At 42.2% G+C, this 72,089-nt stretch overlaps 2 protein-coding genes across 7 annotated transcripts in view; one reads left to right on the top strand and one right to left on the bottom strand.

The window, feature by feature from the left end:
- tspan4b (tetraspanin 4b) overlaps window positions 1–10,946 on the top strand; it is a 14,254-nt gene extending 3,308 nt beyond the window's left edge. Inside the window, exons 1-9 of one of the 5 annotated variants that reach the window (XR_014731753.1) lie at window positions 1–1,543; window positions 1,682–1,756; window positions 7,837–7,920; window positions 8,114–8,227; window positions 8,776–8,859; window positions 9,221–9,373; window positions 10,056–10,120; window positions 10,223–10,568; window positions 10,698–10,946. The exon at window positions 1–1,543 is cut by the window's left edge and continues 247 nt beyond it. Coding sequence is in view for 3 of the 5 variants with exons in the window: in XM_084677575.1 (XP_084533701.1) it covers window positions 1,205–1,543; window positions 1,682–1,756; window positions 7,837–7,920; window positions 8,114–8,227; window positions 8,776–8,859; window positions 9,221–9,289 (765 nt within the window). In the remaining 2 variants the exon portion in view is untranslated. Of the gene's footprint in view, window positions 1,544–1,681; window positions 1,757–7,836; window positions 7,921–8,113; window positions 8,228–8,775; window positions 8,860–9,220; window positions 9,832–10,055; window positions 10,121–10,222; window positions 10,569–10,697 lie in introns of those variants that run through there. The other 4 variants (XR_014731754.1, XM_084677576.1, XM_084677575.1 and 1 more) reach the window with 4 other exon arrangements.
- A 20,336-nt stretch (window positions 10,947–31,282) lies between these two features.
- LOC146253703 (uncharacterized) lies at window positions 31,283–50,328 on the bottom strand. 2 transcript variants are annotated; one of them, XM_084676572.1, is made up of 10 exons: window positions 50,185–50,328; window positions 36,642–36,788; window positions 36,332–36,418; window positions 35,977–36,228; window positions 35,763–35,837; window positions 34,718–35,638; window positions 33,572–34,620; window positions 33,285–33,446; window positions 32,592–32,696; window positions 31,283–32,502 (listed from the first exon to the last, which is right to left on the bottom strand). In XM_084676572.1, the coding sequence occupies exons 2-6, from the start codon at window positions 36,786–36,788 to the stop codon at window positions 35,216–35,218; spliced, it is 984 nt and encodes a 327-aa protein (XP_084532698.1). In that variant the 5' UTR covers window positions 50,185–50,328; the 3' UTR covers window positions 31,283–32,502; window positions 32,592–32,696; window positions 33,285–33,446; window positions 33,572–34,620; window positions 34,718–35,215. The 2 variants fall into 2 exon arrangements, with proteins under 2 accessions (XP_084532698.1, XP_084532699.1); XM_084676573.1 differs by lacking the exon at window positions 50,185–50,328 and adding an exon at window positions 37,226–37,586.
- Window positions 50,329–72,089: the final 21,761 nt, after the last annotated feature.

Below are 72,089 nucleotides of genomic sequence, written 5' to 3'. Positions count from 1 at the left end.
CCAATTCAGAAGAAATTCCTTCTTAAATTCTTCTTAACTGCGTTTGAGAATGAGGCCCAATGTTTCCATCTCTGTGTTTGACGGTGGGGATGGTGTTTTTGGGGTCATATGCAGCATTCCTCCTCCTCCAAACACGGCGAGTTGAGTTGATGCCCAAGATCTCGATTTTGGTCTCATCTGACCACAACACCACCCAGTTATTTTCTGAATCAATCAGATGTTCATTGGCCAACTTGTACATGTGCTTTATTGAGCAGGGCGACTTTGCAGGCGCTGCAAGATTTCAGTCCTTCACGGCGTAGTGTGTTACCAATTGTTTTCTTGGTCCGGGCTGCCTTGAGATCATTAACAAGATCCTCCCGTGTAGTTCTGGGCTAATTCCTCATCGTTATCATGATCATTGCAACTCCACAAGGACTGAAACATGGACTGAAACAAGACGAAGTGAACCTCCAGAGATGCTTGGTTACTGTCCAACTATTTCAAGTACTGTCATTGAGCCATTGTCATTGAACAGCAACTATTTTCTGATATTGTTGCCACTTCTGCAGATATTTTCTATAGGTAAATTCATATCAGTTGGTGTGTTCGACTTCATGCAGCACCGGCAGCGCCAACAGCCGCCTTCAGCTGGCTGACTTGAAACAGTGAATGCTGGTTAGAGTTTTTGTCCTTCTTGAGACGGCACCAGCCACTGTGACCGGCGAAGCCTCTGTGACCTATGCCATCTAATTACCGTGAGATCAACTCAAGGACTGCCGGCTGTGTAGCCGAGCACATTTTCTCGAGAACAACTGCAAAGGTTCTAATGACAACAGCTATTTCATGATTGGCCAGACACAAGAACTTTGACGTGTGTTATGTATTCATTATGAAATCTTCAGTTTCGCCAATGCTCAAATCCGGACCAAACCGTACAATTGAATTGAATATTTGTCTTTATTGACAGACTGCAATAGCCTAAGTTGTTGAAGAAAGTTTTTAGTCTGCCTCTTCACAAACGGAAAGACTAAGTTTAGTTGAGTTCTGATTGTAGGCCTATTATCGATCTGCAGATTGGAGAGAGAGTTTAACATAGAAAATACATAAAATGAAATTTCAGTGCACTGGTTCGTGCAAGTCCTAAAGCAAAAACAATTAAATTAGCGACCATGCAGTCCGTCAGCAATAAAATAAGCAAACAGCACTTGATCAGCCATGACTGATGTCAACGCAGCAAACCACGAGAAGCAGCATTGTCAGTCTTTACAGAGCCGTTTATAACTGTTCCCTGACTGCAAACGGCAACTCTCACCGGTCGTTTCATGCAGCCGCAGCCAGTGTCGAACACACCATCTGTCTCCATTCCCAGCTAGGAGGGTGTGGTTTGTTTGGCGTAGGGGTGTGGCTCTCCTTCACCCAGGCGGAGTTCTCCTCCCTGCCAGTGTCCTTCCCCTCCCTCTCTGCTGCCAATCTATTACTGGTTGCCGGGGGCGTCACTATGGTAACAGGCTTCCTGGGTTGCCTTGGTGCCCTGAAAGAGCAACGCTGTCTATTGATGACGGTAAGAAGTCAGCATGTGGATAAAAAAAGATGACTTCCCAAAATAACAAATAACTGAGAGTTTAGTTTGGATACAATTAAATGCATTTCCCAACCCATATTCTTTCATTCCCCTTTCTTTTGCACTTTTTACTCATAGTTCTTTGTCATCCTCTTGCTCCTGGTGCTGACGGAGGTGACTCTGACGCTAGTCCTGCACATATTTCGCAAAGAGGTGAGTTGGCCATTTCATCTACAGCCTCCTCTACAGCCTCCTCTGCTCACTCACAATAATACTTGATAATAATTTGACAACCCTGACATTAAGATTCCGAATATGTTCAAAATCAAGCACCCGTGTTAATAAACAAATATAGTAGTTAAGGTTAATTGTGTGTGCTCTCCTTTGGCAAGGCACAACCTATATTCTCTCTCATATATAGATTTATTATTATTAATTTCTCACCCTAACGCGTCCCTCAATTTTTGCACTTCATAGACAATGTTGTTTCAAAATGTGCATCTTGGTCCCGATTACGTTGCTTGTCATAATTTACGTTTTTTTTCATTTACGTCTAGTTGACTCAGCTGTACAAGTTACTTATGGTCCGGGGGTCAGACCTGACCCCCGGAGCTAGAAGCAAAATGTAACAGCCGGCTTCTCTCCAGTCAAAATAACATCTAACATGATCACTGATCGAAATGTTTCAAATCCTAACTTCATATTCATGTACAAATTTACTTAAGCAGTAACAGCGTTCATCACGAAAGATATGATGCCACTCGGTGATACACATACAGTGGATCACTATGGCTCTCAGTGCCATACTGTTTCTGTTAGGCTACTGACTGGATCATAAGATTTAACCATTAGATGCGTGAGTTCTAAATATTTCTGACGGTCCCAACAGTTTTTTCCAAAACGGTAGCTAGTTAGCTTTAGTTAAGAAAGTGCAACACACATGTTATTAGCCTAGGTTTAGCTTTGATTCACCAAAATATTTTCGAAGAGGTATAGGCGGTATGATTTCCTTACTTTTTCGGAACTTTGTGTGTAATGTTGCTGACTGGAGATCAGTAGTACCGTATCTCTTTGAAAAACACTGCGGCGTTTATTAAATAACTTTCATTTTTGGTGCGGCATTTATTCGAGGGCGGCGTTAAGTTTTTAAGAGAGATTTCGTGAATTGTAGCTGCAGTGCAACCAGAGAGGGTTTTCACGGACGTCACATTCTGGGCAGTAACCCGGATGCGCGGCCATCTTGGAGTCACTCAATGTAAACAACTCAACGGAGTACAACGAAAATAACGTAAATTCTTCACTCTTTGGTACAACTGTAGCCATGTCTAAACGACCGAAAAGGTCACCAAAACGTGTCCAAGATAATAACATGTAGGCTTATCTTATCTTATGAAACTAACTCAGATAGTGTACAGTGTACATAGCAAACTGGGGGTCTTTGAAATGAAAAGAAAAACACGATTGAGTGTCACTTGGCTACACCTTGAGTATTGCAATGATATCATACAGTTATGGTTAGGTTGATTTAAGACGCTATTGCATTACTTACTTTGGCCTTCACAACACAGCGGTCCTTGAGGACTTGGTACTGCATCTCCCTCACCCATCCACACACCATCTGATTGTAAGCCTCCAAACCTTTGTAAGCTTTAAGGCCTTCCGCTGTATATGGGCTTGGCGAGAAAACCAGGTAGTTCACAATATCTGGATATCCGACTGAAGGCAGAATCACAGGGTCATCACAGAACCAAGAAGAGGGAGCTAACTGGTAGGGATCTGCACCACCAATAAATCAAATTTTCTCAACATATCGACGGTTTCCTTGCGGTCCAAGGCCTTCCCTGTATGGCTTTGGATCTTGGACACGTTTTGGTGACCTTTTTGATCGTTTAGACATGGCTACAGTTGTACCAAAAAGTGTAGAATTTAAGTTATTTTCGTTGTACTCCGTTGAGTTGTTTACATCGAGTGCCTCCAAGATGGCCGCGCATCCGGGTTACTGCCCAGAATGTGACGTCCGTGAAAACCCTCTATTGGCAAACTCGTTGCTTGCATTGTGACAAATGAATCATACAGCTAAACACGCAAGTTTCATTTACTACCGCTGACCTCCTTGTCTATTCTTTGTTTGTCTATGAGTGCGGCAACACCCTTTCTCATTGGCTATCAATTAGATGTGAGTTGGTAGTACATCTGTCTCAAATACAAGTGTTCCACATTGTGTAGAAATCTGAAGCAGCATGCCTAAACGTTCATACACGTTAACTTTCTGCACAGCTTTCTGTTTAAAAGCTATGTACATGTGTAATAAGTAGGGCTTTCAAAGTTAACGCTTTAATAACGCAATCTCACTTTAACGCGACAAAAAATAGTGTCGTTAACGCAGGTTTCTTTTTGACCCTGGGAATCACCTGTTGTCACATGAGTTTGACTACCGATGGTAGCTGGATGAAGGAGAGAGGGCTTTTAGATGGTAAGTTCTATTTCAAGAAGTTGCGAGACGGCTCGGTTGACAATACTTAGGCTGTGTGTACTGATTGTCAGGCTGAGTTTAGTTATCACTGGAGTACTTCCAGCCTAAACTATTGGATGCAAGCAAAGCACACAGCTAGCAGCAGCAGTGTTAGCACTGTAGCAGTAGCAGCAGCAGCGTTTGCTCCTGTAACAAATGGCAGACAACACTCGCAAAAGAAGCGAGCAGCTGACTGGGTTCAACAAAATACAAACTGTCTTGTTTAATATTAAGGTCAATCTGTGGTTGCTTAAGTATCTGAAGTATGTTTGAGTGAGATTTGAATATTATGGAGCAGGATATTGTAGTAGGCTATGAGATAATATGTATTTTATTTTCCAGAAGTCTAATTTTGTGAATGTTTGTGAGTGAATAAAACTCCTTCACAATTTAATTTGTGTTCCATCTGAACTTGTTATATGGACATTATCATCCAGTTAGGCCTATTTGAAGTTTTTAAGTACACCGTTAATGTTTTTTATTTATTTCTAATCATTTATTGGGGAAACATTTTACCAGAATAAATAGTATGCGATTAAATATTTTAATCGCTTGACAGCCCTATTAATAAGACAAGATAATCTTTTATTTGTCCCGCAAATAATAAATACTGGGGTTGAATTTAACCAATTAAATAACCGTTTTCAGATTTTTAGGGTGCAGCGTTTGAGGGCAGCGTTTATTCAAAGAAATACGGTATATATTTATTAATAATAAATCATATAATAATCGCATATTGAATCGCAATTGCAATATTAGTCAAAATAATCGCAATTAGTTTATTTTCCAAAATCGTTCAGCTCTACAATAATTTTTGTTCTAGTCTTGAACCTGGCTCATACTACTAGCTTTTTTATAGAATAATTTTATTATAAAGTTTAAAACCAATTCAAAATGGGTAAATTAGTACCCCATTTCTTTGCTTACGTCAAGAAAAGTTGCCTGAAACTGTGCTCGCAGGCTAACTCCATATTCACAGGGCACGAGCACAAAAGGGAACATTAGCCGATCACTGATTTACCTGGAGCTGAATGAGCACAATTAAATTGTCAGGGCGGGCTTTATATGATGATGGACAGATGATCAACAGTAATGTAATCAACCACGTCACCAAAGAGCGCTTGGGTTGAATTTGTTTTCAACAAACAACATATTACGTTGCTCTGATTGGTTGTAGGTCTATCCAATTGAGCAAAGAGGCATTTGTTTTACGAGTTTGGTTGAAACACGCCCCATACTCATAACCCAACGGAGAGTTATCAGACTCATATTCTGACTAGAATTATGAGTATGACAATGTCAGGCTAGAATAATTTTGTGGATGTTTATCATACAGCAGTATAGTTTGTGAGTGAATAAAACTCTCACAATTTAAGTTGTGTTCCATCTGAACTTGTTATATGGACATTGTCATCCAGTTAGGCCTGTCTGAAGTTAAGTACACCCTTTTAATGTTATTTACACCAAAAAATCATTTATTGGGGTAACATTTGAACAGACTAAATATATATATTAAATATATATATATAATATTATAATTGGTGAAACAATCTGTCACTCAAATTAGGGCCAATACTTGAGTGAACACCATCCCAATTGTGGCACTGGGGCTTTCCCATTTTACATTTAGTCATTTAGCAGACGCTCTTATCCAGAGTGACTTACAGTAAGTACAGGGACATTCTCCAAGTAGGGTGAAGTGCCTTGCCCAAGGACACAACGTCATTTGGCACGGCCAGAAATGGAACCAACAACCTTTTTTTAAATAGCCCCTAACCACTCAGCCATCTGACCCCCATTTTAAGACGTCTGTAATTGGCTGAGAGTCCTTTGTTCCATTGGCAGTGGCAGTCCAAGCACATTTGGCGCCCCAGGCAAGGTTTTCACCTGCCTCCCCCCAAACCCCACCCAACCAAGTAAACGGCACGACAATGGGTGCAAGAGTATATGGCTGCAGCTTGCAGCCTCCCGCCTGATGCCCTCCCGTCTCATGCCCTCCCGTCTCATGCTTCTACTTTTCAAATAAAAGCTTGTCTGATCCACTATTTCTCCTTCCTACTTTGGTGTACGTGTTTTTTTTGTTGCTAGACTACATACTAAAAATACATTCTACGACTGCAGCCTGGGAAGCCCGGTTGAGTTTAGGCTTCACAACAACGGTTGAGGTTAGGATTCGTTTAAGTCCAGGAGTCGTAGCAGAGGTCGAAGTTAAGGTTAGGCACAACCACGACGGTTGGGGAACAATGATGGTCGGTACAGCACACCGTGCATTTTGTTACCTGCGGTGTGGTCTTTTTTTTTCAAGATTTTCCTTTTTGTGATTTTCCTTAAGAGAAACCATCAAAGTCTGCAACCATAAATTGCTCTAGGTAACGTTAGCTAATATTCGCTAACAAATGTCAACATAAAACAATGATGTAGTTTTAAATGAAGGTCATCGCAGGTTTCATCAAATACAAATTAAAATCAGGCACAGAACAATAACATCCAGAAATCAGCAAACTATATGGATGAAAATAATCAATTTCAAGTTTTTCAATTTATTGCAACAAACGTGCTCACAAACTTACCCTTAACTCCATCCGTAAAATAATTAGCGATTTAGTATATTTGACCCTCTGAATTTACCGTTGGGCTTGGGCATGAGACGGGGGGCTACAGGCTGCAGCCATACCCATCTCAATGGGTGTGAACGCATACGTACTACCTTTTTTATTCCAGCAGAGGGCACCAAACAAAGAAATGACAGAAACTGCCGCCCCTCTCTTCATGCCGCCCCGGGCGGCTGCCCGGTTCACCTGTGCCAAGAACCGCTAGTGTCCATTGGCTACTAACCTGAACTTCAATGCCACAGCCTAACATTTGTCAATCTGTTCACAAAGATCTCCTCTACATGGCTGTGAAAACTGAACACTGAATATGAGACACAGGTGCTACAAGGGCCTCAGTGATAACCATTTAGGACTAACAGCATTTATTATAGCTAAAGTATTTTTAAAGGTTTACATGGGCCACTAGGGATTGTTAAGAGAAGCAGAACTAAATAATTTCAATGTACTTGTAGTTGTTACAAAGAAACCTGAACTTTAAACTTGTCCTGACAGGATTCAAGTGTGCTTCTTTAAATTCTTGGTATTTGTATGTGTAAATCTGATATACTTTGCGGGGAACACTTAATTTCCTTTGATTAATATAATTCTAATGATAATTAAATAAATGACATATCCACTTTATATTGTCTTGGTAGTTGAAATCCTACCTTGGAAAACTAGTTGGCATTATTTGTTTACTGGAATTTTATTTTGACGAATTACCCATTGAAATAGTTGTTGTTTTGTCTTGCGAGTAGGGAAGACATGTTTTTAAAATAACTTTCCCTCTGAATTTTGGTTACTATGGGCTAGCTTTCTGTCGCTACGGATTAGTACATAGTATATATGGGTCATCTATCAATTGGAAAAAATGTTTTGTGTAATTTTCATAACAAGTTTAATTTCAAATGCAAGTCAACTAATGGAGGATATTGCTTGATCTCCAGAAATTATAATCTTAGTAACCACATAACAATTAAAAGGGACTAGTTTTTACAAGCATAATCAATTTCCTTTATTCTAAAACCGAAGTAAAAACATTTGATATTAGTAAGCAGCAAGAGATTATGGGCAGCTGACGCAGCCGCAAGCACACCCTCACAATTTCCCTGTGTATGTATTGAAATACATACAATACCATTGCAAACATGTTCTGTCCTCGATTGTTGTTACATTTAACCACTTTTTAGCTGGACACCCATGCCCAGGATGAGTTAAAGAAGGGAATGTTTGATGAAGGACTGAGGAAGTCATGGGACAACGTACAAAAAATGGTGAGGATCAACTGGACTGAATGTGGTGCTGGTCCCTGTTTGTCTGATAAATGCAGATTCCATGAGCATTAAATCACTTGCATTTCTTAACAAATTAAATCCTTCATATTCAATATGTAATTAAAATGGTTTGTTTAGATTGGGTATGAGAAGTATGCTTAATAATCTTATTATCTCAATGTTTTTCTTGCAGTTCAAGTGCTGTGGCGTGACAAACAAGACAGATTGGTACTTGGTGACAAACGGAACCCTCCCCTCATCTTGTTGCTCCGTTAGGACAGAGCAATGTGATGACGGATGGAGTGAGGTTAGACCCTTAAAAACAGAGGAGTAGTATGTTGGTTGAGGTCAAGGTTCCACTATTTATCCTTTAAGATGATTTCCTGACATCCAGATGTGTCTTAAAAATACAGATTTTGTCCAGATGTGTGTGTGTTTGTGTTCGCATTCAAAATCATTTGTAAAATAACCCTCTTGGGACGATGCAGTTTTTTTGACCATGGTCTTTCAACAACTACATTTCACCCTCTCCCATTACCACCCTATCTCTATACAAATATAATTTAATTCTTTGCTACACCTTGTTCTGTCCTCATAACACAATTGTTCTGCTACCCTGACTTTTTTTAATAACTTCACTACCATCCCCATCCTCTCTACATATTTCCATGTGCTTTCCTTCCTCCTCTCTGTTCCTCATACTCATTGTTCTGACCCCTATTCTGCCTTTTAGTCTTTCTCCAAATATAAGATCCCTTTCTCCATTCGTCTTTGTTTCTGTCTTTCCCACCTCCAATTGAATTTCCTAATCTTTCCCTGATGCCAACTCTACGATGTTATGTCCCCTCCTCTTAGCCGTGTTATCAGAAGGCCAGACAGTGGCTATTGGACAACATCCCCTCCGTTCTAATGTTTGGAGTCTGCATCTGCATCATTCAGGTAATCTCACTAAGAATCTCACAGAGAATATACCTTGTCATAAATTGTTAGCATATCAGAAGATTAGGTTTAAATTTAGTTTAATTAACCTACATAATGCATCATGACTGATTTGAGATTCTTGGTTAAAGTAACAGCAGCACAGTTATTAAAATGTAAGTATTTTATGTGTTGTAAATCCAATTAAAGTTTGTTTATAAATAATGTCATAAATGCACAAAGGGTGACAGTGGGAGTACCAACTCAGGGGCAGGATAGGACCAGTGCATAGTTAGCTGTGACTTTTTTAAATTTTACATTTCAAACCCACTCAGGAGACTCCAGACTGACACTTATATGAAACCCTTTTTCTGCTCTGTAGATCCTGGCCTTGGTCTTTTCCTTACTTATGTACTGTCAAATCATGCGTGCTGAGAAGTACTTGGACTGACCTAGATCTGCATCCTGCAGACTTAACAATGAGAAATTCCTTTTCGGGAAGGCAAACTATGAACTCACCAGGGAACACAAAATGGTAGATGATACAGGGTCTATCAGTGCACTAAAACCATGCATTTACCCAATTCCAAATCAACTTCACACCCTTGGAACTGATGTGCTATTGTAATGAAGGATCCTGTTTATTTTATAACACCCATGTACTCCTGGATAGGTACTGTACGTACCAGTCAATGGTCAACGGGCAAGTACCATCACTGTGTTTGTCCAAAATGAAGAAAGTTGTAGAATAACCATTTTGGTGAACTTCACATGAAAATATTACATTTTTTGTGCTTAGTAGAATCTTTTTTTTTTGAAAGGTTAAACTGCTCGCTAAACATGAGCCTTAACAATTTTTTTGCAATTTCTCTGAATACATTTGGAGTGGTTGTTGTAAACTTGCACATATTGTAAAATACATACAATCAAATGAATCAAATGTTATTAGGATGTAGTAATAGGTGATATATTCCAATAAACTGCTAATCCAGACTGTATATGAAAGTAATTTCTAACAACAATTCTCTGCCCTTAAAACTACAGTTTTTTAGGGAAGTGGACAAGTGTACACTTGAAAGAAAGTATGTGAGAAGTAAACAATATTTTCAAGCTGGTGTGGTAGAGTTGTCGATCTCTCTCTGAAAATAACCTGAGGACATTGGGCTTCATTGACCAATATCTTATTAAGTTATTTCTTACTTTTGTTTGTTCTTAAGATAGTTCCTAAGAAAAGTCTACTTGTGATTCATGACGTGTTCCTAAACAGCAGAATTGTTCGCAGGTGAGGTCTTAGAATGATGAATCCCAATATGTCGTAAATTGAAAGCTTGTGCCCGTTGCTCCTATTTAGCATAGGTTAACGCCCTGTTAATTCCCATAAAAGGGCATGAGATGGCAGGGCTGTGTGCACACTCAGAGAAATGTCAAAAAGACGTGGGAAAGACGGTGAAGGCTTCGACTCCAAAATAAAGTAATTCTGAAGCGGAGCTATTGCTGCAAGAAGTAAGCGCTAAAAAAGGCAAAAAAATATATCTAAAAACAGAAGACAGTTGCTGGCCACTGGACGGGGGAAGGCTGGCCCAGAGCTATCTGAGCTGGATCAGCTCATTGGGGCCTTAATTGGACAGACAGCCCTAACGGGTGTGCATCGGCCGAGGATTTAGATACAGACCTCGGCCCTGTGTCGGCGGTTTCATCTCCTAAACCATCTCCTACCCCAGAATTAGAAGGTAAGCGTTGTTTTTGTTTTTCCAGAATTGATAAAAGTTGGAAGATTAATTCAAGACACTAGTGTGTATTTTTGTGTGTGAAATGTTCTCCTCAACATCTTCAAACAGTCACTTATTTCATTTATGTAGATGAAGTCCAGCCAAGGCAACAGCAACCACCCTCTGGAGCTGAAACTGAAGCTTCCACCAGTACATCCACGCGTGCCCCAAGATCCCGTTCAACTTCTCCATGTTTGATCACCGATGCGGTCCTGGACAACCAAGAGAAAATAGGCCAAGCACTTGCACAGATAGCCTCAACACTCACCACCATCTCCCAGACACTTATAGAAATTAAAGAACACTTTAAGAACACAAATTAAAATGCCTGCACTGAAACCTGTGACTCTATTTATTTCTTGACATTATAGCTAACAACAAATCACTCATCAGCACCTCATGCTCCAATGAGAGCTTAGAGGACTTAACTTGGAACAGAATCACACGGTAAAAGCAAAATGATCTATGAAGCCTTTCTTTACAAACAAGCAATTAATTGCTCTCGAACTTGGACAGCAACTCTGTTGTCTGGTCCCAGGAGTTGGTCAGGACACTCATGCTCTTGTGGTGGCTGAGGGAGATGTGCTACACCACGTTTCATGGCAATGTTGTGCAAGACACAGCAGGCCATGATTATCTTACACACCTAAAACAATGAATATGTTGTAATTTCAAATGCAGAAAGCATTTGGTAGAACTTGGCCATACAGCCAATTTTGCCAGATTTAAAGCAATTTCTCAACTGGTCTATGTAGACGGTCCGGGCCCGAAACGCTGCCCCCTCCTCCCCCAGTTACTACGCACTAAATCTTACCAAACATATTTTTTAGACTGCAACACGTTATACATCATTGGAAAGTTAAGATTATTGTGCTTCCATTGAAATAAACTAATTCAAGATCAAGTCGCAACAGCAATTACAGTCAACGTCTTTGTCCGGTTCCTTCAACAAACCCAGCGACAAAAGTTTTACTTACCTACCATTACTCCGTAATGTTCTAGGTATGCACACAACCCATCAAACCCTCATCTGCTTACATTCCTGATAAGGAGGTTATTCTGAAGAAGGCGGGCCAGAAGGAATCTGGGTAAATGCATGTGTATGTGAATGACAAAAACATGACAAATGTATATATATTTTGTTGTGGACCTGAGGGGTACATTTTGGGTTGTTTGTTTCGGCCACTGGGTGGTGGTGTCGCAAACCAAGTGTTGACGCAGTGCATCTTTGTCGTTTGTTCTTTTTCTTTTTCGTCCGAACATGAAAGCAGCACCTTTGGAAACTGCCGGAGTAAACCGTGTAAACATCTAGGTAAATGTTGTAATACTTTTAAAATATGTATGTTAAAAGGTTTGAATTATACCTCTTCATCTTTTACTGGATGATGTTTTGTTTTTATTATGTAGGCTATTTTTGGATAGATGTCTATGGTGTATGTGGCAGCTAAAGCCAGTGTTTCCTTGACTGTATATTTATATTGTTTTGTTTTCTTTGTCAGCGTTCCTAAGTCCACTGCTGTATTGATTTGTATTATTTTGTTTTCAATCATTTCTTGGGGTGTGCTTACTGCGAAAGTAATAGTTAATAAACGAACCCGGAAAAGTAATTGTGTCTTGTGTCGGTCTCAGTTCGGCAGGCTACAGTTTTAACAGCTGAAATTATAGTTGGGATAGTAATATGAGTAGCAGATGTAGCCTATCATTCAGTGCGTTTACTCGTCTTCCTTAGTAGGATTCAATGTATTGATTGAATGAAACATACAGCAGTAGTAGGGCTGATACAGGAAGACACGGCGACACTTTGTTGCAGAAGGATGATGGTGCAAGTTTTGTCCGTGGACCATACAACAGTTAATAAAAAGAATCATGTAGACGTGTTTGAGTAATCGCAGTACTAATTACACATGTTCGGAGTAATCGTATTATTGGCATAAACTGACAATGGCTATCGGGTTTCTCATGGTCAAGTGAACGCACTCAGTGGTGTAGTAGAACAAAACAGTAGCATTAGCATAGTAGTTAACAAAAGAGATTTTAGCAGCATCTGTAGAATTAGTAGTTGTAGTGTGGAATAATATATAGCAGTATAGCAGTGACTGAATCGCTTGTCTTGTGTCTCCACTAATCAGCTAATACCAATCACCTGTGTAAGAGACTGGCGCTTGTTTGTGTGGTTGCCACGGTGATGGTGCAGCTATGGCTGCTAATGCGCTGAGGGCAGAGAATATCAGAAATTTAGCAAGAATCCACACCTCAAACAAGTTAACCTAGACGCAAAACTATAAGTCCAATCCAAAAAATAAAGATATTTTCCGAGACCCAAGACTCTGCCGAAACCAGAGATGTCCTTTATATGTCTGTGCGGTCAGAAATACGACTCTACCGGCAGTTTCTAAATCTGGTTGTTTTAACCTTTTCTGACGAATTGGTCACCAGATTTGCATTGGACTCTATGGGGCGAGAGTTGGACTTTGTCTCGCATTCGTGGGGCTTTGAAAAAATGTGTAAGTCTTTTGGATTCCACAGACAACTGTCTACGACCAGCACAAAATTAGCTATCTATTGATCCAAAAACGAAGCATGAAGAGCGAAAATTGTGGCAATGCTGGCAAACTTGAAATATCTTTTCAGCAACATCTGAAGCTCCCCTCCACTCTAAGCGATTCAGTCTGCACTCTAGGCTTTTTCGTACACACCCATGTAAATCTCAGAAACAGTTTGAAAAAGTCATGAAACATAATCAGTGATATTGAAAAAAGTTGAATTATATAAAAATAGTTTAGGTTTTTGTCAACATTTTAAAGTTTAAATGGTGGCTGTAGCTGAAAGATTGAGGAAGAAGAAGGATTTGGAAGTTGAAGTTTTAAGATGTTTGAAAGGATTTGAAAGCAAACTCCATTGGAAAACCATGTAAAAAATATAATGAATATTGATTTATATTAATTCAAGCATAAGAGGTACAAAGCTGAAAAGTCACAGCCCCCATGGCCTGAAACTGCTGAATTTTTTGATAGTTGAACGGTTTAGATAGCTGAAGATTTGAAGGTGCTGAAAGGTGCCATGGAAGAAATAGTAGAATAATAAGTTGATTAAAGATTCAAAGAAATAGGACTCTACCGGCAGTTTCTAAATCTGGTTGTTTTTGTCTTTTCTGACGAATTGGTCACCAGTTGAAGAAGACATATTAGCAGCATCTGCAGAATTAGTAATTGTAGTGTGGCATAAGATATAGCAGTAGTGGTAGTAGTTGTGTTGTGGTGCTCTTAAGGTGCGTCAGAGCCTGTTTAAGGAGAGCCTTGCCACTCCCTATTAAACCCCATTGTACCGAATTTGGCTGCAGTTCCACCAGAGTTCCACTGGGGGTGATCGCGAGCGAGTGCATGTTGAATGGGAGTCTAAACGGCTAAATTTGTCTCTTTTGCCTGATTGTCGTTGAAAAATCTCCGATTTGATTGTAGTTTGTGCATGTTCAACATGGATTATAGGTCGAAAATTGAATGAACGAGTACTTATGTCCTTTTGATTTCTTACATGGTGAGTCGTTGTTGCCCATAACACGCTAGCATTCTGCTACTGAATGCTGATTGGTTAGTAAAGGACTGATACAACCAGAGCTCCCGCTTGATGGCATCCGAAGCGGAATCAGAATGTCGGAGCATTAGCAACATTAGCTACAACATTAGCAATCCAAAACTCTTTCAAGCATGTGTATTGACAGGGAGAGCCTGTCAGCTGTGTTGTCGATGCCCTGAGAGAAAAAAGTAAGTGACCAGAGCTTGCCGTCAAGCAGTAGCTCTGGTCGTACGATGTGTATGACGTCAATGACATTTTCAAAAGCTTTTTAGAACAGAAAGGCGACTTTAAAACAATCTGACAGCCAGCAGTGTGTATTTTTAACGCTCCATAGACCTCCATTCATTCTGCACTCGCTTGTTAGCGCCCTCACATGGAACTTCAACCAGTTCAGAACCCGGAAGTTTCCCGAGAGTGGCAGTTCTCTCTATATTAGACATTCTCTGGGTGCGTTCACACTGCAGCAGGGCGGGCAGAGCAGGGCGTCGGCTTCTAATTCATTTTCAATGAAACCAGGCGTTGACGCCCGTGTAGGGCATTGTGGGAAGGTGAGCGGGGCGGCGAAAGTTGGATTTTCTCAACTTTATGTAAATGAGGAGCGTGAAAACGCCAGCGATGGCCAATCAGGTTGGTTTGTTGTTTCTTGTAACGTAGCAACTGTTGTTCATGGTAAACATTTCTGGGTTTGACAATTTCAAGATGGAAGAGCAACTCATCGTATGTGTGTCTTTATACCCAGTATTGTATGATACGTCTATGTTCGATTACAGAGACGTTGCTGAGGTTGTTGGCGTCCCTGGTGTGTTGTATTTTGTACTTTAATTCAGTTTCTTTACATTACGTAACTTTCTTCTGTGCTAGCTGCATAGTCTAGCTAGCTCACCCGGCACACGATTGACATTCAACGCTGAAATGCTGGCTGGCAGCCACTCGCTATCCATACAGTGAATGTGTAGTGGCAAGTCATAATCTAGCGATTGATTTGCAGAGATTTCAAGTAATATAATGAAAGGTTACACGTGTCAATGTTTGTCTGATGCATCTTTTTTTCCAGCCGGAACAAGACCCGTTCCATAGAGTGAAAAAGTGTGGAAAAAGATAACCTATTGTGTGCTGTAGATAACATCATGTCAGATCTAGAAAGCGTATCGGATTTTTGCTTAATGTGTGTAAAAGTTGTATTTTGTCTGCACATTTGCCATGACATTATCAAACTACAACAGTGATTTAAGAGAACTACAGCTGAGAATGTATCTGTCTGAAACGCCCCCGAGCGTGGTACACAGTTGGAAGGCCGGCGGTGCAGAGCGGTAAAAAACGCTGCAGTGTTAACGCACCATTACGGTGCGTTCACACTGGGACGGGCAGAGCGGGGCGTCGGCTTCCATTTCATTTTCAAATATAGTTGCAAGCAGCGATGTGGGTTCCTCCGCAAAATGGAAAAATATTATAACAATTTACTTTGTAGAAGGTCAAGAGTTGGACAACAAGAGAGCAAAACTACTTCATGTTGGGCCAACTACAATAGTCTGAATGGGGATTTGAACTCATGAGCATAAGGTTACAAGTCAGACTCTCTATCCTCTCTACTACACACCGACTGTTGAGAATGTATGAGTAGAAATGGTAGAGAATTAGCTTTGGTCAGCTTTGGGACAAAGGTTAAGAAGCGGTTCACATTTCAAAGTGGAATTGCATGAAATTGCGCATAGTATTTCATAATGATTTCATCCTGTTTAACTAAACAGATATTCCAATTTAAGACAGGCTAAAAGACGGCGGGCTGGATTCAAACCTGCAACCTTATCAGGGCTCCAGACTAACTTTTTTACTAGGAGCACAGTAGCCCTTGACTGAAAATTTTAAGAGCGCAAGCAGAACATTTAGGGGCACACCTTATATTGACCTGCAATGCATTTATTAATGTAACTAGAGAGGGTACAAATCAGTGCTCAAGCACCCCTAAATTTAATCTCAGCACCCCTAAAAATAATAATATATTTTTTTAATACATTATTTATTATTTGATGCTGGTAGTTCCTGAAGAAAGGGACATCCTTAGTTTTTTCATTCAATATTTTGCATAATAATACATAAATGTATTAATTGTTATCCAGTGAAAATAGGGATTTATATTAGGGGGTATACATTTAGCACTTTTGCAAGGCACTGTATTCATGTCACATTCTCATTTGGGGCTGAGCACCCCTAAAGGTCTGATCTAGAATCGCCCCTGGGACAATTTCTGGGGAAATTGTGGGGTGTGCCTGTGTCGGTTGCAGATGGGTCCGTTTTTGTTATTTTTACAACTGATATACAGCGAGGCCCATATAAGTGTAGCCGACTGTTTGGGTTAATTCGAGATGTGGTCGTGTGGACAATAAACAAGGACACAAACCTATCAATGGCTCGACAAAGACGGCACGGCACATCTTCCTTTATTCTTTTGTCACTCTCTCAACGGTCCGAACCACAACCCCCCCCCCCTGTCACAATAAAAGCCCACAAGAAAATACCTGACATAAGCTTGAGTTTAAATACATTATTTAATGTGACATTACGTACTGTACATGCAAGTCTTAGCTACATGACTTAAATGTATGATACACTTTTCGATCAGTCCTCTGACACCACAACACGATACTTGGTGAGTTAAACAGCGCAACAGCTCAAACAAAGGCAGGGATACAGTAGCAACGCCAGTGCTAAATAAGTATTTAGCTGCTAGGCTCCATGACGCCGGGTAAGAAAGGCTCGTGAAACTGCTCACCAAAAGAACAAATAGGAACCCACTTGTCTGGCAGATTAAGACATGTTCGTAGAAACCTAGAGAAAAATAGCCTAAACTTTCCAAGACCTTTAGCCAAGTTTATAGGTACCGAGCGAAAAATAGCCTCAACTTTCCTAGACTTTTAGCTACGGTACTAATGCAGAAGGAACGCTGATATCGCTGTTTTACTAGAACGTCGTATGTATGCGTCGTTGCTAACATGTGCTGACATTGTGCACACCCAATGAATTCAAAATTTGTAGGTCGCACATGCGCAAGTGCTTGTAAAAAATGCTCGCACTGTCTCAAATACTGGTCACAAAATGCGACCATTTGGTCACAGTCTGGAGCCCTGACTTATACTTTGCAGGTCACTGTCCCAGTCCATTGAGCTATTCTCAGTGTTGAATGTTCAGTTACTTTATAAAAAAGTATGCTGTTTCTTCTGTGGTAAGAGTTATTATTCAGCCAAAGTTTAAACTACTCAAATTCAATCATATTTTGACATGCCAACGTGAAACTGTTGATGGTACTTCAGAGTGATGTCACCTTGAACCCAATAAAGTTTGAAAACCATCAGTCAAAATGATATTTGATTTATTGACACAAATATATTGAGGCAATGTGGACATTTACATAAATACACCCATTTCAGACATTTTGTATTACATTTCTCATTCCATTTCACCCTATTTAAAAATACACCTGCCCGCACACTATCCCAATCCATGCCGTTTACCTCACTCCCAGCGCAAGTCACGCCAAAGCAGAAATGCTGTAGCGGACGCATGAGGTTTAGATGATGACCAAAAATTGCCTCTCACAGTCAAAACACATTGCTCACAACACTGTTTCCAGAATTTCTCAAAGATGGCTTGAAGACAGTTTTCCAGAACCACAGTCAACTTACGATCAAGAATGGCCTCATTGGCAAAAGGTTTATGGCACAGCCCATGATCAACTCCTTGCGGACATTGATGTACAATGGCCGACTCTCACTTCCCATTAAACCACACAACATGCACTCTCAGAGTTACCAACAATATTACAAATTAAAAACATCTAACTGAACGAACGCAACAACTGAAAACCCTTGCATAGCTGTTGTAACCAAACTATTTTCCACAAGTTTTGGCGTTTTTTAACATGCCACACTGCATGCTGGGTACCCAAGAGCGCTGATGCTGATGATGTAGCTGTGCTCCGACTGCGTGATATGAGGAGATGCTAGTGACGCGCTAAGGTCTTGGAGTCTCCTGAAATCGAACCCGTCTTTCTGCCTTGAAGCTGCGTGCGCATTATCATCAAGACCCCATGTGTATGGCAAGATAACATCCAAGCTAACAATTTCTCAAAATCTGACTGCAGCTTTGTATACCATATGTACTGTGTTGTGGTTGTTTGAGTTAAACAACTTGCTTAATTAATTAAATGGCTGTTAAATGTCAAATCCAACTATAAATGTATAAAAGAGAGAGTTCCAATCAAATCTGAATAATTTTTTAAACCTAAAGGTTTAAAAGACAACCTTTGCCTAAACTGACATGCACCAACTCAGAGAACTGAACGTCAACATCCATTTACATCCACATTTAGTCTCTATTTTTTACTCTAAACTTAAGGCATAACTATGTTTAACTTAATGTCTGCACCTCTCTGTCACCAACTGTCTCTGGAGTGGGGGCTTCACAAGGTGTCTACAGGTGTAAACAAGTTAAATGTAAGACTTTTTAAGACCTTTTAATAACACTTCCAATTGAAATTAAAGACCAAATTTACGATGGAAATACAAATCAAAAGTGGAAATATACAGTAATGTTCCCAAACACTGATGTCTGTTCAATATGAACAGAATGGTAAAATAACAACAATCGGTTGAGTTTAAGAACATTGACTAAATGTGTGTAAGGTGAAAGGATAAGACAACAATTTAATTGCTGTCCTAAATTAGATTTTTTATTACACAATGGTGGAGCAGAAACTAGCAATTCCATGAATCGCATGGAAACAAAGGCAAATGTGTGAGATGTACTGATGTGGAGCACAAATCATCCAAGAAGCAGTACTTCTCTTGAGTGTTTTTTATTCAGATGACTAATCATTGGATTCAGGTCAAAAGTCTATAACTTGAACTGGATTCATTACTTAAGACACTAAAAGTCAGCAGCTTGGCATGCTGTGACATGGAAAGGAAAGTAAAAATGCTGGTTTGTCCTTTTTCATCAATGTCTTCAAAAAAGCAGTCTGCAGAGCTATTGTGTCTGTGGGGTGACTGTCTGTCTCTGGAAAAGCACGGCCTGCAGGCAGGGGCAAGCAGGGCCTGCAGGCAGGGGCAAGCAGGGCCTGCAGGCAGGGGCAAGCAGGGCCTGCAGGCAGGGGCAAGCAGGGCCTGCAGGCAGGGGCAAGCAGGGCCTGCAGGCAGGGGCAAGCAGGGCCTGCAGGCAGGGGCAAGCAGGGCCTGCAGGCAGGGGCAAGCAGGGCCTGCAGGCAGGGGCAAGCAGGGCCTGCAGGCAGGGGCAAGCAGGGCCTGCAGGCAGGGGCAAGCAGGGCCTGCAGGCAGGGGCAAGCAGGGCCTGCAGGCAGGGGCAAGCAGGGCCTGCAGGCAGGGGCAAGCAGGGCAGGCCAGCTGGATTAAGCTGTCCTGGGGTCAGGCCTGAAGAGAAGCTGTCCAGCTAGAGGGGGGTAGTCCAGCAAGGGATCTGTTTTTCTCTCAGCATCCTCTGTTGAGCAGGCCTCTGCATGACCCTCCAGACCTGTAAAAGTGAAGAAAGGATCCATGTCAGTTGTGAAAAATGAAGATTTTTACATCTACGCTTGACATAAACAACAGTTTTGACTGTCAAATGCAGTGGCATTACTTGAATCCAATGTGTTGAACTGATGGAGACCCAGCCATGCAAAGTCACTCCAAACATTTGGCTCTATTCCAGGCTCTGGCAAGAGTATTTAGCTTCAAACTGGTCAATATACACATCTGACCAAAGACCAGAGGGCTATTGCACAAAACCAGGGTAAGGGATTAAGTCGGGATATTCAAGTTATCCTGGATCAATTTAGCTTTGAGTTGGTTGCACGAAAGCAGGATGAATTAAACCCAGCCAAGTAACCATGGAGATTTATTCTTTGCAGCTAGCCTGCTCCCGATCAGGCTAACAGCCAGGCTAAGATTAATTCTGGAGTCTCATGTTAAATCAGCTGCCGCTCTGATCCGAAATAAACGTTTTTAACAGGTATTCCACTGTCGTCTGAATGTGTTCTTAAGTATTTTTTATTAACATGCATTACTTGTCACTATTGCTGTCACAAGTTTATTTTAAACCCTACTATTGCAGTTGTTTAGAAATGGTTGATGAAGTTGCAACTGTGATTTAAATGAAGTCAGTAATGAAGGCGATATAGCCTACACTGCTCAAAGGGAAGGGGATACTAAATTAACACATCCTAGATCTGAATTAATAAAATAATCTCATTAAACACTTTTTCTTTGATTCCGTTGATAATTGATCATTTTTGTGTGATTTTGTTGTCAGCACATTCAACTATGCAAAGAAAAAAGTAGCCTATTTAATGAGATTATTTAATTCATTCAGATTTAGGATGTGTTAGTGTTCCCTTTATTTTTTTGAGCAGTGTATAAAGTCCCATTCACCTGTGTTTCTTACTGCACCATGGCATGCCCATTTCTGAACTATGTTTTGGATGATGAAGCATTGATATTGAGACGTGCTTTCAGACGTGAGAGGTTAATACATTGTTTTACAGATATGCTTAAGTGTGGATTTAAGTCACTTATTTTTCTAGTTTCTTTATCTCCAGATACAGTTTCCTCAGTGTTTTCTTCTTGATGTCAATACCAAGGTCTAGATCCTGGAGAGTTTTATTGACAGCAATCTGTGCATCTGCCAGCTCAATTAGCATTTTGAGATGTTGAGTAGAGACATCTGATTGTTTGTGAATTCTTTAAATCACCCATTGATTAGCACAGCAGGAATTGTGCATCATTTAGATTTCCTTTAGCCCATACTTACTATGTTGCCAGGCTGGCTGTCAGGCTGTAGCCTATTGCGTCAGGATCCTGTTACAAATATATATTATGACTAACTGACTTTTATTGTGTTAATTGTTGTGTGGTTTGAGTTGTATTTTCTCATATGATGCCTTCTTGCTGCATACAAATTGTCCTTCTGGAGCAAAGAATAAACTGATCTGAAATGACTTCTCATCCATTATGGGCTAAATATGCATTTCCATACGATTTACATGATACCTCAGGCCTTCTGGAGTACAGTGACACAGTCTCCTCATCATCAGCTGCAGAAGCCCCTTCCCATACTGCAGAAGTTCCTTCCCCATGCCATATTGAATAGACTTTGTATTGACAGAATGTGCCAAGCCATGTGCTTTTAATGAATAATACCCACTGGATCTTCTTCTGGTGGCAGGAGAGTAACTGTGTCTGTTTTAAACCAAGGAAGGCCTGTGATGGAAGGGATTCAGGGTGGGACAGCTACTGACCACCTGCAAAAACTGCCCTCTTCATACAAGATACTTTCAGGCCGTGTGTCCAGCAACACAGTTTCTCTCCTGCCACCAGACTGTAGCAGAATATGTTACAGGTATCTTGTAAGTAATTTCTACATACCATTTACAAACTGTTAAGGCACTTACCAGTCTGCAAAATGTTTGTCAGGTATACAGGCCACTGTCTGCTCCCACCGGGAGTCGAACCCTCCACCTCTGACTTCCCAAGCGCCACCACTACCAACTACGCCAACGAAAAGCTATCATCACTGACGCGGGTGGCCTTTTACATACTTAAGGAGTGAGTTTCACCACACACCGGCTACACTTACATAAGGGTTTGGATTTAGGCCTTGTCTTTAGGGTAAATTTATTTTTTCTCCTCACTTTTAAGGCAAAGTAGGATAAATAATAATACATTTTATTTACATAGTGCTTTATATAGTAGGCTACTCAAAGACACTTTACAATAAAACCAGCACATTTAGCACATAAACACAGATACAGCAATACAACCAATACATAAACAAGCATACTAAAAGCAATTACATTGTACAACTTTCTTAGTAAGTAGATATTTTTCAATCATTACGCTTTCAGTCGGTCCGCGATTGTCTGCCAGGCTTTTCTCTCTGTTAAATAACAGCAGCCGTATTTCCTTTTTTACATTTTATATGCATCACTATGCTTCAATTTCCGTAATTAGTTGCTGCTTAGCGGGTGAAAAATATGCTGCACGCATCTTCTCCATTTCTGCATCAATCAATCTGTGATCAATACCATGGTCTATTTAAGAAAGCCGTGAAGGTGCACTTATCCCAACTATGTACATCTGGATTGACATAGCTTCACTTTCTCATCCTGGTTTGGCAAACGTGCAACCGAATAAGCCGCTATGAACGGATCACACTAACTCCAGCTGCGCTTTTTCAGTTATCCTGGATTTCTTTAGTCTACTTTTGTGCAATAGCCCCAAGCTCGACCTTTGCATGTAAACCACCCGCTACAGAATAAATCAGTAGATTTAATCGAACCAAATCACAAAAAAAATCACCCATTTGAATCAATTAGTAGGGCACCTCCTGTCCTACCAGTAGGCCTAGTTTAGAAGGTTGGAATTACTCGATTTGTCTAATGATATGCTAAGCCGTGTGTGTTAATAATGAGCCACCCTGGACCTTAAACAAGCAGAAGGGCAGTAGATTACAATCGCGCGTTTCATATAGTGATCCCAGTCAAGAAAAATAATCTAATATTTCGTGACACGTTCACGAAATTAGCACTTTTTTTGTGACTATGCCACGTTTTTTCAACCAGTGCATTTCAATGGAGAGAATATTTTGTGACCTTGGCACGTTTTAATTAGCCTACCCAATTCATTTCAATGGAGCAACAATGGTGAAATGTTTTCGTGTTCATTTAAGGTTTTGTTCCATTTTTTAAGCGATAAAAAAAGGAGTTCATAATATAACTTCCCAGATAGCACACATACGTCGGCCCGACGTCGTATGGACATCGTTTGCACATTGGCAAGACGTCGCCGAGAAGTCGGCAATTGATCAAAACCGACCTCCAGACGATGTCTGGATGATGAATCAAAACTGTACCAACTGGCCGTTCTACAGATATTTCCTCTTAACTCTACATTTATTTATTTAGTTCGGATCTCTCAGACTGCAAATATTTCACTATCTATCTGAAATGTCACTTAGCAAATGAACATACAATGGGTTATTAGCAGTAGCTAGCTACTTGATTCAACCTGGATTTTCTGTGTGTGGGTAATGAAGAAACACAATTCAAGTTAATGATCTTTTATTATCAGACTGGATGTTGATGTCATCAAGCTCTTAAAAAAACTCCAACACAGAAAAGGGAGATCAGAGAAACATAAATATACAGCTTTGCCTACAATTCTGCGTGTTCCGTTGGTCTCCGCCGCCCTCTGACTGTCTTGACTGCCATGATTACAGTGGCTAACTGCCGAAATTATAAGAAAAAAAATCTGACATCACTGTTAAACCAGAATGTATTAGCCTATGTGTATGTAGGCCTAGGTTACTTATTACAATACAACACTTTGACATAACATGTATAGTGTATGTTTATTTTGCTCTAGTTAGTAGCTACATTTTTGTAAAATGTCTGACCAGTGTCGAACTAGCCTAGCTGGTTGGGCTCCTTTTGCGCCAGCTCTGTAGCATAACGTTCACTCAAACCTAACTAGCTCATTACAGTAACTTTACACATTGTTGTAGGCATAGGCTACTTATCGCAAAACGTTTAGATATTTTTCTACTTTCATTTACTTACCTAACAACGACTGCTCCTTCTTTGTGAAGATAAATGACGGTTTAAAAAGTGAACGCCTCTGACTCGCGAGTCTCTGGCTGTAGATATGCTTGCAATACAACACAATGAGCATAATAGAACGTTCTTCCTGAAACAGTCAGTGATGAGCGGCTGAGCCGACGATGAGCCGATGTATCTGCGACTGTGAAATAGAGTACAGAGATGAGAAGAAATCCGACCATTTGCCGATGCTTATCCGACGTTGGCCGCATTTCCCAGATTCGATCGTTCTTAAGGACTTAAGAAGGCTCTTAAGTAGGGTTCGGCTAAGAAGGAACGCTAAGATAGGGGTGTTTCCCAGACGCGTTCTTAACTGCCTTCTTAAAATCCCGCCAAAGAAGTTTCTTAAGAAGCTCTTAGTGGGAGCTGTTGTAGTGTGGTTTGCACGGTTAAGATTAGCAATACTTAGTTTATAATAAAGTATAGTAGTTCTTGGGGCACCACCTCTGATTCGTGGAAGGGACAGAAGAAACCTTGTTTAATAAAATAGCACTCGTAATAATCAGTCTAATCTTAAGTAGTGAATTGACGTGAGAGATGAGCAACTATTATACACAATGATTTATTTAAGAGAATGTAATTATAGTGAACACATACCAGGTAAGTTATGGGTTAGTTGGGCTAAAGCAGTACAGTAGGCCTAGATTCTAATGTGAGCGCACTACACAATGGTTGCGTAGAGCGCGTGTGAAGGGGGAGGGGGAGAAGTTGAGGAAGAGGTAGAGAGGAAGAGGCTTCTGTAGTAACAATGGACAATCAATGGAAACTGACCTAACGATGATTAAGTTAAATCATTTGTAAAATACAATCAAACATCAACAATTCAAACACAACATGCCAATATGTCACAAGTAAGAAATATTGCAAATCGCAGTTACTTTTGTCGGTTTGAAGAACAGAGTCAATGGTTCGTTATGTCCAACGAATAAAAACGGAATCTCTCGTCAAAGTTCCAGGCGCAAAGTGAATGTGCAGGTTATGAGGAAATAGACTAGAGTGTGCACCTCCAGTTGATCCTACGAACGAGCGGGGGTGATTGTACGTTTGGGGGTTAAATACCCCAAAGAACCAGGGGGGTCATCCCTGTGAAGGTGACCTCTCTCATTGGTCAGTTACTTCCACCTGGGCGTTGTCCTGGGACCTACCCAGAGGTGTGAAGTGGCTGATAGTTTTGAGTTCCATTGTCTCAAATGTCCCTGGAATGCTCAAACTTCAGAATATAACAATACAACGTATATAACTGGTATATCATAACTGGTTTTGTTAGTATGATACAATTATTTTGATACCAAGATTGACTGATTTAACTATACCTGAAGTTATACCGGAAGTTATAATCAAACATCAATTAACAACGTTCTAGGTAAATGAGACAAACACATTATAACACATTGACTACTGTCCTTGAATTAGTGTCCATGAGCCATGTAGTCCTTCAGAAAATGTTTGTAAGTCCACACAAGAAAGTTCCTTCAAGTAATTCCCTTCGTTCTGACAATGTGAGACCATGGTCTCTGTTCCTGACCCCATGCTGGGTCAGGAATTTGAAGCTCCTACTCTGGGAGATAAGGACAAAGGGGGACAGACCCTTTCCTCATCGGGGGTAGGGGAAGGTGTGGATGTACCATGCTTTGTCTGTGGACTCTCTGCTACACTGTCCACCGCCGTGGTGTTGAAACTAAATCAATCGATGACAGGAAAATCGATCACCCACCACTTTATCAGCGCATGAATCACGCACAACACTGTGATATATTGATATAAGAATAGAAATGTGCTATGTTACGACAGGCAACGCACGCTGTCCGAAATTATCACAAAAAGTGTAATTCGTTCCCCCCAATGTTGACTCCATGGCTACGGCCTTGAGCCCTATACATGATAGTTGATATGGGTTGTGTGATGGTAGTGGTCGTGGGTTTATTGTTGGGAGTAGGGTGGTGCTGATATCAGTGCTTGGTGACTGGTGGTGACGGGGTAGGGGCTGATAGACATCAAAAGAGATTGACAAGCTCTGGTCTGGACACCAGCTTGGTAGAGTGCTGCTCGGGATTCGCGGGGGGCGAGGTTGGGGGCTTCATCTTCCAATGATTCCCCATCATCATCCTCAGGAGGCCGCTTATCTGCTCCAACGCGCACTGCTTTGTTGTGCAGCATGGCTGTGACAACAATCAAGCAGCAACATTTTACAGGTGACAAGCGCAGCCCCCCCGACGAACGATGGATACATCGGAAACGACACTTCCACCGGCCGAACACCCGTTCAATGTGGGTCCTGGTGTGTGTTTGGGCTTCATTGATCCTCTCCTCCTGTGGTGTTGCTTGGTTGATCATCGGTGTCACAAGGTAACTCCAGAGAGGGTAGCCACTGTCTCTGAGGAAGATGCTCCTCTGCCAGCCTTCTGCCCTACAGCTGATTTGGCCCACACAAAGCTGTCGTGTGTGCCTCCTGGCCACCTGGCAATGATGTCCGTGATGAGGCCATCGTAGTCCACTGCCACCTGGGTGTTGATGGCAGCGTAATGTTTCCTCCCAATCCAGCACGGATCCACCAGGGAGGGATTGTGGATTGGGATCAGTGTGCCATCCACGACACCGATTACCCGGGAGATCCCAGCCATGACATAAAATCCACTGTGGACCTGGCGGACCTCGTCCCGTTTGGTGGGCATTTGGATGTATGTCCGAGCATGGAGCAGGAGGATCGGTGTCACACTCCGTGAAACCGATGCCTTGCTGAGGATGGTGCCGTCCCCCACAACCTCCAGGAAGCTCCCCACTGCGTAAAAATGCAGCGCGGCCAGGAGCTGTACCTCCGGTGTGTGTGTGCTGACGCACATAGGCATTTATATAAACTATCTGGCTTTGCGCACGGCAACGCTGTTGATTAGCAGTGAGAATATGCAACTTCAGCAACGCCTTTATATATATACTGGCAGGTGGAGCCTCTCTTGATGAGGTTCCAGCTGAGTTCAATTACACCTGTCAGTTTCCCTGATATCTGTGAAATACCACAGGGTTGTTGTTTTTATATCTAATGTAAACTCATGCAGATGCCGAATATTTGTGAAAACGTAATGAGTGATAGTAATGATGATTCATTTTATTTATGTAGCTACAGGAACACATGGGCAATTATTTATTTTTATATTGTTATTTTTCTTATTATGCTATTATTTTTCTTGCGTCAGTGTCCTGCAGCTGTGGGCGCACATTTATCATCACGCATGGTTTTAGTATTCCTTTGAGTCAGATATAACTTTCCCTGACGCGGCTGCAGTGAGCGTTTGGTCGCTAAGAAGGCTGTTAAGAGTGGGTCAGTCTGATCTTACATTTCCTTCTTAGTGAAAGATCTTCTTAAGCTAAGAACGACTCTGGGAAACACGTCCTTCTTTCACAGCGCTCCTAAGAAGCTCTTAGCGCTTAAGAGCTTCTTAACGAATCTGGGAAACGCAGCCGTTATGATTAGAACGCAACGTTTCGATCTTAACCCGACGTCGGCCCGACGTATGTGTGCTATCTGGGTTGCCGTGTTCTTTTTTTGAGAGGTAGGCTTTAGAATATTTATTCGAATAATACCCTAAAGCCTACTACTTAACCACTGATCTGTGCTTTTACGTATCCTTTACCACCCGTATTCAACCGATCTTCCTATTTACAACCAAGGAAGGACTTGCAATAACCGAGGAAATATAGAAGCTGTCAATGTCATTCATAATGGAACCCCAGTTAGCAAAACAACGTTGAATCAATGTTGTTTTTCCATCGCGAAAGGCGTTGTTTTAACGTCGTTTTCCGACGTCAATGGATTCAAACGCGCACATCGATTCTTGGTTGATACAACAGTTTCAACGTCATTTTACGATGCACCCAAATGCCAAAACAACATTAAATCAATCATACCTTTTGGTTGGTCTATGGTTGTTTTGTGGGTTACCACTTAATCAATGGAGTGTATGCTTACAGGCTACATTGACAGAAAGTTAATAGGCAGTTTCACAGCAGGAGCAGCTTCACATTAGGTCTGTTCTTTGGGATAGGCCTACATTAGTTTCAGTTACTCGCTGTAGCCTATCGAGGCTACAATACTTGCACAGCTGGGCATACTCATACTCATTTACCATTGAAGTATACAATAAAAAGAAAAACATGGTTTGATATTCAATAGAATGGCGACTTTATTTAGAGGGGCAATTGACTGCAAAACCGATTTTACCTTGTCATAGTTGAATAACAACAGTTCGGTGGGTAAACTGAACGTACCGTGAATATCAAAGTCCATTGACACCTCTTTCCTATTCAAATCTCAAAAAGAAAAAATGTGGCTGTAAAACGCTAGCTTTTCAACAAAGCTACCGGTCCTACTGAGGACTGGTGATCGCCCTCTTATTGGCTCTGGTCTGTATCTTTGTCACGCCCCAGAATTTACATCCAGACCAGCCCGAGGTAGCGTCTATATCCGATACTAGTTTAGCTGCTCGCTGCTCTGTGTAGGCTACTTATAAGGAATTACAAAGAAGAACGTTTTGAATTATAACAAGGATATTGAAAATGGACCACGGAAAGAGGTGCTGTTCCGACCGTATGCTCATTGCAACTGCAAGCTATAAGGACAGTATGATGTTGTGCTAACAGTTATTAGCAATGCTAACGTTTCTATGCTAACTGTATATAGCATACCAGGTAGAATGCTAAATACGTTTCTACACACATCAAATGACTCTAGCTAGACTAGCTGTAGTCGGCATTAGAAGGGAAGCTTCTGAAAAAATAGCCAGAAAACGAACAGCAGTCTGTCTTATTACTAACGCCTGTCTAGATAATCTATTTGAAAGAACTGGAGAAAGGCAGGTTCTAGATACAGGATACGTTAGCATTGCTAGTAACTGTTACTAGTAACACCTAGACTGTAGGCATGTAAACAAGTTTAGCTTGCTAGTTAACGCAAGAGCAAAGGTAGAATGTGTGATAATTTAGCCTGGTTTATATTATCATTTCAAATGACATACAGTCAATTTGTTGAAAACAGTGTTGTGTAGACACAATAGATTTATTTGCGCGTTTTTATTTCAAGTCTCCAACTTCGGTGTTTCAGCGAGTGCTGCTGTTGGCCATGTTGCGTTTTTGCTCCCAGCTTCACTCGTTGATAACCAACCAATCAATGCGCAGCTTATCTAAATATTAATGAGCATACCATAAAAGGAGAAAAGCTAGTGTTTTTTTCCCGTGAACATTTCAGAGGATCTGTCAGAGGGCATAGAACAGCACCCGGGCCATTTTCAACCCAACCAATGTTACATACCCTATTCGGAGACCTTAAGGAACAGTGTGAAATACCCCAAGAACCCAATCAATTGCCCCTTTAAGTAGACCTATTGTTCATTTGTCTCTCCAGCGCGTTTTCGTCCTTTTGCCCCGTCTCGCTCTGGCGCATACCGCAGCCAGCGCTTCACGATGTCAGAAAACTCTTCCGTACAGCATCTGAAACAGATAAGGGACCTAGTTACATACCAGTTAATGCAAATGATACAATGTAGCTGACCTTACATGTGTAGCCGGGTGGGGAAAATACAGTGTATATATTTTGTCATAAACCTTGAAGGAAATTTTTGATTTATTTATTTCAGACACTAGGTGGCGGTGTGACGAGCCAGGCGTTAGCGTGGTGCATCTTAGTCGTTCACTCTTTTTCTTTTCTGCCAAGCATGAAAGTAGCACCCTTCGTGGATGCCGGAGTAAACCTTGTTAAAATATAGGTAAATATTGTAATACCGTTTTAAAAAGGTTTGATTTACACCTGTTAGTCTTGTGACTGGAAGATGTTTTGTGTTTACCATTTATTTTTGGATGGATGTCTATGGATTCGTATGTGGCAGCTAGCGCCAGGTTTTCCGTGACTGTATATTTATATTGTTTGGTTTTCTATGTCAGTGTCCTAAGCCCACTGCAATATTATTTTGTATTATTTTGTTATAAATAATTTCTTGGGGTGGCCTTTCGGCGAAAGTAACAGTTAAATATAGCTGCAAGCAGCGATGCGGGTTCCTCCTCAAAATGGCAAAATATTATAAACATGTACACTGCAGAAGATCGACATTAGGACAACAAGAGAGCAAAACGACTTCATGTTTGGCCAATAACAATTCCAGATTCTCAGTCAATGCACAACTAACTAAAGTCATGTGGGCAACTGGGCTTGGGCGGCGTTCATTTTCAGCTCCTTGCAAGAATAGCCTGTGACAGTTTAGCAGCCGACTCTCTGCTCCCATTAAACTCCACAACATACACAATCAGGGTGACCAAAAAGATTATATTAACTAACCAACAATAACATTACAAACATCTAACTGAACGAACACCACCACTGAAATCCCTCGCAAGGCTGTTGTAACCAAACTATTTTCCACAAGTCTTTGCGTTTTTGGACATGCCGCACTGCATGCTGGGTACCCAAGGGTGCTGACGCTGATTATCTAGCTGTGCTCTGACTGCGTGATATGAGTATTAGTTTTTTGTCAGCTTTGGGACAAAGGTTAAGAAACGGTTCACATTTCAAGGTTAAATTGCATGAAATTGCGCATGGTATTTCAGAATGATGTCTGCCTGTTTAACTAAACAAGTAAACAAAATTATGACAGGCCAAAAGACTGTCTGAAATTGAACCTGTGACCTTGCGCTTTGCAATACAACGTGTCAACCCATTCCGCTAAAGCTGGGGTACATTCGCCTGTTTGAGGGGGGAAGAAGCGAGGGGGAAGAAAAAGGGAGAAAAAGAGGAAAAAGAGAGAAAAGGGGAAAGTGGAAAGTCCCCATTCATAGTTAAAACATTTTTAACCCGTTACGTTTTAAGATGATTCGAAAAAACACCCGAAATTACGAATTTTACAGTGTTTGGGGAAGACGTAGAATGGAACCACAGGTCCGCGGTTCGCGTCCCACCTATGGCACCTTTGACTATTTCTAATAAACAACCACTTGAGTCTCGAAGTGTGTTTATGGTATCAAAATGTAACAATTTAAGATAGGCGGATACGTTGCTAATTTAGTGTAAGTTGAAAAGCATTTGTATCCACCAGGGAGTGCATTATTTATATTTTACATGGTTATCTATTGTACACTATTTGCCTTTATTTTTATTCACTCCACACAGGAGTTCTCTTTTTAGTTAGTTAGATTAATTAGATCTATCTCTCTATCCATCCATCTATTTCTCAAACTGTGAAGCGGTGAAACTGTGAAGCTCTGTGTTTTTGGTTTCTGCACTTACCATATCAACACTTGCATGATCCTTTTATTAAATATTTAAAACAATGTGCGCAAGCAAGTGTAAAATTAATCACTTTTTGATGCTCTTTCTTCTTGTAGACTTGCCGTATTTGGTTAGAAAGAGTAGTGATCGGGAAATAACAACGGACAACAAATAGTTGATAAATAGAAACATTTATCCACAAGTGCAAAATAGAAAAATGAGCAACAACATCTAATTAAAACTATATATATATACAGGCAAACAATATGCTAAATTACAATATTTACACAATGAAAACTATATACACAGGGGAAATTAAGTATAACTAAACAATGAAAACTATATACAAAGGCACAAATAATTATTTTTTCTTTTGCTCCTCCAGCCACTGCTCTTTGGACAGAGTCTCTGCAGAGGGGCAGTAAATTGTTCCCTTATACTGGCTGTGTCCAGTCTCTGCCGTTCTATTCTGGCCACACCTCCAGCATTTGTTGGCCTCCACTCTCTTTCGGTCGACACGGGGAGCTGGACCAGGAGCAGGTGTTGCAGGACGAAGCTGGGGAACGTGGGTGGTGCAGGAAGAGGGTGGGACAAAACGCAGGGCTTGGGGGACCATCAATGGAGAGGGGGCAGACGGTGGCCTCATACCAGGGGCTCGGGAGAAGAACACCACAGTGGGGACAGCAGCAGGGCGAGGGGCAATGATGGTAGGCGGGGCATGTTAGGGATGGGAGTGGGGCCTCCAAGGGCGGCTGAAGGACCAGGGAAGAGCTGCCTCTGGGCTGCCAGCCTTGGTCGGACCGCTGGAGGTGGTGCTGTGGCTGCATATGTTGCCCGCCTCTTGGTCTTTGCCTGCCCTGCTGTGCTCTGCGGCAGGTGGTAGGTGTGGGCTGCTCCCTGGGGTTGAGGTGGAGCAACAGCAGGGCGGACGTTGGCAGGCGGTAGAGGCTCGGCAGCCACAGACAGAGGACCTGGCAAGTTTATGCCCTGCTGCAGCACAGCCAGATCCTGCCTCTTCACCCTGCAATTGTACCACTGGGAGAGGGTCGACTGGTTCACCTCCACCAGCTGCAGGGTGGTGCCCTGCATGATGGCCCCATTGCCCAGGATGAGCTGCAGGACCTTGCGGTATCTGCAGGATCAGAGTCCACCTGGACATGCTGCTCTTCCCCTGCTTCCTGGGACTCTTGTGGATGTCCGAGAGCCGGACAAAGATGGCTTCCACAAGGCGGCAGCAGTCTGGCCACTGAGCAGGCGAACCAGTGGACCCCAGGACACACCTCTCCACACTCTCCACACCTGGCGTGAACTCCACCTTTTTTGTGGCGGAACCGCCCCTTGATCAGCCTGTCCAGGTGCCGCGCAGTAAACACCACCCTCTGCTAGTCATAATCCAGCAGGTCTTGCCACAGCCCCACAATGTTGCTGACCTAAGAAGGAAAGAAAACATATATTTTATAAGTTTATATATTATAAATATGTAAACAAATATCTGTTGTACAATGAATGTCTTGCTGACCTGCTGGTTATCGAGGGTCATGTTGGTCTGATGCCTCAGCTCCAATAAGCACTCTGCCAGTCTATCCACCCAATCCATGCCTGGCATGCCATGCTCGTCCACAGCCTGAAACATTGAACAATTTCACATTAGTGGTGGCAAAGGCATGTTATATTGACTGCTGCTGCTGCGTGTTTTATTTGTTTGCTGTCAATTACTGTGTGTTGTTCCTAATAATCAATTGCACTTGTATTCAGACACTTTCCTATCTTCTGAACTTGTTAGTTTCTATGAATGACAGTTAATTACTAGTAAAAAGTTAACATACCAGCTGTTCTTCAGGCACCTGAGAGGAGGCACCTGGGACACATTGCTGGGTTATGGGGGGAGGCAGGGTGGTAGCTACAGGCATGGGGGTGACAGGCAGAGTGGTGGTGGTGACAGGTAGGATGGAGGTGGTTAGAGACAAGGTGGTGGAAGGCAGGGTGGAGGAGGTGAGTGGCAGGGTGTTAGAAGGCAAGGTGGAGGAGGTGAGTGGCAGGGTGGGGACCACAGGCAGGGTGGTGGAAGGCAGGGTGGAGGAGGTGAGTGGCAGGGTGGGGACCACAGGCAGGGTGGTGGACGGCAGGGTGGAGGAGGTGAGTGGCAGGGTGGGGACCCCAGGCAGGGTGGTGGAAGGCAGGGCGGAAGACGGGAGGTCTTCCGAAACACTACCAATGGTGAGGTCCTGTTCGTCATCCTCAAACCCTTCATCCGCCTGTTCCTCCTCTGTGGCATGGTCCTCCAGCAGCTGGTCTGTCTCCTCAGAGTCGGGGTCCATGTCCTGCAAGGGCTGCCCTGTCTGCCTAAGCAGGTAGTTCACCCCAAGCAACTCTCCTGAACATGAACAACAATGCAATGCTAATTAGTATTAAAAAACAGATATTGAACTTACCATAATGCATAAATACTGAGCTCTCAACAACATAATTATTTGTATTCATATTTGCCCTGAGACTTACCGGTGTACTTTCTCGGCGGGATGAAGGAGGGGACATACATCAGGCTGTTGCTGTTGACGGACTCCAGCATGTCCCCCGCGTACGTCAGCAGCGCCATGCGCTTGGTGGTGATGGAGGCAGCTGCCCAGTTCTGGTTCCACCTGTTCAGGCCTTCCAGGAGGTACAGCTGGAAATTGAGCAAGTTTGCACTCGTTCCCCAAAAAAAAGAGAGAACGTGAACTATGATGAACAAGGCTATTTGAATAAAATGTCATCAGTAAGAATAATGATAAGATGATGAAATCTACAACAACCTGGAATAAACCGATTCAGGGGGCAGTGGAAGGACTCCAGGGAGGTGGAGCCTCTTACACACCTGTAGGTAGTCAGCTGGATCCCCTCCCTGGTGGAACTGCCTGTTTCTGTGTACAGGACTACACCGGGCAAATCCTGGATGCACTTCACGTGCCTCTTCTGGGTGCACCAGATGTGCTCCATCTTTGCCTGGTCCAGCAGCGGAACCCCCAGCAGGTCTCTCCCCTTCTCCCCCATCAGCTCCTGCAGCAGCTGCTCAATGCGGAGGACCGTGGCATCCACTGCACGTGTCCTCCGCCTGCAGAACTGGGACAGCTCAGCCTTGGTGATGGCCTTGTCCACCATGTCACTAGTGATGAGGGGCACACCCTCCCTTTTGAGCTGCTCCCTCTTCACCCTGTGCAGTAGGCCTACGTCTGCTGCGTCCCACTCGAACAGGCACACAGACAGGCGGCTCATGAAGAGGGGGTACAGGGCATGGGCATCGGTAGTGCATCCCACGGCCAGCCGCCGCATAAAATGCCAGATGTCCAGCCTTATTTTCAGGTCTGGCCACCCACCAAACCTGGCCTGAAGCTTTGTCTCCCCCTCCTCCGAGCTGGTCAACGAAGGCCGCACACTCCCCCAAGTAGTCGCCCAGGCGGTCCAACCACTCCTCCCCATGGTTCTCCCGCAGCTGCTTCACCAGACACGCTGGGCTGTTGCAGAGGGTCCGTTCCCGCAACATGCGTATGACCCGTATGTAACAAGCATACCTTGAAGAAAAGATCGATTAGTTTCAAGAACTTGTTCAATTATGTAAGGACCTGCAGCAGGCATTAGTCAGAAAATGATTGTAGATTTTCAACTCACAAGCGTGTCAGGATCATCCTGAACTTCCTCCTGTGAGGCAGGTCCAGCTGGTCCAGGACAGCCTGACTGGTTGCCAGATGGGTCAGGCGACACACAGTGCACCTGAGTGTCGCCGTTACCATCAGGTAGTAGCGGTCCACGTCCAGGACCTTCCGCACCCTCTTGTGCACACCGTACCCCGTCAGCTGCTTCCCACAGGTTTGGCAGAATACCCTCACTTTCCACAAGTGATAGGGCATCCATACCAAGAGCCTGTGGGCAAAAAAGCGGTCCGGTGTTGGAGCCTGGTGGTAGATCAGGACAGAGGCTGGTGACTCATACCAGAGCTTCAAGTTCAAACGCAGCTTGCCAGACTGAAACAGGGTGGACGCAATCCATCGCTGGTCCTGAACCGGGATTGTCTCCTTCATTCTGACAGGAAGCCAGAAGTCAGGAGCGGGACCAGGAGCAGGGCTAGGAGCAGGGCCAGGAGCAGGGCCAGGAGCAGCAAGCTCATCCTCAAAACAGTTCAAAAAACACAACACTTACAGCAGCCATTGCAGGGCTGGTGCTGGTCTCACAGACATTGCTGAGGCTGGAAGCTGTGCTGGGCCTCACAGAGGTCATCGCAGGGCTGGAGCGGGAAGATGTCCTCATGGAGGCTTTGTAGGGGGTGGATGGGGGCTTTGAGAGGGGTGATTCGGTCCTCACAAAAGCCATGGCAGGGCTTGATGGTGTTCTGGGCCTCATAGAGGCCATAGGGGAACCGAAGCCAGGTGGGGTGGTCCTCACAGAGGCTGTAGGGGAACCAAAGCCAGGTGGGGTGGTCCTCACAGAGGCCGTAGGGGAACCAAAGCCTGGTGGGGTGGTCCTCACAGAGGCCATGGGTGAGCTGGCAATGGCCTGGGTGTCTTCTGTCATGGTGGGTGGACTGGACAGAGGCTGGGAGAAGGATGGGGGGAAGCATTTTTTAAAAGTAGAGATCAATGGACTCAAATCAAGCTCTTAAGATTTAGGTTTGCTCGTATTAACCTATAAATATTTATTAACATATAATCATATTTACCTTTGCTTTCCTAACCACATTCACATTGGGCTTTGCAGCAGCGCCATGTGAGCCTCCAAATCGTGGTTTCGAAAACTGTGGTGACAATTACAGCATTTATCAAAGGAATACATTGTAAACCTGAAATGCTCTCCCATTTTGCCATCATCATATGTAATCAGTGGTTGTCCATATTTGAAAGCTTGAATTACAATAATAATATTGAAATACTCACCATAGACAAATTCAGTGTGGGCCGTGCTGGGAGAGAGGCTGAGGCAGAGGCTGAGGCTGAGGCAGAGGCTGAGGCAGAGGCAGAGGCTGAGGCAGAGGCTGAGGCCGTTCCCAGTGGAGGAGGGGCAGAGGCTGAGGTAGAGGCCATTCCAAGTGGAGGAGGGGCAGAGGCAGAGGCTGAGGTAGAGGCCGTTCCCAGTGGAGGAGGGGCAGCAGAGGTAGAGGTCTCTGCCACAGTTTTCCCAGTGGTTGGCTGTATTAAGGACAGAGAGATCCATGTAAGACATCACATTACTGAGCACATCACAAAGTGATTCTTTTAGTGTTTTGGTGTCAAGAAGTCTCATTCACATTACCTTTGGGTTGTGAAAGCCACAAGCACACTGCTGTGCCCCACCAAACAGCATTCTTTGGCCCCGTAACTGTAACGGACACTTCTCAATCTGTTCCAAATAAAACAAACAAATTTTTTAAAGAAAACAACCCAATAGAAATGGAACGTTTTGACATATCTTCTATTGGTGACTAAACATGACATTGACACTGAAGTTCCCGTTCATTATCCTTATCAAGGTCCCATACTGTGACTGGTATTTCTGGCACATCAGTAATCTTTTATAGGCCAACATAATTGTTTTTTAGTGATCTTTTGGTCATTTTACATACCTTTTGAAAGAGGTCATACCACCTCTTCTGTCTTGGGGCTGGCCCGTTGCCTGCATCAGCAGGCCAAACCCCAGAGCTGGCAAACCTCCTCAAACGGGACATCCATTCCCCATCCCCCATACCTTTGTAACTCTTTGAACTCGACATCTAAAAGGTAAAAGGAGCGATTTTTCACACTAGTACAATAACATGTATTTATTGTTATAATTAGCTTTTTAACATATCAAATATTTAGCTAGCTACTATTTTCAGAGGAATTTTTTCTTTTACTTTTTCTGGGTCACTTTATTACCACAAGTGAAAAAGTTATCTTTATTTCGTTTTGTCCCCAGTGACATGTATAATAGGTTAAATATTGCTTTTGCTCGTCGGAAAAACATCTGTCGCTACAGTAACCTATTAGTAATCCCTTGTAAAAGTAGCTAAATGACAGCCAATACTACCTGAGGAAATCTACTACATGACAAACTCTAAAATGACAAACTCTAATATTCGTGATATTACTTGTCATTGACCCGATGAATGCTAACATGTATTGAAATGTCAAACTGATATTTTTTTTGATTAGCTATGTATGTATTTACCTTTGCGGTGCGGTACAGAAAACAACTGGAAGTAGCGTGTCCTTCAATGAATGAACTGACGCGATTTACTGTCACTCATCTCACAACTTCGGCGGGGGTCTCTGGGGTCGTGGACGCCGTTGCTATGGCTCAGCTCTGCGTGACGTAATTGGAGATGGACGTGTTCCGATTGATTCAAATCGGCCTGACGCAATTGGACAGTGAGAATCCGATTGGCCCTCAAACCGAGGTAGCTAATTGGTCGCGATAGCCAGTCGAATGTGCTCCGGGTGCCACTACCCTGAAGGCTGAGAACTTCTGGTCAGTTTCTGTCAAAACAAAAACAAAACGTATCTCCTGTAGCATGGCTTGTTCGATTCGGCCAAAGTTTAAACGGCTGTAATTTAATGATCTTTTGACATATCAAGGTGAAATTGCGCATGGTACTTCAGAACGATGTCATCCTGTTTAACTGAACATATATTCAAATTTAAGACAGACTCAGTGTGGCTAGATTCGAACCTATGACCTTATACTTTGCAGGTCACCGTTCCAGCTCGTTGAGCTATTCTCAGTGTTGAGTATTGGCATGTTCAGTTACTGTACAAAAAAAAGCTGTTTCTCCAATGGTGAGCATTGTCAGATTTGGTCCAAGTTCAAACAGCTGTAATTCAGTCCTATTTTGACATACCAAGGTGAAGTTGTGTAATGTACGTCAATGTGATGTCATCTTAAAGCCTATTAGGTTTGAAAAACCATAATTGAAAATGACATTTGATTTAGTGACACAAACATGTTGAGTTAATGTGGAAATTTACATAAATACACCCCTTTCAGCCATTTTGTACTTGATTCAATTGCCTTAAGTAAAAAAAATTAATATGTCAATGATACATATATGTACCAAATTCCAAGTCAATTAGACCTTTGGTTAAAGAGAAGAGGAATTTTGAATGTTTTCCCAAATTATCACTGTACATGAAAATCCATCATGGCGGACCTTATGGGTCCTTGAGGCTTTTTTGTTCCTCATGAAAAATGAGGCATGCACACCAAGTTTCAGAAGAATTGGAGCAATCTGGTGGAAATGCAACCACTCTGAAAAGTGGAAATTTGGGCGTCGCCTATGGCGCCCCCTTTGGTCTGATGTGGGCCAGTCTGTGTTTGGGCCAGAGTTGTGGCATGTTGTATCAATATGCCAAATTTCTAAACTTTTTACCAATGTGTTCATGAGATAAATTACAAGAATAATCATAAATATAGCTGCAAGCAGCAATGAGGTGGCCAAGCAGTCAAATAACCCAGAAAAAATCCTCAGAAGAGGGTAACAAGTACACGCAGCAAGTTTGGTGTGAATCTATCAAAGATTTGCTGAGATACAACCCAACTTCCTGTTTGCTGGCTTAACGGCACATTTTGATTTGAAAATCAAATATCCTTTGATAACTTCTGTGAGGGTTGGTCTGATGATGATGTGTGCCAGTTCTGGGGATGATTTGACAAAAATTGGAGGAGGAGTAGGCTTTCAAAGGTTTCCGATAAAACCGGAAATGGTGGGAAATCTATATAACCGGAAACTGAAGCCATGGGGTGCGTTGAACTCGTCTCGATCCAGGGAATCCAACAGTACTTCATTTTTGAAAATCGGTCATATGGTTAAAAAGTTACATGTGTAAACACAAGTCCAACTTTGACCAGTTGGTGGCGCTAGAGTGCTCCGATAAGAGACATGAAACTAGGTTCTAGGGGCTGCCTTAGATTCCAATGACAGAAGAAGTGTAATAATAAATATAGCTGCAAGCAGCAATGAGGTGGCCAAGCAGTCAAATGACCCGTAAAACACGTTACAAATCCTCAGAACAGGGTTCCGAGTGCATGCAGCAAGTTTAGTGTGAATCCATCAAAGATTTGCTGAGATACGACCCAACTTCCTGTTGGCTGGCTTAATGGCACATTTTGACTGCCTGTACCGGGCAAACGGTTCTGAAAATCAGAAAATCATGTGAAGCCCTTTGTGAGGCTTGGTCTGAAGATACTCTCTGCCAAATTTGGTGAAGATTGGACAACATGTGTAAGAAGAGTAAAGGAAAAACGTTTTTCAATGAATTCAAAATGGCGGCCGGATCAATTCGGCTATTATCACAATTTATCATGTATCACATACGGGATGTCCCAAAATATCATGTGACAAAGGAATCACTCAATAAAAGCAAACAAATCGACAGTTATTGGCCAAAACACATTTTTACTTCCTGCGGCCACGCCCAGTGATCACATGACACCAAATTAATTGGACAGCCTCAGAAAAGGGTTCCGAGTCATCATATTAAGTTTGGTGTTGATTTCTCAAAGATTAGCTGAGATATGACCCAACTTCCTGTTTGGTTGCTTTGTTGCCGATTTTGATTGGCTGTACCGGACAAACAGTTTTGAAAATCGAATATCCTTTGATAACTTCTGTGAAGGTTGGTCTGATGATAATGTGTGCCAATTCTGGGGAAGATTTGAAAAAAATAGAAGTAGTTGAAGCGAAAAAACGTGTTTCCTTAAAATTCAAAATGGTGGAAAATCTATATAACCGGAAAATGACGTCATACGTCGAAAATGACGTCATACGTTGAACTCTCACTTTACGTGTGTAAACACAAGTCCAACTTTGACCAGTTGGTGGCACTAGAGTGCTCCGATAAGAGACATGAAACTTGGTGAATATAAAGAGGGGACTGTGCTTAATAAGTGTGCCAAATTTCACATCTTTTTACCATACGGTTCTAGGGGCTGCCTTAGATTCCCATGACAGAAGAAGTGTAATAATAAATATAGCTGCAAGCATCAATGAGGTGGCCAAGCAGTCAAATGACCCATAAAACACTTAAGAAATCCTCAGAACAGGGTTCCGAGGGCATGCAGCAAGTTTGGTGTGAATCCATCAAAGATTTTCTGAGATACGACCCAACTTCCTGTTTGCTGGCTTAATTGCACATTTTGACTCCCTGTACCGGGCAAACGGTTCTGAAAATCAAAAAATCATGTGAAACCCTTTGTGAGGCTTGGTCTGATGATAATGTGTGCCAATTCTGGGGAAGATTTGACAAAAATAGAAGTAGTTGAAGCGAAAAAACGTGTTTCCTTAAAATTCAAAATGGTGGAAAATCTATATAACCGGAAATTGACGTCATAGGGTGTGTTGAACTCGTCTTGATCCAGGGAATCCAACGGTACTAGACTCCAATGACAGAAGAAGTGTAATAATAATAATAAGAAAAGGTAGAATCACTTATGTGGCTTCGCCGCTTCGCGGCTTGGCCACCAATAATAAGAAAAGGTAGCATCACTTATGTGGCTTCGCCGCTTCGCGGCTTGGCCACCAATAATAAGAAAAGGTAGAATTACTTATGTGGCTTCGCCGCTTCGCGGCTTGGCCACCAATAATAAGAAAAGGTAGAATCACTTATGTGGCTTCGCCGCTTCGCGGCTTGGCCACCAAATATAACTGCAAGCAGTAATGGCGGATTCCTCCAAACACTGCGAACCATTGAAAAATGTTAATTCTTGACAAATTGTAACTGTATAGAAAAATGTATGCTGCAGAATTACCAATGGCATACCAAATCTGAAATGCAATACCATCAAGATCCACAAGGGCCTTTATTTCAAGCCAGTAAGTGAAGGAAGGGGGCTTGGTGTGCTTATCCATTCCAGAAAGCCTTGTATCTTTATGCATTAAGGCGTGGCCTGTAGCGCCACCTATGGGTAATGGTGGGCCATTTGTGGTGTGGTAGTTACTCTTGGCCCATACTATTAATGTTTCAGGATTTTAAAAACTTTTTACCATTGCATATAAAATCGGAAATGCAATACCAACAGGATCCACATGGGCTTTGGGTAAAGTGTGGTAGTTACTCTTGGCCTGTACTGTCAATGTGTCAGGATTTGGAGACCTTTTAACTATTGCATACAAAGTAGGAAATGCAATGACACCAAGGGCCTATGCTGATATTCAAGGAATGAGTGGGGGCTTGGTCAGCCCACACAGTCCTGATATGTTGCGTGTGTGTCTTGCCAAGCCCACGCGTGTCAAGGGAAGAATGAGTGTGTGAGAATTTGGAGCATGCGCGGGGAGGAGCAGGGGACACATTTCATTGTAAATTTCCCTAGAAATTAGCCAAGCATGCATGTTTCAAAGATTCACCAAAAATCGACCTTTCATCTTAGAGTCAACTTTTTCTCAGATTTGTGTACTAAACATTCTCAAGAGTCTTCATATGAACTTGTTTGACTGGCTTACATGTAAAGCATTGCGAGCCATTGAAAAATGTATATTCTTGACACATTGTAACTGTATAGAAAATCAATGCTGCAGAATTTCCAATGGGATACCAAATCTGAAATGCAATAACATCAAGATCCACAAGGGCCTTTATTTCAAGCCAAGAAGTGAAGTGCTTTAATCTTCAAAAGAAGTGAAGTGCTTTGTGCTTTAGGGCGTGGCCTGTAGCGACACCTATTGGTAATGGTGGGCCATTTGTGGTGTGGTAGTTACTCTTGGCCTATACTATCAATGTTTCAGGATGTTTTTAACTTTTTACCATTGCATACAAAATCGGAAATGCAATACCAACAAGATCCACATGGGCTTTTGTTAAAGTGTTGTTGTTACTGTTGGCCTTTACTATCAATGTTTCAGGATTTGGAGAACTTTTTACCATGGCAAACAAAATCTGAAATGCAATACCATCAAGATCCACAAGGCCTTTGCAAAAGACCAAGGAATGAGTGGGGGCTTGGTAAGCCCACACTCTCCTGAAATGTTGCGTGTGCGTCTTGCCAAACCCGCGTGTGTGTCAAGGGAAGACCTATGGGTAATAGTGGACCATTTGTGGTGTGGTAGTTACCCTTGGTCTATACTATCAATGTTTCAGGATTTTTATAACTTTTTACCATAGTATACAAAATCGGAAAAGCAATACCAACAAGATCCACATGGGCTTTTTGTTAAAGTGTTTCTTTGCCTATACTATCTATGTTTCAGGATTTTTAGACCTTTTTACCATTGCATACAAAATCGGAAATGCAATACCATCAAGATCCACATGGGCCTTTTTTTCAAGCCAATAAGTGAAGGGAGGGGGCTTGGTGAGCCTATCCATTCCAGAAAGCCTTGTATCTTTGTGCTTTTGGGCATGGCCTGTAGCGCCACCTATGGGTAATGGTGGACCATTTGTGGTGTGGTAGTTACTCTTGGTCTATACTATCATTGTTTCAGTATTTTTATAACTTTTTACCATTGCATACAAAATCGGAAATGCAATACCAACAAGATCCACATGGGCTTTTGTTAAAGTGTTTCTCGGCCTACACTATCAATGTTTCAGGATTTGAGACCTTTTTACCATTGCATACAAAATCGGAAATGCAATACCATCAAGAGCCACATGGGCCTTTGCTAAAGACCAAGGAATGAGTGGGGGCTTGGTCAGCCCACACTCTCCTGAAATGTTGCGTGTGCGTCTTGGCCGCGCGTGTGTCAAGGGAAGGCTGAGTGTGTGTGAGAATTTGGACCACGCGCGGGGAGGAGCAGGGGAGACATTCATTGGGAATTTGCCTAGAAATTAGCCAAGCTAGCATGTTTCAAATATTCACCAAAAATCGACCTTTCATCTTACAGTCAACTTTTTCACAGATTTGTGTTATAAACATTCTCGAGAGTCTTCATATGAACTTGTGATTGAATCAGAGTATCACTTTTTGACTGGCTGATGTGTAAAGCATTATTTTAGCGGTAGCGATAAGTTCAATTTGCTTTACATCAATCATTTTTAGAGATATGAATTTGCCTTTGCACATGGTAACATGTTGTAGTGTCTTCCATCGATATACCAAGTTTAGTGTTGATATCTCAAAGATTTGCTGAGACATGACTTCACATCCTGTTTGGCGGCTTTTCTGATGAATTTGATTGGCTGTACCGGACAAACGGTTGTGAGGATCAAAATTATTTTCGATAACTTTTGTGAGGCTCGGTCTGAAGGTCATCTCTGGTAACTTTGAAGAAGATTTGACAAGAATTGTAGGAGGAGTAGGCTTTCAAAGGTTTTTGATAAAACCGGAAATAGCGGAAAATCGATATAACCGGAAATTGACGTCATAGCTGCAAGCAGTAATGGCGGATTCCTCCAAACACTGCGAACCATTGAAAAATGTTTATTCTTGATTTCCCTAGAAATTAGCCAAGCATGCATGTTTCAAAGATTCACCAAAAATCGACCTTTCATCTTAGAGTCAACTTTTTCTCAGATTTGTGTACTAAACATTCTCAAGAGTCTTCATATGAACTTGTTTGACTGGCTTACATGTAAAGCATTGCGAGCCATTGAAAAATGTATATTCTTGACAAATTGTAACTGTATAGAAAATCAATGCTGCAGAATTTCCAATGGGATACCAAATCTGAAATGCAATAACATCAAGATCCACAAGGGCCTTTATTTCAAGCCAAGAAGTGAAGTGCTTTAATCTTCACAAGAAGTGAAGTGCTTTGTGCTTTAGGGCGTGGCCTGTAGCGACACCTATTGGTAATGGTGGGCCATTTGTGGTGTGGTAGTTACTCTTGGCCTATACTATCAATGTTTCAGGATGTTTTTAACTTTTTACCATTGCATACAAAATCGGAAATGCAATACCAACAAGATCCACATGGGCTTTTGTTAAAGTGTTGTTGTTACTGTTGGCCTTTACTATCAATGTTTCAGGATTTGGAGAACTTTTTACCATGGCAAACAAAATCTGAAATGCAATACCATCAAGATCCACAAGGCCTTTGCAAACATGGTAACATGATAACTTTTGTGAGGCTCGGTCTGAAGGTCATCTCTGGTAACTTTGAAGAAGATTTGACAAGAATTGTAGGAGGAGTAGGCTTTCAAAGGTTTTTGATAAAACCGGAAATAGCGGAAAATCTATATAACCGGAAATTGACGCCATGGTGTGCGTTGAACTCGGCTTGATCCAGGGAATCCAATGGTACCTCATTTTTGAAAATTGGTCATACGGTTCAAAAGTTGCGTGTGTAAACACAAGTCCAACTTTGACCCGTTGGTGGCGCTAGAGTGGTCTAATGGGAGACCTGAAACTTGGTGTAGGTATAGAATGAACTGTCCTTAATGAGTGTGCCAAATTTTACAAAAAGTTGTCGAAGGGGTCTAGGGGCTGCCATTGACTCCCATGGCACTAGAATAAAAAAAAAAAAAGAAGAAAACTAACAATAACAATAGGTTTCCTCCTTACGGAGGAATCCTAATAATAAGAAAAGGTAGAATCACTTATGTGGCTTCGCCGCTTCGCTGCTTGGCCCCTAATAATAATAATAATAATACTAACAATAACAATAGGTGCCTCGCAGCTTCGCTGCTTGGCCCCTAAATATAGCTGCAAGCAGCAATGGAGGGGCCAAGCAGTCCAGAGCAGGACATGGCCTCCATAGCACTTGCGCAACAATTAAGTCACAATAACCTGTTGCACTCATTGCAACACACCAAGTTTGGTTGAAATATCTGTTTGCGTTCCAAAGTACTGAGTGTTCAAACTGTTTTTTTACTGGTATAACACCACAGGCCTCCTCTGCCCCTCGTGGGAACGATGGAACCCAAGTTTGGTGACAATCGCACAAATGGTTGCTGAGTTACGGTCTCACGTGTCTTTTGCGGCTTCGCTGCCGCCTTTGATCGGCTCTACCGAACAAACGGTTTTGAAAATGGAAAATCCATCTTACACCTTTTTGAATTTTGGTCTGAAGATCATCTGTGCCAAATTTTGTAAAAAATTTGGGGCGTGTAAAAGGTTTTTACACTTTTCCATTAAATCCAAAATGGCGGCCGCGTCAATTCGGTTGTTATGAAATATTATCGATGGTCAAGCTTGATAACTCATAAGACATCAACAGACAAAGAAATTACTTTATTAAGGTAAACACTTAAATAGTTATTAGCCAAAACACGTTTATGCTTCCGGCCACGCCCCCTTTTAGTCACATGACATAATATTTGGAGGACATCCTCAGAATAAGGTTCCGAGTAGGCATACCAAATTTGGTGTCACTGTCTCAAAGAACTGCTGAGATATTACTTAATTTCCTGTTTGGTGGCTTTCCTGATGACTTTGATTGGCTGTCACGGACAAACGGTTGTGGGGATCAAAATGCTCTACCATAACTTTTGTGCGGCTTAGTCTGAAGATCATCTCTGGTAATTTTTAAGAAGATTTGACAAAAATTGTAGGAGGAGTAGGCTTTCAAAGGTTTTTGATAAAACCGGAAATAGCGGACACTCTATATAACCGGAAATTGACGCCATGGTGTGCATTGAACTCGGCTTGATCCACGGAATCCAACCGTATCTCATTTTTGAAAATGGGTCATACGGTTCATACAGCTTCGCTGCTTGGCCCCTAATAATAATAATAATAATAATACTAACAATAACAATAGGTGCCTCGCAGCATCGCTGCTTGGCCCCTAATAATAATAATAATAATACTAACAATAACAATAGGTGCCTCGCAGCTTCGCTGCTTGGCCCCTAATAATAAATATAACTGCAAGCAGTAATGGCGGATTCCTCCAAACCCTGCAAACCGTTGAAAAATGTTTATTTTTGACAAATTGTAACTGTATAAACAAATCAATGCTGCAGAATTACCAATGGGATACCAAATCTGAAATGCAATACCATCAAGATCCACAAAGGCCTTTATTTCAAGCCAAGAAGTGAAGGGAGGGGGCTTGGTGAGCCTATCCATTCCAGAAAGCCTTGTATCTTTGTGCTTTGGGGTGTGGCCTGTAGCACCACCTATGGGTAATGGTGGGCCATTTGTGGTATGGTAGTTACTCTTGGTCTATACTATCAAAAAAGCTAGACCAGAGCAAACCCCCCGCTCTCAGGGTACTGAGCTTCAGCTCAGTCATGATGCTGGGGTGAATGTAGGCCTATCTGTAGAGACCAGGAAGACAGACACACCGGCCAGCTGCCCTGATGGGTCCGTGATAGATCATTAATGCGGGTTGTATCCTACAACGCTCGTGGCCTCAGAGTAGGACATACTGCTGCTGATAGATCAAGACGTTTGGTGGTGGACACATTGCTGGACGAGAGTGACACTGTCTGCCTTCAAGAAACCTGGATGGCCAAGCAAGATCTGGACAAATTGAACTCCCTACACAAGAACTTTCATGGTGCTGTAGAGTCCACTACCGATCTCAGCATGAGAATGGTTCGTGGGAGGATAGCTGGTGGTGTAGCTATGCTGTGGAACATAAAATATGACCCAACGGTAAAGGTGGTGCGGCTTAACGTTGACTGGGCTATTGGGTTGGAGTTTAATCCTAATGAAAATAAATGTACTATTTTAAATATGTACACACCATATGAATCCTATGACCATGAGGATGAATTTCAGAAAGGTTAGCTTTTATTCAGTCCTTCATAGAGGACAATAGTTCATGTTGTGTCTATGTCATGGGTGATTTTAATGCTGACATGTCAGATAAGTGTTTATTCGCACAACATCTGCAGCAGTTCTGTAATGAAACTAAATTAATTATATCAAGCGTTATTGCCTGATACAAGTTTTACCTATGTAAGTGAAGCGTGGCACACAACTTCCTGGCTAGACCATATTGTGAACACAGCCGATGCTCATGGCTCACTGGAAAGTATAGAGATGTGTTATGGGCTGGTCACCACTGAACACATACCAGTTGCTGTGCTGCTAAATGTTGAGAGTGTACCCTTGTTGGCCAACAAGGGTAATGCTGCTCCCTCAAGAAAACTGGACTGGTCAAAATTGACCAAAGAGGTTATGCACAGATATTCTCTATTAACTGTCAGCTTACTTAGTGATGTTGAATTGCCTTGGGATGCCCTAATGTGCACGGATATGAACTGCAACGATGAACATCATGCTGAAAAGCTCTGTGCCATTTATGATGATATTGTCAAATGTCTTTATGCTACCAGTGAACCTTTTATTAATCACAAAAGTAAGGCCCCTAACACACGGCCTGGCTGGAATGAATTTGTGTTTGAGCAAAATGCTGCTGCTAGAGAAGCCTTTAGAGTCTGGTCAGCGGCAGGCAGAACCAGACAGGGAGTGCCGCTTGATCACAAATGCAAGATTTAAATATGCACTCGTTTTATTAAGAGAAATGAAAACACAATGAGAGCAGACTCGCTGGCCAGAATGATGCAGAATAACAATCTTACTGACTTCTGGAAGGAGGTCAAGATCACAAATAATAACAGAACTCCCCTCCCATCTGATATCGAGGGGGTTAGTTGTCCAGAGAAGATTGCTGATCTATGGCGTGAGCACGACAGTAAACTATTTAATTGTGTTAAAAGTAACACAGTGAGAATTGATAATGAATATAAAGGTATCTCTTCAGACTTGATTGTTAGATCAGTAGATATTAATGATGCCATCCACATGTTAGACAACAACAAAGCTTGTGGTATGGATTGCATTTCTGCAGAGCATCTAAAAAATGACAGTTATAGACTCAGTCCATTACTAGCCATGTGTCTCACTGGAATTGTGGTTCATGGTGTTCTACCGAATTCTATTATGTCAGTACTGTTAGTGCCTGTTGTTAAAGATAAGGCTGGTAAACTGAACAGCATAGACAACTATCGACCCATTGCATTGGCCAGTATCTTGTCTAAAGTGTTTGAGAGAATTCTTTATTGAAATTGGAAATGTATATTCTGACCGCAGACAATCATTTTGTTTTTAAAAGAAAACATGGTACCGATCTCTGTATCTATACTCTGAAGGAGATTGTCTCTAGGTACATAAGTCTTAATTCATCTGTATTTTTATGCTTTATTGATGCTTCCAAAGCTTTCGATCGAATTTGTCATGAAAAACTGTTTATGAAGCTGCTAGCGATAGGTGTCCCTAAACCTCTTGTGAGGATTTTGGTGTTGTGGTATGCCAATCATACTTTTCATGTTAAATGGGACAATGTTGTATCAGCTCCTTTCCATGTTGGTAACGGAGTTTGACAAGGAGGAATTTTATCTCCCTTTTTGTTTAATGTGTACATGGACGACTTATCAAGCCAGCTGAATAAGACAAATACAGGCTGTTTTGATGGTGAATCTATTGTCAATCATCTGATGTACTCAGATGATCTGGTCCTACTCAGCCTGTTGCAACAGATGCTGTGGGTGTGCTCTCAGTATGACTTTGATCATGATATAATGCAAAGAAAAGCCATATAATGATAGTCAGAAGTAATCAGGACAGGAAATTAACCTTCCCTACCTTTTATTTATCTGGAAGTCCCCTTGGTGTTTGTGAGGAAAATATCTGGGCCATGTCATTTCTGATGATTGGACAGATGACAACGATATATATCGACAGCGCTGTAAAATATATTCTCAGGCCAATATGTTATTAAGGACGTTTTCTATGTGCTCAGATTCAGTTAAATGTTCCCTGTTTAGAACCTACATAACACCATTGTACACTGCTCATTTGTGGTCTATGTACAGGAAAAGGAGTATACAGATACTGAAAGTAGCCTACAATGATGCTTTTAGATTGCTACTTAATGTGCCTAGGTGGCACAGTGCTAGTCAGTTGTTTGTGTCTAAGCACGTACCAACCTGTAAGGCACTCTTGAGACAACTGATGTATGGTTTCATGTGTCGACTGGACAAGTCTGAGAAGTGAATAGTAGAGGCTCTGGTCAACCCTCTAAAGAGCTGCTATCGATTTACTTGAAACTTAAGACGACATTGGCACAAAAGTCTTCATACTTTTTAAAGAACTGTATTATCTATTTTTTATCTTTTAGTTTTTTCTATGTTTTATAGCTCTGTCTGTTATTGGGTGTGCTTTGCCTTCGGCAAGGGCACAACCATTGTTATCTCACATATATATTATTGTGAGAATGCTGTTAAGCATTCTCACTTGTTTTCCTGTTTCTCTTTATTGTGAGAATGCTGTTTAGCCTAATGAGGACTAAATTGTTCCACTTAACGTTTAACATTCGACTGTTGAAGTAACTGGTATTTTTTAAATTCATCATTCCGCTTACAATTTACCACATTAACAACACTTATATCTGTAGTACTTGATGCAAGTTGAATCAAACCATGATCACCAGCAACTGTTCAATAGATAAAAATAGAACAGAATATACAAGGCAACCAACTGCAATTCAATAAATCATGTTATTGTTTACTGTACAAAATGTCCAGTGTTCTTCCACTCCGTTTGTTTGTAGTGATCCAGTGATCTAAATGTCTGCTGTTCACAAACCTCAGCCTAGGCACACACACAATTATTATAGTGGTTGAAATGCAGTATAAAATGTCCAATGATTGAGCTCCTGCACTTCATTTGATCTTAGAAAAAGTGTTGCTTAGCTCTACATTAGATACTAGCCCTAGTCTAGCTCTAACTGCAATTAGAATCTAACAAGTCATAATCTTACGATAAATTGTATCCAAAGCTGGCTATATGAAATACTACTAATAACAATTGATATGTGTTGGTTGAAATATATAAAAAATGCAGGATTTTCATCAATTTACCAGCTAACTTGCTTCGGATCCTTTAATCTGCCATTCATTGTTGCTAGCTCTACTAACTAGGCTAATATGAGAAGACTAACTTTGTATGCCAATGAACACCAATAACTAGAACTAATTTCACAGACTATAACCAAACCAACGGACTTCTGGTTATGATACACGTGCTCTCTAGCTATAGCTTCAGTAAAAGTGTTGCTTAGCTCTACGTTAGATAGCTAGCTAGCTACTAGAATTACAGTTTAGCTCTAACTGCATTTAGAATCTAACACGCTATAATCTTACGATAAATTTGATCTAAAGCTGGTTATATGAAATACTACTAATAACAATGGATATGTGGTGGTTGAAATATAAAAAAATGCAGGATTTTCATCAATTTACCAGCAAACTTGCTTCGGAGACACTGAAAATGAATGGGGTTCAACGGTGGAAAATACAATGTTTGGAACTATAGGTCGCGTGAGACACGCTTTACTTCCGCATTCCTCAATAACAATGGGAGTCTATGGAAGTGTCGCAACTCTCTTTTTCTATGTATCTGGGTGAACCTATCTGACTAGTGACTACTAACCTGAACTCCATTGCCACAGCCTAAACTTTGTCAATCTGTTCATGAAAATAATTCATTTCAGCCTAGACCGTACAACGGAAGTAACGTTAAATCGAATTAAACCAATGCAATCGCTACCAAGACAGTAGTACAGTAGTAGTAGCCTACAATTTACCAGGGCAGCTTCTCCACACAGCAGGTCTATATTGCATTTTGCCTTGTTACTGACAATGATCGCTACCACTGACATTTTTATGAATGAGTGATTTCCCCCTAACTAAATGTCAAGTTTATTCACGTTTTTGGGGGCATATTTTCAGTTAGCAGATGGTACTATTTTAATCGCGATTCCATCTGAGATAGCTACTGCTGGTAACGTTGTTGTTAAAATAAGCTTCAAAGGGGGTTCTTTATTAATGAATGAATGCAATATGAGTAGGCTAAATGCCTGAAAATATCAGGAGAAGGGAAAAACTTGCAATGACATTTAAGTAATAGAGATTAGGTAAATTTTTACACTGGTCTGCCAAATGTTTTCGTTTTACATTGTGATATGAAACACGTTTGTGAAATGTAGCTAACTAGCTAAATATGATAGCTCTATAACTACTACGCTGATATTATTAGAGCTAAGCTAGTAGATCTACATTCGGAAACAGTGGTCTGCTATTTCACAGAGGAGTTAGCTCTAGCTGTTACCCCAGCACATCTGCTTATATCTGCAGTGTTACCAAGTGTTAGACCTAGCTACAGTTAACTTGCTACCTTGTTAGTCTTCCATTCCAGACCTCTTCTGGGAGGTACTGTACAAATCGTCCAGCCACCAGCTAGTGCCGTAGTGGTAGTCAGTTAGCAAAAAAAAAAAATCTAGCTAGTCTAGTCATCATTTTTGTTTTTGGTAGAATACAAAGTGATTATTTAAAGTCAAGTAGCTAAGTGAAATGTTCGGTTTACACATAACAACAGACCAGGATGGTTTACAAAGATGCCTTTTCCATTCATACGTCTGAGCTTGCTTTTAAATAACAGAAAACATTAATATATGGAGTTTAGATGGTTTTATGAATCAATAAGTCCTACACCAGCTTGCAATCTACTTGGGTCGGGAGTCGGGACCCACCACTTGAGAAACACGGTCCTACACATAATTAGACTAACTGTAATATTGACGTCCCATAGCCTACAATTGACCCTTTAAATATAGCAAAGATGGGTGTTGATTTTTTAATCCTTAATGTATTGTGTAAAATTAGCTACATTAAGCTGATGTCTTTCTAACCCGGTGCAACAGGTGCCCTGAGAGGATTAAGGAGTTGAAGAAGCAGATGCTGTGTCTTCCCCTTGATGGGCAACCAACAAGTTGTTTATCTGATTACAATTTAATAAGTTACCTAGCGCTGCATCTTCATGAGCTACATTTGGCCTCCTTCTCTTCCAACCAACCAGTATCACCTCTCCTCCATCTGAGTGATGCATGTAATTTTCACAAACTTATTATCAAGGGAACACAATGGTCAGAACTGCAGTCATACACTTAAATGCTTTTTTAAATATGTAAACACCAGAAGACTATGGGCAGCTGGGGCAGCCGCAAGCACACCCTCACAATTTCCCCAGAAATTGTATGCTCTCTAGTTTTATATGGAACTTGGCGTCTGAAATAAAGATGTATATATATATATATATATATATATATATATATATATATATATACATATACATATATATATATATATATATATCAATGTTTCAGGATTTGTATAACTTTTTACTATTGCAAACAATAGTGTGCAATAGTAACTGGAAATTACTGGAAATTAGCTACTTCAAAGGTGAGTTTCTTTACAGAAATAGATTTAAATATATAAACATATTTTCTGAAATCGGATGGAGCATGCTATTACGTATAGGTTTGAAATTTAGGCTATTAAGCCTGGTTATCTGTTTCAGATTAACATTGTTTACGTTAGGATTTCGCTAGCTACTAGCTAGTAGTAAAGCTAGTATACTGTACTGTAGAGTTAAGGCTAAACCCTCCAGAAAGTTAAATACTGAAAATACATACAAAGTTTAGCGTCTCACAAATCACCCACAAAAGAATTATTGAAAATAAATGTCAGAACTAGAAAAAAACCTTGTCCGAAAATAGTTTATTTAGCCCTGGAAGACTGTGGAGCTAGCGCGTGGCTGATCACGTTTTGATCAGTCGGCACAGCAATGGCGTCTATAAAAGTATCATGTCACTAATTCTTCCAATTTGTACATGCCATCTGTTTTTGGATAAGTTTATTCGTTTTAACCTAAAGATGCGTCAGTTCTAAATATTTCCGACGCTTCGACGAGTGAGTTTTTTCCAAAACGGCAGCTAGGTAGCTTTTATTAGCTTCCGTTACCTAACAACCTAGCATAATACTCGTAGCAATGCTCCTACCTGCTAGTGTTACTTGTTAGCCTCCTAATTGTAAATTTTGAAGCCATACTATAGCGTTGGTCACATTGTTTGTCTATCGGAAAATAGTCGATTGTAATGTTCAGAATCACACGTGCGACGCTACGCTGTGAGGCCCTGCTTTTGAACGATCACACATGTGCGATGCTGATCCTTTTATATTTAGCGTTATATCTGCTGTATACCAACACGCACCAGGGTGAGCTACAACAACGACAAACCCTGGTTTACAGCAAAACTCAGAAGGCTGAGGCTGGACAAAGAGGCCGCGTTTAGGAGTGGGGACAGGGACAGTTTCAAGGAGTCGAAGAACAGGTTTAGCAAGGCGGTGAGAGACTGTACTCAGAGAGGCTGAAGCGCCAGTTCTCTGCTAACGACTCTGCTTCTGTCTGGAGTGGGCTCAGGCAGATCACCAACTTCAAGCCTAGAGCCCCACACTCCACTAACGACTCTCGTCTGGCCAACGACCTGAACGAGTTCTACTGTCGTTTTGAAAGACAATTGGACAGTCCTGTACAACTCCTTTCCACCCGTGAGGCCTCCCCCCTCCCCCCCTCTACAGTGACGACCTTCTCCATTCAGGAGAGAGAAGTGAACAAACTGTTCAAGAGACAGAACCCCCGCAAAGCAGCTGGGCCGGACTCTGTCTCTCCAGCCACCCTCAAGAACTGTGCTGACCAGCTGTCTCCGGTGTTTACCTACATCTTCAACACCTCCCTGGAGACATGCCATGTGCCAGCCTGTCTCAAGTCCTCCACCATCATCCCTGTGCCCAAAATGCCCAGGCCAACTGGACATAATGACTACAGACCCGTCACCCTGACCTCTGTGGTAATGAAGTCTTTTGAGCGCCTGGTGCTGGCACACCTTAAAGCCATCACAGACCCTCTACTGGACCCCCTGCAGTTTGCCTACAGAGCCAACAGGTCTGTGGATGATGCAGTTAATATGGCCCTCCACTTCACCCTACAGCACCTGGACCCCCCAGCATCCTACGCCAGGATCCTGTTTGTGGACTTCAGCTCTGCCTTTAATACCATCATCCCCGCTCTGCTTCAGGACAAGCTCTCCCAGCTGAACGTGCCTGATTCCACCTGCAGATGGATCACAGACTTCCTGTCTGACAGGAAGCAGTGCGTTAAGCTGGGAACACAAGTCTCTGATTCCCGGTCCATCAGCACTGGATCTCCCCAGGGCTGCGTCCTTTCTCCTCTACTCTTCTCCCTGTACACCAACAGCTGCACTTCCAGTCATCCGTCCGTGAAACTCCTGAAGTTTGCGGACGACACCACCCTCATTGGGCTCATCTCTGGTGGAGACGAGTCTGATTATAGATGGGAAGCAGACAACCTGGTGACCTGGTGCAGCCAGAACAACCTAGAGCTCAATGCTCTCAAGACAGTGGAGATGGTTGTGGACTTCAGGAAGAACACAGCCCCACTCACCCCCATCACCCTGTGTGACTCCCCAGTCAACACTGTGGAGTCCTTCCGCTTCCTGGGCACTATCCTCTCCCAGGACCTCAAGTGGGAACTGAACATTAATTCCTTTACCAAGAAAGCACAACAGAGGATGTACTTCCTGCGGCAGCTGAAGAAATTCAACCTGCCAAAGACAATGATGGTGCACTTCTACACAGCCATCATTGAGTCCATCCTCACCTCCTCCATCACCACCTGGTACGCTGCTGCCAGTGCCAAGGACAAGAGCAGGCTGCAGCACATCATCCGCACTGTTGAGAAGGTGATTGGCTGCAATCTGCCTTCCCTCGAGGACCTGCACACCTTGAGGACCGCGAGACGGGCGAAGAAGATTGTGGCTGACTCCTCCCACCCTGGACATTCCCTGTTTGTCCCTCCCCTCTGGCAGAAGGCTGCGGTCCATCAGGACCAAAACCTCACGCCATACAAACAGTTTCTTCCCTTCCGCTGTTGGCCTCCTCAACAAGGCCAAAGCTCACACTGACTGAATGTCCTAAAAAACTTTTTGCACTACACTCAACTCCTGTAATTTTTGTATTTTATATTGTATTTTATATTGTAAATTGGCAACTTATATTCTACTTTATTGTATATTCTATTTTATTTTAATTGTATTCCACTTAGTACTGCTAGTTTATGTATCCTTAGTATAGTTAGACCACATATTTAAATGTAAGATTCCTATATGTTTACTGTATGCACCTTCCTGCCAAAGCAAATTCCTTGTCTGTGCAAACTTTCATGGCGAATAAATCCCATTCTGATTCTGATCAAAATGCTAATACTATGTACTTAAACTACATTCCACTTTCATTTCTCAACAGAGTATCCTACCACCGTCACACGGCCTAGCACTGTGTCCCTGGGAAATTATGGTAAAGTAATGAATGACCGTTTTTAACAGTGACAATAATTGTATGAACCATGGCAACCCTAAAGGCTATGTTTTTAAGCAAAAGCATGACTTAAAACTTTTGCATCACCAGACCCCTAGGTGTCAACTCTGGTCTGGTAGAGGAGAACCCATATGGGGTCCAGGAAAACAGCTGGCAGCCAGGCAAGTGCAAATATAAGACACTCAAAGCTTCTCAATAGCATTGCCAACTCATTGTAAGGCATACTTAAAGGTGCCAGTATCCGTTACGGATGGGCGGGCCGCCGGATAGGACGGATTAATTAGCATTTCTGTTACCTTTATGGTTCTCCGAAGGCTGGGGGTGCTGAAAACAATTCACCGCCAGAACAGTAGGTGGAGAAGCGTTTTTTTTGTCGAAAACACGTTGCTTTGTTGCGTTTTTGTAAGTTAGAAATCGTCGTTGTTTATTTCCCACCTCTCATCACACGTGTGACCCTCCTACCAACTGTAACTAGTCAGACGATGAGTGCTGCAGGTGCAGACGCATAATATTATATTAAAGACTGTGTCTAATGCAATATAACCACCTGAAAGAGCAAATGTGGCCCGCCACGTCATTTTATGTGGCCTGCGGAAGCTTAATGGGCTATTGAAATAAGTCTACGCTGCTTTACAGCGTGCATTGACCATAAACGACATCTCTCACCATGCATTTCTTCGGGTGAAGGCGAGCATGGTTTGAATGACAGCACTCCAATGCAGCCGGTTCTGCGAGCGTACCCCATGTGCATTTTCAGTCAAGGTCCTCGGGCATTCAACCCAAGTTGGTATTACTCTCGAACTTGGTTAGAGTACTCAGCCAAGCTAGCATGTTTCTGCTTCCCTTGTCGACAATTTGGAGCCAGAAATGATGAAGACATCACCTTCATTAGACAAGGTTTTACCAATTGGAAAACGGCAATGTTTATTTTACATAAAGCTCAAAAAGCTATTCTGCGTTCAAATAAAGGGCCAAAAAAGTTTTGCTCTTGCGCTATGCGCTCTTGCATTTTGTCACCAAACACTGAGAAAAATATGCACATTTATCCTCCATGAAAAACAGCAAATTGTCGAAGAATTAAAAGGCGGACTTCAATTGCAGCATAATAGGCCCTATGTTCACAAAAGCTACAACAAAAACACCATGTTTTTACATAATTACTGACGTTACATCGTAGTTACAACTGGCCCTTGGCCCCAACCATAATGCTGATGTGGCCCTCGGTGAAAATGAGTTTGACACCCCTGCGATATAGACAAGGCTCTGGTTTTGTGAATTCATTTCTCCACCACCAAGTGTATAATCCAATGTGAAAAATGATAAACAAAAAGACTGATATAATTGAAAACAAAAAGATCCATACAAACTGTAGGCTATGTAGCCTACAGTCAAAACTACAATGTACTACTCTAGGTCACTAAACTGTGGCAGTCAGTGCACAGACAACAAACTCACGTTTATGAATTCGCTAGAGAAGAGCATAAACTAGCTCACAATAAACTTTCTCTCCAAGAAGTTTTCATCACAGACGTATTTCAAGAAGACGACCTTAGAGAAAACGCCTTTCTGTCGAAGTCGGAAATGATGTCGTTTGGAAACGATGTCGTAGCGGACCAATCATGGCCAAGGGGTATCCGTCGCTGTACAGCACGGCATGACGGATCGGCAGGAATTTCAACGGTGCACGGGAGAGCTCTCCGAGGGCCCCGCAGACGACGGAGAGGGCGTTCCAGGGCGTTCCATCTATGCGTAGGCCCTTCCCATGTGTCCGTAATCGTGAAGTACGGAGTACCATATAACGGCCTTAAGAGTGAATGAGACTTTATGTATACTCATGCACAGTGCCCATGAAGCAGTCGGTGATGTTGGTGAGACACACACACAGATTCTTGGAACTATAGATAGATAGTGCACAATGCCCGTGATGCAGTCTGCAAGTAAGACGTCAGTGAAACCTTTAGCATTATACTTTCTTCTGTGAGACGCGTTTTAAATTAGTATACTGTACATAACTGTGCGGTTGGCTTGATTTATTTTTACATGTCATTGTTGATGTAATTTTAATTAGTATAGTGAGTTCCAAATGTGTCCTTTGATTAAACACTGCAGCGTTTATTACACAATGATCAATTGAGGTGCTGCGTTTATTCGAGGGCAACGTTTAATTGGTGAGAGAGATTCAGTGAATTGTAGCTGCAGTGCAGCCATAGACAAACAAATAGACAAAGAGGTCAAACAAACGACGAGTGTAAAATTGAAGCCGCGCGTGTCTCTACTTTGTGTAAAAATCTGAAGTAGAATGCCAAACCATTCTTATACTTTAGCTTTCAAACAGAAAGCTGTGCAGAAATAACTCACCAGCAGCAACAGACCTGTAGCATGCAAACTTGGGGTTGATGAAAGGCACATTTAGGAGTGGTGAAGTCAGCTTCCTCGCTGTATTGTATACAATATATATAGAACTATACCTATAGGCCTGGGGTGGGGAACCTTTTTCTGCAAAGGGCCATTTGGATATTTATAAAATCATTCGGGGCCGTACAGAATTATCAACTTAAAAATGGGCCTGCTATATTTGGTCAAACATTTAATTAACTCACCCCTAATGTGATGGCTGCAACTGCTTTTTCTTTGTGAGGTTTGTGATGTTAGCTGGCACGGATGCAGCCTGCTTTGACTGGGGGTCCAGTGAACATTTCTGGGTGGGTATCATGATTACGGAAAAGGATTGTATTATTTTGTATATTGCTGCAATTTTTGAGACTGCTGATCGATCCGAGTGTTAATCAGGCGTGGAGCCAGACATTGTAAACTTTTGGGGCTTAAGCCAAACCAACAACTTATTCTGGGTTTGATTTGCTAGAAAGGAATTCCACACTTAATGCGAGTGCGCAGACATTTTTTGGTACATTGGTATGCAACACTGCGTGCCTCCACGGTCCTCTTCCACATATTAAAATAGTGCTGCTGCCAACGAATAATGCACTCTTAATATGGTTCCTGCAGTGCCATGGCGGGCCTGACCAAATAATGCGGCCCGCGGGCTGGACGTTCCCCACCCCTGCTATAGGCCTTAATGTAATTGTGGCAATTACTAACTACTTACTAACCGAGAGTGAGGTCAACCGAGAGTGAGGTCACTCGTCGCTCATTTTGAAGATGACGTCAGAGGGCAATACGGAGCCGTATTGACCGCTGAGGAGGGCAATACGCGTCTGGCATGACTCCCCATTAGCCAATCAGAAAGCTCGTACCGTCGTTGCCATATAATAAATTATAATAATGTACACTTAGTTTTTAACCAATGCCTTAATTGGGTGTGCTCACGCCTTCGGCGAGCACAACCGTTGTTCTCTCACATATATATTAGTGCTGTCAAACTATAAAAAAAATATATCACGATTAATCGCATTAATGTCATAGTTAACTCGCGATTAATCACAATTAATCGCACATTTTAATCTATTCTAAATGTCCCTTGATTTCTTTTTGTCCCATTCTTTTTTCAAATTTTAATGCTCTTATCAACATGGAAAAGTGGTTCGGATTGCTTCATGCAAATATTTTTTTTATTGCAATCGCCTGGTTTTGACGAGGGGGCGGAGAATTCGCATCATCTGTGTGTGGCCATCAAGTGGTATTTCAGACTGGACGTGCTGCGATGATAGCTCGGTTTACAACGACAAAACACACAGATTACTTTGGTCTTGTCAATGGAACTATTTGGCAACTTTTTAAAAGTAAACTTTCCATTCAGAATCTTATTGGCATCCATTTCGGCGTCTCGCGCTCGCCATCCACTCCAAACGTAATGTTAGCGGAGAATGTCTAATATCCATAAACGGGCTCTGCTACTACTCTTTAGCCGGATCGCAAGCCAAACAAGTGCGTGGCGTGCCTGTTGTTTTGTTTCCGGTCTAGCTAGATCCGGTGTGGTGTTGTAGTTTTTCTAACTTCGGTAGTTGTTGCAACAGCATGTGAAAAAAAACTACAAAGTTTGCTAGACCAAAAAGAGCGTTAATCGCGCGATTAAAAAATTGACGCCGTTAATTTGGGTTTGCGTTAACGCCGTTAATAACGCGTTAAACTGACAGCACTAATATATATTTATTATTGTTTATTTTCGCTCCTCTAAGGATCAGTCAATATTTGATCATTCTGAAGTCCCACAAACAGTCTCACCTTGGTATGTCAAAATATGATTGAATTACGGTGCATGTCCACTACAGCAGAGCAGAGCGGCGCAGAGCGTCGGCTTCCAATCCATTTTCAATTAAACCGGGCGTTGATGCTTGTGTACGCTCCCACAATGCTCTACACCAGCGTCAACGCCCGGTTTAATTGAAAATGGATTGGAAGCCGACGCTCCGCGCCGCTGTAGTGGACACACACCGTTAGAGCAGTTTCAACGTTGGCTGAATCTAACAACGCTCACCACAGGAGAAACAGCTTACTTTTTAATACAGTAACTGAACATGACAATATTCAACACTGAGACAAGCTCAATGGGCTGGGATGGTGACCTGTAAAGTATAAAGTATTAGGTTGGAATCCAGCCATTATATTTTGGCCTGTCATAATTTTGATTATCTGTTTAGTTAAACAGGATGACATCATTCTGAAATACCCTACACAAATTAATGCAATTTCACTTTGAAATTCCTAACCTTTGTCCCAAAGCTGACCAAAGCTAATACTCTGCCCTTTCTATTCATACAATCTCAACAGTTGTTGTGTAGCAGAGAGGATAGAGACTAACTTGTAACATTATGCTCATGAGTTCAAATCCCCATTCAGCCTATTGTTGTTGGCCAAACATGAAGTAGTTTTGCTCTTTTGTTGTCCAACTCTCGATCTTCTACAGTGTACATGTTTATAATATTTTGCGGTTTTGTGGAGGAACCCGCATCGCTGCTTGCAGCTATATTTATTATTATTATTCTAGTTCCGTGGGAGTCAATGGCAGCCCCAGAGTATCTTAACAATATCTTGTATATGTCCACAGCCTTTACTTTTTCAATTAAGTTTCAAATAAAATGATAGAAAATCACTAATTTAAAAAAAAGTGAGTACAACGGTACTTAGGAATGGTTTGCTGGACTCAATGTTAGTTTCCTCAAGGATCACAATGACACTTGCTTAGAGACTTGTTGCGCTTGTTGGTTAGTAGTAACTGATGTAATTTGTTGTACTCGTATTATATATTTAACCTTTAGAGGAGTAGGTGCTCACTCTGACCACCCTCCCTGAAACATCCCCTACCCATTTCTCTGCCTTCTCCTTCCTTCCCCCCACTACAAAAAAGAACTGTTGCCACCACAACCATGTTGCTATCCTTGGCTTCTTTAGCTAATTTAGTTGTGTTTTTTTATCACTCCTTTTGTGTGTACATCCTCCACCATATACTATCCACTGAAGTAAGAAGAAAAAGGGGTCTGGATTGGACCTCATTTTGTGACTTTTCCAACCCCCACCCCACACCTCGTAGGATGCTTTGGCTAAGTGGTAGGGAGCTGGCAAATGGTGGCAACCCAGCTGTCTTCGAATGGGATAGTGATCGCAGGTGTGCCCCCTATGTCTCGCTCCACAGCCCTGATTCCAAGGAGCAGGTGATTAAGGTGGAGAGGAGGAAGAAAGAGAGGGAGAACTCCTCAGACCCCCCCCTCCTCCCCAGTGCGGGGCTCCCCTCTGGAGCTGACTCTACAGATTAGCCAAGTGGGGCGGCACCTTTGCACTGCTCCCTCAGGACAGGGGAGAAGAGGGCTGAGAGTAATCTAGCTTTGTCAAACTTGAATGAAGCAGAATTCCAGTTTTTATTTAGTTGTAAAATTGCAGAAGCACGAAGACCGCAGGTCAGGTCCGTTTGTGGGGTTGTGCCTGTCTGCTGCTCTTGATGCCCTTGAACACACACACACACTCTCTCATACTTACAAATGAATACAAGCATTCATACTTACGCTTACTGACACACACACTTACACAGAATTGATCCAAGTAGCTGCACATGCACTCACACACACACACAAACTTATTGAGGGGAGCATTCAACCAGATCAAAATCTAAATCCAAACAGGTGAGAAGTATTTGTTGTCCTTCTTTAGTTGCTACTAAGCTTTTTTTCCTCTCAGGGCCTCATGTACTAACGCTTTTGCGCCCATTTGTTTCGCAATTTTTGCGTAAAAGCATAGCGAGGTATGTACAAACATGCCGCACTGAGGTAACAGCGCAGACTGCCTGTCGAGGGAACTGAAAATGGCAAATTGCGCTTTTCCTTGTTTCCTTGATGCATACGCATTCACAGGAGGGTCAAGGGGAAAGTGGGAGTTTCCCATAAATAGATGGGAAGGGATGCGTTAAGTGCGCTTAATTATGTATTCCGTGGTATAAAAACGTCTGTGAAAGCGCACCTCTATTTTGCTGTGAAAATTGTCCGCTTTTAAAAAGCAGGCGTAAACCAGGATGCGCATATGCCTCCTGGTTAAATGGCATTCGTAACCCGAGCAAGAAGAAGACATAGGCCAAAGGATTTTTGCCACAGGGATCACACTTTTTCAGTTGAGTGAACACAAAATCATTATGCGTTACATATTAAGCAGCCATGCAATATTACAGTTGCTGGAAGAAATCGAATATTACATCAAATCTCCGACCCAACGTTCACATTCCATTCCAGCAGTTGTTAAACTCCTCGCCACATTACAAATATTGGCATCAGGATCATTTCAAACAGTCATCACTGTTTCGACTTTAGTGTCTGATCCGTTATAGAAAGAGAAAAGGAGGCCCATTCAATTGCGCGTTTAAATGCTCGCAATATACGGTATAGTGGGCGGAGAAAGGCGCTGATTACCCGATGACCTGCATATTTCGTAAATACGACGTAAACTGAAGTATCACAGTGCGCAATCCGCGGGTTGGCCATGGCGCTAATAACGCTACGTTTGGGAATGTACGTAGGCCTACATGAGGGCCTCAGTCTGTGTGATGCTCAGTAAAAATCTGCAGACCACTTGCGGTTTCTGCCTTGGTTTGTGATTGTGCCATGACAAGTTTGTTTCTGTGTCAAAGGGATACTATTCTGTTGTAGGAAACACTGTGTATTGAACAGTTTACCCAATAGCAGAAGAAGCACACCAAACATAGAGAAAAGAGAACTTCTTACCTCATTCTTTTATTTTTTCTTATTCAACCTATTGTTATTATTTTTTGTCCGGCCATGTCAACGCCTCCCCTATAAATTGTGTCTTGCCTTGGTCAGACTTTAACGCAGAAAGCCCTTGATCACTGCAAATGATTTATCACTGAATAAAATCTGAAAAAAGGGTGCGTTTGACGCGATCACTTTGTTCGCTACGTATAGAAATGTAATACAGCCATTCCCAGCTGCGTAGGTCACAAAGGCATTAAAACATATGATATAAAACAAAAGAAAAAAAAAACACAGCAAGTATGTTAAATAAGGCTTTGAAAAACAACAGTCTTTTCTGCTTGAGACTTGGGGGGGCGTGTCTGAAGGAGCTGAATCTCCACCCCCTCGAATATATTGAATTTAGTAACATCAGCAACTCTAGCTAAATCAATTGCAGATATCCGAACAGACCTACCTGCAGTCTCAGTGTTTCATGTATTAATTACTTTGTCTTTGCATCGTACCAGCTGAATAACAGAATGCAACCGTCTGTGATCTGACGTAAATAGGTCGCTGTGACGTAGATCGGTCGGGTTCTGGCTCCTCCTATACAAAACCTGAGCTGAAAACGGAAGAGAAACTGTTCAACGGTCTAACTCCACATTTCAGTGTGACAGTTTTCGCACTTTGCACATGCTTTCAGCAACTAATTTCACACGTATATAATGTACTGAGAAGCAAATCATGGAATTTGCTTTACAGGATCTTTTAATGAACTTCTTATACATTACCTCAATATTGTTAAAATGTTTTTTTCCCCTTTTTCTTTTCCAAATCAACATATAGGGACATGTTTTCACAATAGCCTTCCCTGCTTTGTATTTCATCCACTTTGACATATCTGCACCTTTTCCATACAAGCATTCACGCAAACAAACTAAGAGGGCAGCCAAACAGGTTGCTTTAAAAAGGGCTATCTGTGGTCAAACTGCTTGTAAATTATTATTTATTTATTTTATTTTTTTGGGGGGGGGGGGACGTGGGCCCCAGAGTTGCTTGTGTACAAAAGTGAAACCTTCCATCTTTTAACTATTTATATTTGTTTATTTATATCATTTTTTCATTTGCTGCCAAAAGTTATACACAGTATTCATGAAACATTTACAAGTTTGCACTCACCCTCCTTCAGTTTAGTGTGTGAAACCTACAAGATACCTTGCTTTCCATGTTTACAATGTAGTGTATTTGAAATGACTGTGTCATGGTGTTCACCTGAACCAACATTGGATTTTCCCAAAATTGCTTTACATTTTTAGTTACAATAAAGAAATGTATGAACTTTACAACAGAACCCTAACTTTTTTGTACAATAGTGGTATTGCTGCTCTATTGTATTGTAATATTATGGAAGAAAGTGCATCAACTACATATATTAAACCACAATGTACATGAAGTTTCACAATGTAGAAAAAAGACAAAGTTCCTACTTACAGTAGAACAAGCAGGCAAGTTTCTACTTCAGCTGTACAAAGGCTCATCTTGTAGACCTGGTCAGTATGGTCTGTGTTTGCTTGAACCTGCCTAGTATCAGGAAACCTAAGGAATAGTCCCAAAGTTGCACATTCATTCATCTGGCACACCAGGCCAATTTACACAAGCGCCCTGTAACGTTTGACCAACCACCATCATGCCCAGGTCTGTGGTGGACCTGGGATGGGCCTGTGGGAGTAGTTTGGGCTTTTGGATCCAGATGAGAGGACATGTGGGGCCAGATGTTTTGGTGTTGGCGCCAGCCAGAGCTAAGTCTGCACCTGTTGTTTTCAGTAGAGTGATAACTTGAGAGTTTGATAACAAAGTTCAGCCGTAAAACTTTCTACTCTCTTCAGAAAACAACAGGTGCTACCCACTTCTATCCATCCCTTAAAAAGAAATGATCATATCAACATATGGTGTGGATCTCCGATCTGTCCCTTTGCATACAAAGACGCAGATGGGTTCTTGCTTACGCATTACTCTAATTGGGCAGTTAATATGGATAGTTATGACAATTTATTTATTGCAGCTTGTAATGCATCTGTCTTTCAACAGCGATGGTTGGCTAGCTAGACCTGTCCTACACAGAGATTGGTGGATGCGTTTCTCTGCCATCTGCAGAGGGTGCACCCATCGTTCTCTCCTGGTGACGTCATTCTAACAATTCTATTTATATATTGCAAACAGGAAGTCTGTCTACATATAGGTAGAGAACCCAGACAAATACTCTCCTACAGTAAAATATATTCGATCTACAATGATCAATTGCACACTGTTGAACAATACATTATTTATTGGTACCTCTGTGTATTTAATAGTTTGACAGTAGATCTTTCTGAGCACACACACTGACTCTAGGTTTTCTCTCCTTTGCATTGTTTTTTCTCTGCTTTTTTTACGATTGGTACACCTTTATATTCTTGATGTAAAGAATAGTATTGGAAGAGCAGTATTGGAAACAGAGAGATATCAATTATAGCTTGCAACATATTTAAAGACATTTTTGGAGCTGTGAACTTAGTTAAACATTTTGAATTATGAACTGAACTAGTTCATAAAAAAATGTGTGAACTATGAACTGAACTAGTTCATGTAGAAAGTGAACTTTCCAAACACTGTTTGTCATTACCTATCATATTGATTACTTGTTAAACTGAAGCCATGTTCATTTTAATACCAAGTTTATTTATATGCAGTAGACTAAATTTTTACAGCAGTGAGAGTAGGATGTCTCTATGTCCACACATTCCTTCTTAGTCAATGCTGTGGATCAAAATCTGTATAATTTAGTGTTAGGACAACTGTAGGACTATCTCATGCTGATGAATGAATTAATCATTTCTGGACATTTATTTTCTCACATCTCAAATGTCCCTACAACAAACACACACATTTGTGTTTTCAGATTTATATTAAAACACTGAGATTTAGTTATGATTTCACGGTATGCATGGACTCTTTAGTGTGCAAATCAGGTTTTAAGTTAACAAATTAAGTATTCAATAATCACATAAAAGTATTTTCCTATTTTAAAATGGGACTTTGTCTATTTTGTATTATTTTAGTTTTCCATCCTGAAATGTCTGAAGATTATTATACTCACAATTAATGTTTTTTTTTTGCTGTAGCCTGCAAATGATCAAAGACTATATTGTTGATTATGTATTTATTGAGTTATTTCTGTTTTTCGCTTTGTAAAGTTACATTTCTATAAACAATCATTTTTCCTTACATGTTCTGTTATTTAACACATTTACATAAATAAATTGCTAAAGGATGAAATCCTAGCTTTGTTTTCATTTATTGTAGTCTTTAATGGTGTACAGTGAAAAACCTGTGAAGTTTTTCCAGATATAGCCAATAGTCATTTTCTTCCTTACCCCAGGTTACACTAAGTTCATTTTATTGCATAGTCAATACACGGCGCGTTGCCCACTCAATACACGCCGCATTACCCACTCAATGCATCGCATGTATCGTTCTTTTTCTCCCTGAGATTTTCAGCTCCACCTTTACGTTTTGGTGCCGATGACATGCTCTAACTAACTCTACTGCGCTGAGGAATGTTTAGTTTAGTTTTCAACAGTGGTCGGATTTTATTAATATAATGTTAATAGACTGTATAATATTTGTTTAATTATGATGGCATTGGTAACATTATTTGTGGTATATTCTGTAATATGCTGTGTCGGGAGACTTATAATAGCCTTATGGCTACTTATAGCCTAGACTTATAGCCTCCACAATTTTCCGACCACTACATAGACTATTTATAAACGTTACAGAATTAAATAAGGTTAAACAATCCGAAGACTAAGAACAATAACCAACTTACTTTTATCATGAACGCATCATTTCACTAAATTAAAGATTGCTCACTGCGAGCATAAAAGAAAACTTGGTGCGGTATTACTGCAGAGACAAACCGTCATTTATAATAACTCTGATAAAAGTCTGACAAGCGTATTTGGTCTCCTATTGGCTGATCCCGCCAGCCTTTCTTACAGGTAATCGGGGGCGTCGTTAGACCCTTTTTACTGGGGCACGTGCCCCAGTATAAATCTGCTATGCCCCAGTAAAATCTAAAGTTTGAGTTTTAACAATTTACTTTATTAGTCAGTGCATTCATTTAGGTTGATAATCCCGGAAAAACAGTTAGAAAACATTACAAAACTAAAGAAAGTTTCTAAATAACCATCTTATTTTTACTAAAACATAAAAACAATATTACATGAAGCTAAAAAAAATTGTACGCTTGGATTAACTATAGATGTCCCTGCCAAACCTGATATCAAACTTGTGTCCCGGAACTGTTGTATAGTGGGTTAAGCAAGGGGAGTTTCTATAGCCTGGTAGTGCATTGTGCGCAGCACGCTTTAATTTTTTTTTTATATGAATAGGGGCCTGTGCCCCAGTACAGTTTTATGTCTAACAACGCCACTGCAGATAATTATGCCCTTTGAAGGTTATTGGACACTCAAATTTGTGCTTAAAGTTTGTGTGTCATCCACTTCACCTCACGATTCTACAGTGACGCTACCAGGAAAGCAGCAAAGAAGTCAACCTTCCTTTGTGACAACAACTTGCGCTTTGCTGAGGACTTATCAACTGTGGACAGAGAAAAGTTAAATAAACTTTGGCCAGCTGTAGAAAAAGTTTGGTAAGAGGGGAAAGCGGCTTACTTCGTCGGAGGGCGTGCCTTTATCAATGGTTCTGAAATCATCCTGCCTACATGAAGATCTGCTGCACTAACAGGTGTCTGATGTACAGCGTTTGCTGCTGTTATAGTAGTCATCCCTCTCTCGGGCTTCCTTAACATGTTGCCGTTGTTTGTAATGAGCCGTCGTTAACATTCCAAACATCCCTACTACTCTACAGAGTTAGCCCCCTTTGCCAGCTAGTTAAGGCTGTAATTTTGAGCTGGCCATATTAAAAACATTTTTTTTTTGCTATTCAATTTTGGTTAAGCTTTCACACAGTTTTAAGTTTACATGATCTGCAGAGCTTGGGCTCATTTTCACCTACTTTATTTGCAACTGCGAACCAACTACGTCTTAGAAATGTATTTTATTGTTCATATTGGCCGGGTTTCCCAGGTTCATTAAGAAGCTCTTAACGCTAAGAGCTGAATTCATTCAAGCTCATTGAATGCAAGGGGGTTAAGAAATGTTGTGAAGCGCAAAGCACTTTTTTAGACAGTTTTTTTCAAGAATCTCATTCGATTACTTCTGATGGCAGTTTCTGGAGATCTCAGTGGGGTAATGATTTATGGTTTTGTAATGGGCTCTGAGCGCTCTGCTGGAGTCATTATTTTGAAGAATAATTTTAATGGTAGCATTTGGCACTCAGACAGTGACCATTCTGGTCACTTTCTTTGTCATGTTGTCAGTAACAACAACACTGTCTGTATCATCGTCAACATTTATGGGTACAACTCAAAAGTTCAGAATGACCAATTATTTGACTCTATTGGAAAATGTATTCTTCATTGGCTGACAGCTTTGTGCAGAACGCGGTCATTGAACACGATCATTTTTATGAGAACAATGAACTGAACAAAACTTAATGACAAAATATAGCTGCAAGCAGCAATGTGGTGGCCAAGTAGTCAAATGACCCATAAAACACTCCGAACAGGATTCCGAGTGCATGCAGCAAGTTTGGTTCGAATCCATCAAAGATTTGCTGAGATACGACCCAACTTCCTGTTTGCTGGCTTAACGGCACATTTTGATTGCCTGTACCGGGCAAACGGTTCTGAAAATCCAAAAATCGTGTGAAGGCCTTTGTGAGGCTTGGTCTGAAGATACTCTCTGCCAAATTTGGTGAGGATTGGACAACATGTGTAGGAGGAGTGAAGAAAAAACGTTTTTCAATGAATTCAAAATGGTGGCCACATCAATTCGGCTATTATCACAAGTTATGATGTATCAGATCTGTTCAGGGTACTTGCCGCCGCGTGAGACCCTGACCTTTGTTTACATAATTAGGGTCATTGTAGAAAGCAGCTAAATAGCCCTGACTCTGTAACCAGATTCTGAGCGAATAGTGTTTTTACTGAATGTACGTCGTGACTGCCTCCTGACCAAGTAAGTGACTTTAACTTATAGTTTTGTGTTGTGTTGTTGCTAATTCTTGTGTCTGGGCAGGACTGTTAGACAGCAGCTATCCAGGCCGTTAAGTTAAGTAGCTAGCTAGAGATCTGTTCAGGGTACTTGCCGCCGCGTGAGACCCTGACCTTTGTTTACATAATTAGGGTCATTGTCAGCTGCGCCTTGCATATTTAAGGCGGTTAGCACTACAGAGGCAGCCTCGTCTGCTAGCCTCGGCGCACGAAGACCCAGTCGAACAAAGACAAAGGAGTCTACCTGCGGGAGTCCACCAAGGAAGGCCGACGAGGAGGATCACCTCTTCTGATAAGTATCAACCTATTTATTTTCATAATTAGATTAAATTCTACCTTGAACCTATTCTTAGCTAGCATGTGTTTCTTTAGCATTCCTGTTCATTACACTACCCGTAGACGTAGATATGTCACAAAGTATATACAGTCAACTTCTAACCTTCACTACATATCCAGATCTTCTCCACCTGCCCTCTCTCTTTCTTTAGGGCTCTGGAACTGCCAGTCTGCTGTGAACAAGGCAGACTTCATCCCGGCGTTTGCATCCCATGCTTCTCTTCATGCCCTTGCGCTGACGGAGACGTGGATCCGCCCAGAGAACACTGCAACTCCAGCTGCTCTCTCCGTCAACCACTCCTTCACTCACTCACCCCGCTCAACCGGGTGGGGTGGTGGGACAGGTTTGCTTCTTTCCCCTCATATTAAATACACATCCACACCACTCTCCTTTACTGCCAAATCATTTGAACACCATTATGTGATGATAACTAATCCTATCAAAGCATGCTTAATTGTTCTTTATTGCCCACCAGGACCGCTTGCTGACTTTGTGGAGGAGCTGGACATGCTCCTCAGCGTCCTCCCGGATGATGGAACCCCCCTGATAGTCCTTGGGAACTTCAACATCCACCTCCAGGGAACGCAGGCTGTCGACTTCTTGTCCCTCCTGACCTCCTTTGACTTGACGCTGCTGAGCACACCGGCAACCCACAAGGCAGGCAAACAGCTAGACCTCATCCTGACACGTAACTGTATCACTGACTTAACCTCTGTAACCCCACTGCATATTTCTGATCACTTCTTTATCAAATTCTCTGTCTCTCTCCCTCCAACCCCTCCTACCTCCCCTCCCCTCGTAACTTTCCGGCGCAACCTCCGCTCCCTATCCCCCTCCCATTTCTCCTCGGTTGTAACATCCTCCCTCCCCCTCCCATTGATGAGTTCTCGTCCCACCCCACTAACACTGCCACTGACACCCTGTTAACCACTTTAACTGCATCACTTGACTCTCTCTGTCCCCTGTCAACCAGGCCTGCGCGATCTTCTCCCTCCTGCCCGTGGCTTACGGATGTTATTCGTGAAGAGCGGTCCACCCTTCGAGCAGCTGAGAGGAGATGGCGCAAGTCCAAAGACGGTCTGGACCTTGATAAGTATCACTCCCTCCTTAAATCCTTCTCTTCTCACATAACTGGTGCTAAATCCCTCTACTTTTTTAACAAAATTAACTCTGCTTCAAACCCCCACAAACTTTTCTCTACCTTCTCCACCCTTCTTAACACACCTCCCCCACCCCCCCCCCCTCCACCCTGACAGCAGACGACTTCTCCTCCTTCTTTGAGGAAAAAGTCTCCGACATTAGCAGTCGGTTCCCTAAACCCACCTTTCTTACCCCCTCACCATTCATGACTGACCCAACTAAATGTCTAAACTCTTTCTCTCCCCTGTCCGAGTCAGAGCTCTCTGACCTCATTCTCTCTCATCGCCCCACCTCCTGCCCCCTTGATCCTGTCCCCTCCCCTCTCTTTCAAACCATCTCCCCCTCTATCATAACTTTTCTTCTCCATGTCTTAAACTTCTCTCTTACCTCTGGCACCTTCCCCTCTGCCTTCGGACAGGCCAGAGTTAACCCTCTACTCAAAAAACCCTCCCTTAACCCTGCTGTCCTCCAGAACTACAGACCGGTATCACTGCTACCCTTCTTTTCTAAAACAATTGAACGTGCTGTATCTCACCAACTGTCTAACTTTGTCTCTCAAAACAACCTGCTTGACCCCAACCAATCGGGCTTCAAGACCGGCCACTGCACAGAGACTGCCCTCCTTTCAGTCACCACTGCCCTCCAGTCTGCCAGAGCGGCTTCGAGGTCATCAGTCATCATTCTGCTGGACCTTTCTGCAGTGTTTGACACTGTTAACCACCAGATCCTGCTCTCCAGACTTTCTGAGATGGGCATCACGGGCACTGCACTCCAGTGGATCTCATCCTACCTCTCGGGAAGATCCTACCAGGTCTCCTGGGGAGGCAAACTGTCTGACCCTCACCAGCTCTCCACCGGTGTCCCACAGGGCTCCGTCCTTGGACCCCTCCTCTTCTCTCTGTACACCACCTCACTTGGACCAATCATCACCTCCCATGGCTTCTCCTACCACTGCTACGCCGACGACACACAGCTGTACCTGTCGTTCCCCCCGACCGATCCGGGGATCTCAGCTAGGATTGAAGCCTGCCTAGCAGACATCTCCGCCTGGATGACCGAGCACCACCTCCAGCTGAGCCTCCGGCTAAACCCTCCATCTCCCACGATCTGTCAATCACCCTGGGATCTGCGACGGTGACCCCCTCATCCTCTGCCAGGAACCTTGGGGTTACCATGGATGACGAGCTCTCCCTCAAGGCCCACATCGCCGCAGTCTCCCGGTCTTGTAGATTTACCCTCTACAACATCCGGAAGATCAGGAGATACCTGTCTGAGCACTCCACCCAGCTGCTAGTCCAAGCACTGGTCCTCTCCAAGTTGGACTACTGCAACTCGCTGGTCTCCCAGCATGTGCAACCCGCCCTCTTCAGAGGATTCAGAACGCAGCGGCCCACCTGGTCTACAATCTACCCAGACGCTCCCATGTTACCCCGCTCCTCATCTCTCTCCACTGGCTACCCATCAACGCCCGTATCAGATTCAAGACCCTGGTACTGACCTTCTGAGCAGTGAACGGGACTGCACCCGTCTACATCAAGTCTCTCCTGCAACCTTACACCCCCACCCGTCACCTACGGTCTTCTTCAGACAACCGCCTGGTGGTCCCACCGCTCAAGACTGCCCGGTCCCAACACAAGCTCTTCTCCTGCCTGGCCCCCCAATGGTGGAACCAGCTCCCCACCTCCATCAGGGACACTGACTGTCTCCCCACCTCCAAGAAAAGGCTCAAGACGCACTTGTTCCGGGAGTACAACGGCACTTAAGAATGCTTGGCTGGACTTGTTAGTTAGTTTCCTCCAAGATCACAATGACTCTTATTAAGTGACTCATTGCTCTTTTAGGTTAGATATAACGAAGCTAAGTCTTGTACTCGCTGTGAAATATTTTACTGTTGATTATTCTTCTACAGGTACAGTCCTGCACTTTTGTGGTTCATGTTGTTTTAATTGTATTGTATAACTGCATACTCTTATGGGTCTTCCCTTTTGGTACTTGTTTAGCTTCTTCACAATGTATGCTTCATGTTTTGGCTACTTGCAATGTTTGGGACAATCTCGTTGTTATGATCAGTGACCTATGCTCTTTTGTAAAGCTCTCTCTTGGAAGTCGCTTTGGATAAAAGTGTCTGCTAAATGAATAAATGTAA

Source organism: Hypomesus nipponensis, chromosome 17 (assembly GCF_054491055.1).
Source record: "Hypomesus nipponensis isolate SF chromosome 17, ASM5449105v1, whole genome shotgun sequence".
Lineage (NCBI taxonomy): Eukaryota > Metazoa > Chordata > Actinopteri > Osmeriformes > Osmeridae > Hypomesus > Hypomesus nipponensis.
The sequence above is the reverse complement of the archived record's forward strand: the minus strand, read 5'-3'. Positions and strand labels throughout refer to the sequence as shown.

Excerpts from the sequence above, each read along its gene's own strand:
- LOC146253703 (XM_084676572.1), bottom strand. The coding sequence starts at position 36,788 with ATGTCGAGTTCAAAGAGTTACAAAGGTATGGGGGATGGGGAATGGATG. Across the intron at positions 36,229-36,331 it reads GTGGCTTTCACAACCCAAAG|CCAACCACTGGGAAAACTGT; the intron begins GTAATGTGAATG and ends TCCTTAATACAG. Across the intron at positions 35,838-35,976 it reads CCACACTGAATTTGTCTATG|TTTTCGAAACCACGATTTGG; the intron begins GTGAGTATTTCA and ends TTGTCACCACAG.